Source organism: Pteropus medius, unplaced genomic scaffold (assembly GCF_902729225.1).
Source record: "Pteropus medius unplaced genomic scaffold, Ma_sr-lr_union100, whole genome shotgun sequence".
In the NCBI taxonomy this organism is placed as follows: Eukaryota; Metazoa; Chordata; class Mammalia; order Chiroptera; family Pteropodidae; genus Pteropus; species Pteropus medius.
In genome coordinates, this window is record NW_024346238.1 from 99,346 (window position 1) to 171,434 (window position 72,089).

The window sequence follows — 72,089 nt, forward strand, 5'->3', positions numbered from 1 at the left end:
CACATGGCTCCCGACACTTTGTGATTAACTTTCCTAGTCACTTGCTTTAATATCACATGACTGTAAAAGTTCCCTCTCTTGGAAATATTTTTTCTTCTTAATCATAAATCCTCAGAAATCACTATTTACTAAGTGATAGGAAGCAATATTCAATTTTTATCATGAAACATTGATCGCAATCCAAGATTCTTACGTAATTTAAGTGCTGAAAAAAATCTCTCTTTCCCAGAATTGAAGCCTATTTGCTCGGCATCTTTTCCATGATCTCAGCTGGACTTCTCCCAGTTTCCCATATTTATTATAAGTAAAGTTTAAAAGCATTCACATCTTAAAGTTGTAAAGTGAAAATTAGAAAATGTGGTCAAATGATGCATAAGACAGGAAAAATATCTCCCCATTAAGATTAATCTTGGGATAAAGGTTTAATTGTTTGGAACATGATTAATACATTCAACAGCTAAATCTCAGGATTGCTCAGGTGGTCATGAAGAATCAGATTACATATTAGTTTATTATGTAAAAATCATATTTGTCATCAGAACATCTATTATAACTGTTCCACAGGCCTGGATAATATAAAAAAAAGAACAAGTTTAAGATCTCAATCTAACAGGAACATAGGTTCCAGACGGAGCATTCATAGTAGATAAGGTAAAAATTGGATATGTGTTGATTTTGGATGGTCTCAAATAGTGTTGCCCGACACTCAACTCATGTCTAAGAAATAAGATGCCCTGTTCATTCTAGCCCATGGAGAAGAGGAAAAAAGAGAATTCTGGGTAGACTGAACACTGTCAGAGAAAAGCAAAATATAACAATTTAGAGAGTGCCAAACATATGCTTTTAATTAAAATTTTAAATATGTTAGGTGGAAGCAATGCTTAGGGTAGAGATAGCTACTTTTATTTAAAGAGCATGTTATGTTTAGAAAAAAAATTTTATTAGTTTCAAGTACAGAGTACATTGGTTAGACATTTGTATAATTTATAAAACGATTCCCTGATTGCTCTTTCCTCTGACTCTCCACCTAGCCATTACATTAATGCTGACTCCAATCATTATGATGTACTACCCATCCCTGTGGCCTTCTAGTAATTACTAATTTGTACTTCTTTAACCCTTTCCCCCATACTTCCAGCCCCCAAACCCCCTTCCCCTCTGACCATCACCAAAATGTCATCTATATTTGTGAGTCATTTGTGATTTGTTTGTTCTTTTTGTTCCTTAGATTCCGCATTTAATTGAAATCATATGGTATTTATCTTTCTCTTTCTGACTTATTTCATTCAGTGAAATAACCTCTAGGTCCATCCATGCCATTGCATATGGTGGGATTTCATTCTCTTTTAATGATTGAGTAGTATTCCATTAAATATATGAACCATAAATTCTTCATGCAATCGTATGTTGACGGGCATTTAGGTTGCTTCCATTTCTTGGCTATTGTAAATTGTGCTGCCATGAACATAGGGGTGCATAGATCTTTATGGAATATTGTTTTGGTTTTCTTTGGATAAATATCCAGAAGTACAATTGCTGGATCATAGAAAGAACAATATTTTGAAGGTGTCTTGAATATCTTTGATGAAACAGGTGGTTTCACCTACAGTAATTTAAATATTTAATCTCTCTTTTGTAAAAAAATTTCAGCCAAATCTCAAATAAGAAAGGTAAATATGCGCTATTTCATAGTGATATTAAGCTTTTGTTCATATTTCTAAATTTAAAATTAATATTTCACACATAATAGCAAATGTGTCATATTATTAAAGTAACTCCTATATATTTCTGATTCTATTAAGTAGAATTTACAGTGAAATAATGAAAATAAATACTGATATTAAATCACTTTGAAATGCTGAGAATTGTAAGAACTGAAGTACTTGTGCTAGGTATAGGTAATATTATAGGAAATTTCCCTTTGAGACAACACATAACAAATAAGTGTTTTATTTATTTATTCAGCTTCACTCACATTGTAACAGAAGATTTAAAGTAAAAAATTCCATGAAATAAAGTTGCACTTTGGAGAATGCAAAGAACATTTGGTTTAAAAATAAAATGATAAAATTAAGGGCTTTTAATACAATAAAAAAATTAAGTTCTAAATTATTTTTACTAATTTCAAACTTTAATTTGCTAATGTACATGTAACATAGCACTACAACTGAAGCCTGGGTAACTTCCTATATCTAAAAGAATTTGAATATTGTTTCACATTCCCTTGATCAGTTGAATTCATTCAGGGACTAGGAGTTTGAATTTAAAAACAGACTATTAGAGTATTGAATTTATTTTCTTTCATTAGTAAGAACTTAAATATTGACAAGAAGAGTAATATAGATAATTTTGTTAGTGCATAAGGAGTAAATCTCTGCTCTTTCTAACTTATTCTCCTCTAAAGTAAAAAAAAGAAAAAAAAGAAACACAAATCTTACATGTTTTATGTTATAGATATATGATTTCTTCACCAAAAGTTAGGTTTGTACAGTTATAAAGGACATAGAAATTTTAACACAGAAGTCATTTTGTTCAAGAAACAGGATTAAATTATTTACATTAAATGTTTCCACTCGTAAATGTGATTCGTGAATCTTAGAGTTTTATAACACTTGTATATTCATTCTAATCTCTTTTTTAAGTGTAATGATTTCACTTGAAAAGTGTTTGTTGCTTTACTTAATTTAGGAATGAAATGCTCAGCACCATATTAGGTATACAGGCATTTTCTTAGATCCGCATTGTTCCCAGGCAAAAAAACGGTCACAGTTCTTACCCCTCAGATCAGTTGAGAATAATAAAAGAAAAGGCATCCACGAGGAGTTAGCCAAATTACACTATAGGCTGAATAATGATGTGTACTCTTGGTATTGTATCCACAGTAGAAAGATAATAATATAAAGAAAATCACTGGCAGAGAATTCATGGATCACTCACATGTTAAAATTTGAGAACTTTATAACTAATGATTGCTTTAAGACCTCATTGCTTTCTCACATTAAACATGTGAAACAAAGAAAAAGTAAGTTCGAGAGTATTTTTTGTGGGTGCTGCTTGGAACAGTCAAATTTAGAAAAGTAAAAGTTAACTTTTAACAACAACAATAATAGCTAGCATTTAGAAATACTTTTATAAATGCCATGACACTTTCAAGTTGTTTTGGATATACTAAATAAGTTAATTCATATGATGATTTTCTGTTTATACATTTGTCAGCCAGTTTTATACATGAGTGAACTACAGCACCAGAAGATAAAGCCACTTGCATGATGTCACACAGTTAGCAAGTGGTGAAGCCATAACTCCAATCCTGTCCATGTTGGTGGGACTAGATTTTGTATCCATGATGCTATACTTACATCGTTTGGTGGACAGGGTTCAAAAGCACTAGGATGAAGAAAAGAAAGGCAGATCTGGGACTGATCTTGAGTCAAGAGGTGCTTGGGTACAATATCTAAGGAGGCACAAACTTTCAGAATTGTACCATAGAGAATCAGCCCTGAAAATGAGTGCCTTTTAGATTGTGTACCCAGGAGTGTCATGCACCTTACCCCAGCCCTGTCCCTGATGAATGGAAGACACAATAACCAAGTAATTTAATAACTCTATTAAGTACAATTTTGCTAGGTAATATGTTACAGCCCTAGGGACGAAGGATTTAAGAACATAATATAATATCCATAATTATCATTATAGAACCATAAGGAATAAATGTTCCTACTAAAATCGACAGGTAATTTTACCAATGATATCTCATTTAATTATCACAAATAAAGAAACAAACCTTGGAAAATTTCCAGTATTGCTTAATATCTCTCAGATAATAAATCATGGAGTTAGGATTCAAACTCAAGTTCAATAACAAAATAGGTCCTGACTCGCAATCATAAAACCTATGAGCAAATGATCAGTTTCATCACTAGTCAGTCTCAATGACCTTATCTCTGAAAATGAAATGAGTTTAGAAATAGTTATCTGAAGTTGTTTTTTTTTTGTTTGTTTGTTTTTGATGAACAGCAAAGATTGTGGAGGTACACACAGCACACAGGGTAAAACATCACCCAATATATGTTCTCCTCCTACCCATACACACACACACACACACACACACACACACACACACACACACACACACACACACAGGTAATGCATTCCAGGCCATCTCTGTTTCCTCAGGTTTACCCTCCTTATTGTTTCTATATGTATCTACGTTTCCAGCAAGTTGTCCTGAATAAGATCCTCTTCTCTTCTCCACTCAGTAGCCTATTAAAAATATTTATTTTATTTTGTCATGTATAGTAAAATATTTTCTTTTTAATACACTACCTTAAGATATGAAGTATATCATAAAACATGTATGTTCAAAGTAATCTAATGAAAGAGGAGACATGAAGGGCTGCAAAAAGCAATTGGAAATGTATGAGGAAGAGAATTTTTGATACAAAGCTGCTAAAGCGTGATAGAGGAAATTCACAAAGCAATGCGACAAGACTGTTAAGGAATGTAATTACTTTAAAGTGAGAACATATGACATAATTATGGGTCTGTCTTCAATGATTACCAATTTCCCCAGCCCTGAAAATGAATGCCTCTTATATTGTGAACTCAGGAATGTCATGCACTTTCCTCCAGTCCTGTCCCCAATGAACGGAAGATATAATAACCAAGTAATTCAATAATTCTATTAAGTACAATTTTGCTAGGAAATATGTTACAGTCGTAGGGAATAAGGGTTTAAGAACATAATATAATATCTATAATTAAAAGATTTAAAAACAAATCAGAGAGAGAAAATAATTTTCAACATATAAAGAATACTTGAAATTTAATAATAGTAAATCTCCCTGTAAGGAAAAAAAAAATGAGCAAATGGTCTCAAAGACCACTTCATCAAAAGAAAACATGCAAATACTCAATAAGTATATAAAAACATGCACATTTTTAGTTTTTAAAAAATACAAATCAAAACCATATTGGGATATTGTAACCCACTCAAGAGAATGGCAAAATTGAAAACCCTAATTAAGCCAAGTGTTGGCAAAGGCAGCAGGCTATTGTCATTCTCATACACTGCTGGTGGGAGAGTAAAATATTATACTAGAAAAACATGTGGACATTTTCTAAAAAGGCCATATACCTACCACATGATCCAATGATTTCAAATCTAAATATTAATTCAAAAGAAACAACAGTAGATGCCCTCCTCTAAAACTTGTTCAATATACATAGAAGCTCTATTTCTGATAGCCAAAAATTTAGAAACAACCTAAATCCCATTGGAGATAAATAAACGAACATAACGCTCAACTCTGCACTGACAATAAATGACCTATAAATATATAGAATATAGATAAATCTTAAAATCCTTACTGTGAGAAAAGACTTCAGGATAAAAGAACACATTCTGATGGATTATAAATGATTGATAGCTACTGAAATCTGATCTTTGGTTCCCTGAGGTTGGGGTAGAGGAAGGATGGATCACGAAGCTACATGAGGAAATGTTCAGGATATTGTGAATGTTCTGTATCTTGACTGTGACATTGGTTTCAGGAATGTTTATATTTGTTAAATCTCATCGCATTTGAAATCTTATTAAATCAAGTTTAAAGTCTGCACTATATTTTCTGTAAATTATGCTTCAGTTAAGTTACTAATTTTAAAAAGGACATTGCATTAGACTCAAATATGTCTCAAAAACAAGCTAAAATATATAGCTATGTACCATACATAATATTCTGTTATGTAAACATCTTGTTAAAACTTAAATTTAAATCTACATATATTACAGAATGCTGTAGCTCACTGTTAGTGGCCAAAACTGAGGACGATGGCAGAGTCTGGTTTGATGCTCTCCAAATATGTTTCTGTGTCTTTGACACACAGTGAACAACATTCTCTAGCCCTCTCACATCTCTGTTACACATGAGATTAGTTCCTACAATGGTATGTGGGTAGAAGCGATGTCTCTTCTGTGCTGAGGCTCTTAAGGGTGCACTTTTTTCCTTATTTTGTATCTGTCTGTAATTCTCAGTCTCTGAATGCTGAAAATCTAAAAGGGTACTACAAAGTATGAAGTAGGGAACCGTGGGATTCTGGGGTGAGAGGAACCAGTGTTTTCTTATCTCTGACTGCAAAATGGTTCTGTGAAACGGGTGTAAGATGCTTCTTATTTTATTAAGCCACGGATATAGCTGAGGAACTGTTTTAGTTTCTAGATACTTTTTCAGACGATGCTGATGTCTAATTGAATAAGGAAATATCCAAATTCTCCATCTTAATGGGGGATGGACATTCAATTTGTCCCAGTCTATAAGGAAGTGACACACTTTCTGGAGACAAATCACATGTGCAGTTCTCATTTGTAGATAATCATGATGGAAACCCCACATGAATACATTATTGGTCATAATATAGAGCACAGAGGGCCAATGTAGGAGAGGCATGCTGTAGTAAAGAAAAGGAGGCTTAAAAATACAAAAAAGAAATTTGTTTAGAAACATGTAAAATACTCAAAGAACATTGAAATGGGAAGAAAAGTATATAGTTACCAGTAAAATTATCGTGTATGATAATGTTACCTCCATACGTACTTCAAAGTAACTGAAGTTTAAAGTCTGTTTGTTTGTTTTCTGTCTTAAATACTCTTGTTTAAAATGTTTGTTTTTGCAGTAGCTTACATTTTGAATCCAATAGAAACCTTCTCTAATGCCTGAGGAGATGTCATAAAATGAGTAAAATCATCCAGTTTTCTTTTGATCAGCAGACATGACATGCTTTAATTTCCACAAAAGTTAATCTATCGACAGAGTTCCATTTTTGAAAAGGGCTCTCAACATCCAATGTGTTGAAGAGACCAAGCATGCCATGGTCATGTGATTCAACATATGACATTTTTCTAATGATGCGGATGATCTAGATTTGGGTCAATTACGGGAATAAAAATAAAAAAGGAAAATTCACACCAATTACTAAGAGTCTGAAATACAATTTGTAGAATGATTTTTAACTTTCTTCTGAAAGTACTACTTGAAAATTAGATGGTGTTTCTTCACCAAGAGACTCTCCCATTGAGGGGGGCTCATGCCAAGAAGAGAAAAGTGGTTATAGAAAATAAACTCAGATGATTGCCAAAAAAGCAGCGTTCAATTTAATTGGCACACAAGAGAAGATTCCCCCAGGTGTGTGTGTGGCTGCTTCCTATTTAAGAGAAGCCAACATTTGACGCCAGCAAGAATGTCATAGAATTACAGTGGCTCCTCAACATGACAGAAGAACTGAACTAGATTACAGGTTAATAAACACCTCCACTCACATAGACGTCTTCATGCAAATCTATAAAGGTAATTTGTAATTGTTTTGTTAGACTATTTTATTTAAAGATAGTTCTTAATTTGAGGATCAAGATACAAATAATAAAACAGAAAAGCATGAATTCTAAAATCTTTAATTGAAAATGAGTTAAGTACTTAAGATAACTCGCATATTCTTACCATTCTTAATTACAAAGTAATATAAAATTAGATATGTCAAATAACAATAATAAAGAAATTTATAATCAGCATTATTCATTTAAGGTAATTTTGAAAACCAGTACTAATGAAAAAAGAGAAATGTAAGAGAATATTTACCTAGAGCTTTATTTAACAAAGTCTTAAGACAAGAACCTCAGTTGATGAGGCTAACAGTTGAAGATGGGTATAGTAGATGATGAGATAAGAAACATGATCTTTGTTGTATATTTGTATTATAAAGTTAGAAAACAAATATTACTATAGGGTAGTGGAAATTGTCAAGCAGTACTGACTGCCTGATATTGAATGGCATTAATATGAAGTGAATCATGATAGCGTGTGTGTGTGTGTGTGTGTGAGTGTATCTGTGTATTTAAGTTTCATTCATAGGCTGCAGCCATTCACATACCAGTTTAAATAATGACTGGCTTTAATCAAAGTTACACTTTATTAGGCAAAATTACAAAGGGAAAATAGTGAAAAGAAATTGTTTTTGGTTCAAAAGAAGTATATGACATTAGAATCTTACCTAGGAGAGAAATGTAACAAATATAGAGATGAATAAGTCATATGTATTGATTAAGGGATAATTGTATTTATCATACATTGTAGGGGAGTGTTAATAAAGAAAGTTTTTGAAAACTACGATGGCTTTAATGTTTTCCATATTTAGCATGAATAAGGGGAGAGGTACATAAAGTAGCATGATAATATTGCATTTATTTACTCCCTAGTAACAACAAATGCTCTAAGAAAATTATTCTCATTAGAATATAAATGGAGGACTTAAAACTCATTTGAAGTAAAAATTAAACAAAAGCTTTAAGGGAAACACTTTAAACTGAAAGAAGATAGAATAAATCAATCAACTCGGAAAAAAAGAACTGATGAATCCAGAGAAGTGCAATAGCTAAAGCCTGTATCATACTTTCACTCTTCTTCAGGTGAAATAATTAGGTATTATTTCTGCACTAGAAGCTTTAAAAAAGAATGCACACTTCACATTTTCTCTGTTATCATTACATCCAAGTATAAAAAATATCTATTAAGTTTTATTTCTTGGATCGATTTTAATTGTATATCAGTTCCTTTCTGAGGTTTCAAAATTCATTTTCTAGAAACAGAGTAAGGTGATGGTGTACATAAGTTTAGAGATTGTAGAAATACGTTCATGCAACTAATGCAGTTAACAGAAGAGGAAAGTGTGGCTCAAGAACATTAATAAATTAACCATTCTGAATTTACATATTTGCAGATGGAGAACAAACTAAAAACAGAAAAATCAAATATGACAACAATAACAGAATTTGTTCTTTTGGGGTTTTCTGATATTCCCAATAGCCAATGGATTCTTTTCGGGATATTTTTGGTCATCTATCTGACTATCATGATGTGCAACAGCATCATAATTTTGATAACCAGAATTGACCCCGTCCTCCAGACACCCATGTATTTCTTTCTTAACAATTTCTCCTTTTCAGAAATCTGTTATGTAACAACCACTGTCCCAAGAATGCTCATGGATCTTTTGACCCAGAAAGGAAACATTTCTTTGGTTGCTTGTGCTGTGCAAATGTGTTTTTTTCTTATAATTGGAGGCTCAGAGTGTCTCCTCCTGACAATGATGGCCTATGACCGCTATGTGGCTATTTGTAACCCTCTGCACTACCCTCTGGTCATGAACCACAAGGTCTGTGTCCAGCTGGCCATTGTCGCCTGGGTTGGTGCAGCTCCAGCCGTAATTGGGGAGACATATCAGATTTTTTCTCTGCCCTTTTGTGGGTCTAACACAATTAATCATTTCTTCTGTGACATCCCCCCAGTTCTCAAGCTTGCTTGTGGGGACACGTTTCTGAATGAGGTCACAGTTTGTGTAGTTACTGTAGTATATATCATTGTTCCATTTCTATTGATCGTTATCTCCTATGGCAAAATTATTGCTAACATTCTCAAAATATCATCAGCCAGCGGGAGAGCAAAAGCCTTTTCCACCTGTTCTTCTCACCTGATCGTTGTGGTCTTATTTTATGGAACGGGTATTTTCACTTATTTCCAACCCAAAACAAATCAATCTGAAGGAACTGGAAAAGTGATCTCTCTTTTCTACACTGTTTTGATCCCAACATTGAATCCTATCATATACACTCTGAGAAACAAAGACATCATGATGGCATTGAGAAAACTATTAAGTAGCTTATTACGATGATGCAAAGACTTGAAATTATAGAAAAAGACATGCTTGTAGGTTTGCCGTGTAGAGAGATCAGAAAATATCTAGTCTTATGCTTATGTTTCTAAATAATGATGATGAATATCATCATAGCAACCTCACTTTATGTTAAGGAACCTTAGTATCATATGGTTAAGTAAAGGACTTCTTTGTAATCAAAGCACAATTTATCTCGATTATAACAATCTAATTTGAACATCTCTGTTTCCTCTCTTTGTGAACTAGTGAGTTAAGAGATTGCCTGAGCAATACAATGTTGATTAACTGAGTGTGTTTTATAACCAGGGATTAGAGTCATGATCTGTGATTTATTTTCTTTAACATTCCCATCCCTTCAGATTTCTTTACTAACCTCCTCTTTACTCTGATTTGACTTAGCCAATGTGGGGGAAAAAAAACAAAAAACAAAAAACAGCAGCAGCTGAGATGGTGGAAGCAGGGTAATCTTTGTATTTATTTTGTATTTTTTCTTGTCTCTCTGAAGTCACCATCCATGGTGATTTAAGACTACAAACCCCCTCCTCTATTATCTCAACTCTCACTTTCCTCTAATAATGTCATTCCTTCCCCCTGAGCTTTAGGTTTTATTTTGGTAATGTCTATTTAGGGTTAGAATTTCCCAGTGTTTTCACTCTAAACTATTCATATCAACATGTATTGGGTTGAATGTTGCCCTCTTTAAGTATATGTTCATCTAGACCTGTAGATGTAAGCTTATTGAAGAAAAATGAAAAGGCTTTTTCAGATATAGTAAATTAAAGAAGTGAGATCATCCTGGCTTAAAGTGGATGCTAAATCCTATGACCAGTGTCCTTCTGAGACAGCAAGGCACAGAACATTTAGAAATAGTTGTAGAGACACAGAGAAGAGCATGTGAAGATGGAGACAGAGATTGGAGTGATACAGCCACATCAAGGAAAGCCAAGAACCACTAAAACCTGGAAGAAGCAAAGGATGATTCTCTGTTGGAAGGAGTGAGACCTGGCCAGCACTGTGATTTTGGACTCTGGATACTAGAACTGTGAAAGACTAATTTTTTATTGTTTTAAGCCACCTAATTTGTAGTAATTTATTACAGTAGACCAAAGAAAGTAATACACCATATAAATAGTCTGGAATGAATTCTGTATCCTTTTGTGGCAGTAATTTGGCATTTTTTTTTCTTTTGAGTGTAAAATCAAAATACTTATCCTTTTAGATTAAAAACTGTGTCAATATAACCTCATGAATATATTTGCCCAAGAATGAGAATTACATGTGTTTATTTGTTCAAAACTGTTTATTAAAGAATATTTTCGAGGGCAAAGAAAAAAAGCAAAAAGAAGGCACTCTCAGTTGAAACTTATAAAGACACTGGAGAACATCTACACCATTCAACCCTAGAGCATCTCAAGACAGTGTTTGAGATCTGCTTCATGAAGGCATTCCAAGATTTCCTGACACGTGAGAAAGAATGTATATGTACTAAAAATCATAACTCTATTTTATAAAACAAAAGGAATAGTGCTTTATAATTTTACATAATATTTTGCATGTTCATGTTAGCAGTGGATGTTTATTCCGTTCACAGCAGCAATATCTGGGAGAATGTGGATTAGAAGAAAATACAGACTACCTCACAGTAGTAAGACTTCAAATAATTTCTGTTATTTATCATATTTTTATTTATTGTTTGGTTTTATTACAAAGAGAGTGCAAAATGTAAATCTCAAAAAATAACTTTTCTCTCTTTTTAAATTAAGGTATAATTGATAATTAATATTATATTAATCTCAGATGTATAAAATTAGTTAATGTTTCTACATACTGTTAAATGATCACTATGATAAGTTTACTTAACATCCACTACCATATGTAGTTACAAAATTTTTTTCTTATGATGAGGACTTTCAACTTTCAAATATGCAATAGTGTATTATAAACTAGAGTCATCATGGTGTATCATCATGATCCTTGAAAGAATCAACAAATTTTTATGAACAGAAAGGAATCGGAATATATAACATTTAGAAAAGAATCGGAATATATAACATTTAGTTCTTTAAAAATAACTAAAAGGGCTATAACAATAGATATAGAGATGGACAAATTTAAGATTTTTAAAAATGGACATAGTAATAATTAATGACTTCCAGTGAGCACTGAATAATGACAAATGAAAGAATACTCAAATCAGAAAAGAATAAAGAATTCGTGGTACATACACAATGGATTATTGTTCAACTATAAGAAAAGATGAAATCCTGCCATTTGTGACAACATGGACGGATGGATCTTGAGATAATCATGCTAAGTGAGATACGTTAGATAGAAAAAGTTGACAACCATATGATTTCACTCATGTGTGGGATATAAAACTGAAACAAACGAAAAAACAAACTTGACAAATGAACAGAGAATCATGACATGGACAGTGGATTAGTGGTTACCAGAGGGAAGGTGTGGAAGGAAAAGGTATATAGGGGTAAAATAGGTTAAATATTTGGTGACAGAAGGAAATCTAATGTTGGGTGTAGGACACGCAATGCAATACATATATAACAAACAGTTGAATTGTATGCTTAAAATTTATTTGATTTTATTAATCGATGTCAGCCCAATAACCCATAATTGAAAAAAAAAAGGAAAAAAAAAGTCAAAAAGTAATCAAGGAGGAAATTCACAGTATTTAACAAAATAGAATGATAACATACAATGTTACAATTATACAAACACTGACAAATACAAATTTTGACCTTTGACAAATCAAAAAGAAAAAAATGTGTATGATGTTCAGAGATTACATTAGTGGTAAATTTATAAAGTGGGCATGTGTCTTTTTTTCAGTACGAAAAAAAGTATAAAAAATGTTTTCATTACTTGTGATAAAAAATAATTTGAATTTTTAAAAATTCAAAAATAGCAATGTAAGAGAAGAAAAATTTTAAATACTTAAAAAACTAAAAGGTTTAAAAAATCAGATTATTTAAATCTACACGTTAACGACAATAAAACAGCTATATTAAATTTTTAGAATCTCACCATGTTGTCAATTAGAAAAACATTTTCTCTGAAATGTCAAATCATGAATCAAAAAAATATATTCAATCTATACAATAGAATCAAACCTGCACTAGCAAGCTCACAAGCAGAGGGCACTTCAGGAACCACATGGAACCACAGAGCCTCTCTGCACGTGCCCTTTCCTCTATTACAGGTCACCACTGGAGGCCTGACACACACTCAGCAGCAGAAACCTTCCAGTGTCCTTATTCCCTCTCCATGTTAGACTGCAGGTTTTCTTGAAGTCAGAACTGTGTAAGGAATCTGCTGCTGGAGAGTTGAGAGAGCCAGGGCAGTTGGGGTGGGGTTACTATTCCTCTTGGTCATGTAACAAGCCAGGATTGTAAAACCCATTAGGACATTGCAGACCATCAGTAAAGAAACTGACTGGGGTCTACAGAGTAGTGTTAGACTTTACAGAGCCTGTCATAATGCCCACTGGTCTTATTTTAGACAAGAGATATGAGTTTCTATGAGAAAAAAAAGTCTATTTCTTATTGAAACAAAGATTTCTTATCTATAAATGCAAAACCAACTGTACATAAACTACTGAACAGAAAAAACACAGCTATAACTAAAATTAGAATAGAATGTATGAATTATTTTGTGTCAATATGATTTTGTATTGACATTTTTCATTTTTTTTAGAACACCGTAGAATTCCAAGGATCAAGATTCAGCAGATACTCACCAAGTAAAGAAGTTTTTAAGCTCAAAATTGGCACTCAAAACAGAACTGGAATTTTGGATTTCTTATTTCCATTGTGATAAAGGAATTGAAAACAAAACTGATACCAAAATACTTGGAAGATCATTAAAACCTACATAAGTATGGCATATTTGTATTAATAATCCATCAGGTAAATATCTAAAACTCATTTGTACCAAACCTTTTTGAACAAGCAAAATACTGGTATATCTTTATACATGCTTCTATGACTCACTGCAGAAAAAAGATGTATGCTGCGTCAAGGAAGAATAAATCTTATTTTTTTCCCTAAAACGTATCATTTTTTAGAAGCGATTTTTATTGAGAATGGAAGAATTAAAATAATAACATGCAAACATGGGACCTCTGACTCCTTAGCCATTTTTTATTTTTTTCCCTCATGGAATCGTTCTGTTGACCTTAAAAATAAACGTTTATTTGAGATCAAAGAATAGCTGTTTGGGAAACACTGATTCAGCCAGAAACACAAATAGTGTTCCAGTATGAGGTAAAGACAAGGGGTATCCATGAGAAAGGGAAGGGAAACAATTACATAAATAGGTGAAATAAATTTCTATAGGTGCAAATATCCTAAGTTATTCTTTAGCCAAATGAGGTGGTGCGAATTCTAAGGAATGTTTTATTTCAGTCCTTTGGTCAGATATTTGCTTTCTTGTTAGCTCTGAAAATGGTTGTTTGGTATACAATGTTGCTTTGGCCCAATTAAAAGGTTATTTTACTCAAGTCAAACATTCCAAAGTTTTCAGGAGTAAGCATTCAAGGCAATTCCTCTGGGATAGGGGCTCTGACTCCATTTTGAAGTCATTCCATCTATGTTATTTTTCATGTTTCTTTATAGGGTGAAAAGAGAGCTAAAAACTTGAAGACAGTACTTCAGTATTTCATCTGTTAGGCAAACGTGTGATAATTATATTTTATAATGATTTGTGCTTTTCAAATTGGATTCCTATCTGTGTCATCTCAGATATCAAAACGAGTGTTTTTTGTTTGTTTGTTTGTTTGTTTTAATGAGAACAGCTATTCTCACAGATGATGAGTCACTTCAGGTTATAAGAACTAGGCAGAGTTCCCAAAATCATATCATCTATGCAATTCATTCCATAAAGTCATTATTAATTAGCCAATCAATTCGTATAAAGAAAGGTATCAAATACTACTACGAGAAGGGATATGAAAAATGAAAGCTCTTGAAATAAAATACCTGGTGATAACGTTCCTTGATCTTGATAGTTCAATTAAATAAGAATACAATTTCAAAGCAAAGTCCATGCGGAATGAGCAAGAGTTATAACAGTACTCTAATTAAGGAAAGGCACGTGCTGTACTTGGAAAAGGTTACCTGGAAGAGTTGAGTTACCAAAAAGTACACTTGAAAATTATATGCTGAGCATTCCCCTGAGACCTGTGACAGATATAAATCATTCTCTTCTAGGAATCCGTTTGGTAAAATGTGGAGTAAAATAACTCACTTTGCTCTGTATACAAACAAATAATAAAAATGCACATTCTAGAACCTTTCAATTCTACTAAAATATAGTCTCCTATTATGTGTTAATTGTTTGATATGGTTAGAATTTAGCATATCTTCACTGTTGCATTCAGGTTTGCTCTTTAATGCTGGGTTATAAAATGATGGAATTTAAATAGAAATAAGAAAATGTATATGTTCATTTCTCAATCTTCTTTTGTCAATAGAAAACAAACCAAAAGGATAAATGACTAATTTCACTATTTTTCCAGATGGAACGGCAAGAAGAAACAACCAGAAGCAAATTCTACTTCAATGATGAAATTTCGTCGTTGGAGATTTTCTTGTATTTTCAACCTCAGAATGTTTCTTTTTCTGATATTTTCTTGTGCGCGTGATCATCCTGATGGAAATGTCATCATTACTCTCATGAGTAGACTAGTCCAGGCTTTCCAAACTCTGATGTATTTTTTCCCAGTAATTTATCCTTCCAGAAATCTGTTATGTATCTGTAGCTCTGTCTAGAATACTCATAAAACTTTGGACTCTGAAAAGAAATATTGTTTTCTTTGACTGTACTGCAAAAATATGTTTTATCTTTGTGCTTGGAAACCCAGAATGCTTTCTCCTGACAGTGATGGCCTATAATTGCTATGTGACCATTTGTCGTGTTCTGCAATATCCTGTAGTTAGAAACCACAAGCTCTGCATCCAGCTGAGAGTGACTGGCTCTTGGATCAGTAGAATTCCAGTCAGGATATGACTGACATGTCAGATTTTCTCTCTGCCATTTTGTGGTTCTAACCTCATCCACCACTTCTGTGACATCTCCGTAATACTCAATCTGGCCTGTGGGGACACATTTTTAAATTAGATGTTGGTCTTTACACTTGCTGTGCTGTTTCTTAAGATCCCTTTCCTGGTGATTCTTGGCTCCTACAGTAAAACCATTCCTACCCCACTGAAATCGTCATCAGTGACAGGATGAGTCAAAGGTTTCTCTATTTTCCCATCTCACATTCTGGCTTTATTCAGCAGATTTGGAATCATTTCATATGTATGACCCAAATCCAAATATTTTTCCAAAAGAGACAAATTTCTCTCTCTTTCCTACACCATTGTCATTCTGATGTTTAACCCCATGGTATACAATCTGAGGAAGAAGGATGTCACGATGACCTTGAAAAAATAGCTACCTTGATGTTTAATGTCTCAGTCACTGATTTGAACTCATTATCTGTTTTCACTTGAAATTCTGCTGTTTTCTAATTAGAAGTTGCCTTGCAGTTTGCTTTTCTGCCTTAATATGTTTTAATTATTCTTATTCTTTCTTAAACTTCCACTTTATTCTGTATTTTGTGATGTCATGGTTATAATCCAAATCTGGTTGGATTTACAATAAAAAACTAAATTTTTTAGCAAATCATATATATTGAAATAGTCTCTGTCGGCATTGTATCATATATCTAGTTATTCACATCTCAATATTTTTTCCTAAAAATTAGTGTATATATATTCTAGTTCCTCTCCTACTTTGTTTTTATCATTTATTTAAAAAAAGACATTAGCTTGTAAAGAGAACTGTGTATTGCAAGCCTTATGAGCATATTTGTTTAATGACTATTGAACATGGATACACTTGAATATTTAAGAGCTCATACTTCAGAATAGTGTAGATGAGAGGGTTTTAAATAAATTACATTAATTTAAGTGGATTTAAATGTTTAAAATAGAAATTGACCCTTCATATAATTTAGAAAAAAAAGCCAGATAATTTGTAAACCTAATATAAATGCAATACAATGAAACTCTTCAAAGGTAACGCATATTTACTTCCTCTGCTTGGTGTTAGTCAAATATTTTTAATAAAATTATTAGCCATAGTAGAAAACACCGATCAGTTGAATGCATTGATGAAAAATTACTCTTCTTCCAAAGAAGCCATTCAGAGTAAATTTTTCAACACAAGTTATTTAATATACCACTTATGAAGAACAGATCCCAGTCCAAAGCACAGAAACCTCAAAAGCAAAGGTGACAGGATACTTAAAGTGGCGTTTTGCAGAAGGGGCAACCCAAATGGCAGGGGAAATGAAAATAGCTCATTAGTAACCAGTAAAATGCAAATTAATACCAAATGAGATCGCTGACACACTCACTTGAAAGACAAAAAAAAGTTTAAATAAATAAATGAAGTCTAACCATATCACACATGGAAAGGATGTAGAGCAATGACACTCTCCTCCGATGTTGGCATGTGCATTGGGACACCACTCTAGCAGGGCAGCCTGCCTTCATCTCAAGACTCTTACTCCTCAGCACACAATCTAAGAAAGTGCCTGTGTACTTGTGCCAGGGATGCATCCCAAAACGTTCATCTTTGCATTATTCTTAATGTCAAATCCTTATCGAATTAGAATGGAAAATGACTGTGATAACTTCGCACAGAGCAACTCCAGAGAGTGACAAAAGTGAATAAAATGCAATTAAATCCAACATGGATGAAGCATACTGTTGAGCAAAACAAGCCATAATCATAATGTCCATATTGTTGTACTTAAAACAGATAGTGTTTAGAACACCCAGTAATTATATTTTTTCTATTGTTTCTCTATTTTCTAAATTTTCTTTAATGAACATGTTTATAACAAAAATAATCTAGTACTCTTTATTATTTTTGTGCCAGACTAATATCGTTCCTGAAAATACTTCCGGAAAATGAATTTGCCTTGTATCCTGAAAAATAATAATCAACTACAAACACATATTCAAGATTGGTGATACTACTGAATTGGTTTGGAGAAATGAATTAAAACTTCTGTGTAAGAACTTACTTAAAACTAAGCCTCATATAATTTCCAACACTTAAAACAGATAAAGAAATAACTTCCATTTCTGATTAAGATTCACTGAGTCTCAGTGAGCCGGTCTTCTTGTTGCAAGCACTAGAAAAACTTGGATAAGTTATTATTATTATTAATTATTATTATTATTATTTTAGGTGAGGCAACCCTTGGTCGACCTCACAGATTGCAAGGACCTTGTCAGCTTATAATCCCTCAATTTTTTTACTTTTTTACACCGACAGCACCTGGTCTTCCTAAGTGGTCTCCCATCCAAGAACTAACCAGGCCCGACCATGCTTAGCTTCTGAGATCAGATGGGATGGGCATAGACAAAAAAATGTGATATTGAAAAACATATAATTTAGAAGCATCGTATAGTTGTGGGAGGAAAAAGAGTGTGGAACAATATCAAAATTAAGACTTAGTTGCAGAGAGAAAAGCCTCATGATTATTCAGAGTAGCTTACAACATTTTGTAAGTACAAACTTGTTGCATTATCATGTTACTGAATAACTTAACAGATGTTCATGTTTCATTGGTTGATTCAAAGAGTAAACACAATTGTGACATTGATCAATGACACCTGCTTCTTTCTCTCGAAACAAAATCCATTCCATTTCCTATGTCAGTAGATAGATGATAGACACAGATAGACAGATGACAGACAGATGATTGATAGATACATAGTTAATTGATAAACAGACAGATGATTGATAGACGGACAGAGGATTGATAGATGATAGATAGATAGATAGATAGATAGATAGATAGATAGATAGATAGACAGATAGACAGATAGACAGATAGACAGACAGATGGGCAGGCAGGCAGACAGACAGATGATAGATGAAGTTGAGTGTCTATATGTTTAGGGGATGATTTTCCTGTCTTTTCTGTGAACTTTCTTCATTTGTTTCGTCCATTTTTCTATTTATATTTTGGACCGTGCCTCAGTATTTAAGAATAAGCCAAAGGCACTTATTTGAGATATTATTTGTTATTACTTTTTCTTTTATATCAATTCTATTTCACTTCAACTTTAGGATTCGTTTCTTATTATCATGCAGAATTATTTATTTTCACAGAAGTTTTTTTGTTTTCCAATTTTTTGGTCCTGCATTCTAAATTTTGAGTTAAACTTTCCTTACACCAATATTATAAAAACCTTTCTTTAGAATAGTTTCCTAATATCATTCTCTAAAATATTTAAACCAGTTTATCATTTGGACTTTTTCCTGTTATAATAGAAGGTACTAAAAATACCTTATTATTTTTCCTGTAAGGCTGTCAATCTTTTGTATGTCTGTATTTTGCCAATTTGGTAGACTATCTTCATTAAATGATGTTGTCACTTGTATTTGACCTGTTTCTGGAATTTCTACTCTGTGGCATCAGAAGGTCTCTCTAACCATGCATAATACTACACTGTGCTAATTATGAGGCTTTAGAATTCCCTTTCGGCTGAGCTATTTCTCAAATGTGCTTCCGCAGTAGCTGGCCTCTCACTCCTTTGCTGTGTGCTGTGTCTCATCTGGTTCCCCTGTGAAGCCTCTCACCACCCACTGTTCCTCACTGGCCTTCTGTAACTGCATATGCCTCGCAGCACTTTGTGATTAACTTTCCTAGTCACTCGCTTTAATATCACATGACTGTAAAAGTTCCCTCTCTTGGAAATATTTTTTCTTCTTAATCATAAATCCTTAGAAATCACTATTTACTAAGTGATAGGAAGCAATATCCAATTTTTATCATGAGACATTGATCCCAACTCAAGATTCTTACATAATTTTAGTGCTGAAAAAAATCTGTCTTTCCCAGACTTGAAGCCTATTTGCTTGGCATCTTTTCCATGATCTCAGTTGGACTTCTCCGAGATTCCCATATTTATTATAGGTAAAGTTTAAAAGTATTCACATCTTAAAGTTGTAAAGTGAAAATTAGAAATTGTAGTGAAATGATGCATAAGACAGGAAAAATATCCCCCCATTAAGATTAATCTTGGGTTAAAGGTTTAATTGTTTGGAACATGATTAATACATTCAACAGCTAAATCTCAGGATTGCTTAGGTGGTCATGAAGAATCAGATAACATATAAGTTTATTATGTAAAAATCATATTTGTCATCAGAACATCTATTACAACTGTTCCACAGGCCTGGAGAATATAAGAAAAACAAGTTTAAGATCTCAATCTAACAGGAACACAGGTTCCTCACGGAGCATTCATAGTAGATAAGGTAAAAATTAGATGTGTGTCGATTTTGGATGGTCTCAAATAGTGTTGCCCGACACCCAACTCGTGTCTAAGAAATAAGATGCCTTGTGCATTCTAGTCCATGGAGAAGATGAAAAAAGAGAATTCTGAGTAGATGAGTGCCGTCAGGAAAAAGCAAAATATAACAATTCAGAGAGTGCCAAACATATACTTTTAATTAGAAATTTAAATATGTCAGGTGGATGCTTGAGTTGGAGATAACTACTTTTATTTAAAGAGCATGTTATGTTTAGAAAGAACAAATTTTTTTATTAGTTTCAAGTATACAGTATATTGGTTAGACATTTGTGTAGTTTATAAATGATCCCTCTAATTACTCTTTCTCTCTTCTGGCTCTCCCCCTAGCCATTACATTAATGCTAACTACAATCCTTATTGTGTGCTCCTCATCCCTGTGACCATCTAGCAACTACTATTTGTATTTCTTTAACCCTTCACCCCATTCTCTCAACCTCCCAAGCTCCTCCCCTCAGGCCATCACCGGATTGTCTTCTATATTTGTGAATCTGTTTTTTTATTGGTTTCTTCTTTTTGTTCCTTAGATACCATATATAAATGAAATCATATGGTATTTTTTTTTCTCTGTTTGGCATTTCACTCAGTGTAATAACCTCCAGGTACATCCATGTCATTGCAAATGGTAGGATTTATTTATTTTTTTAATAGCTGAGTAATATTCCATTTTACATATGAACCATAATTTTTTTTATCCAATCATCTGTTGATTGGCATTTAGGTTGCTTCTGTACCTTGGCTATTGTAAATTGTGCTGCCATGAACATAGAGGTGCACAGATCTTTACGGAATATTATTTTGGTTTTCTTTAGATAAATACCCAGAAGTGGAATTGCTGGGTCATAGAGAGAACAATACTTTTTTAACAATATGGCATATCTCTCTCTCTCTCTCTCTCTCTCTCTCTCTGTATATATATATATATATATATATATATATATATATATATATATATATATATATATATATAGATCTATATATATATATCTCTATAGATATATATAGATATATATATATATCTACATATATATCTATAGAGATATATATATAGATCTATATATATATATATATTTACACTGTGTGTTCACCTTTCATAGTTAGATTTCTTTCTGTCACCACATATTTGATCCTCTTTACATCATGTACCTCCCCACTCCCACCATCCCCTATCTTCTGTGTTATTTATTCGTTCATATTGTTAAGGTGAACAGGAAGAAGAGAGTTAAAGATTTTCTTCTGTTTCTACGTATTGCAATTTTAGGCTTTTGGATTTGAAATATATTCCCAAAATGCAAAACCAACAAATAGAAACACTGGATATCTATCCTGGGTCACTGGATTAGAAACCATTTTTTTAATGTGTCCTTCTCTACAACTGTAGATCTCACCAGTTCAATCACTTTGTTGCTTTGGGGACACCTTTATGATGGAGATGTTGATTGATGTGGTTACTGTTTTAGTTGTTGCAATTCTTTTTATGTTAATTCTTGGATCTTATGTGAAAATAATCTTGACCATCCTGAAGCTGCCATCAGCAATTGGGTGAGTCAGGCGTTCTCTACTTGTTCTTCCCATCTCATGGTTGTGGCTTCATTCTTTGGATCTGGTGACATTGCATATTTGAGACCAAAGTCCAGTCATTCCCCAGTAATGGACAAATTTCTTTCTCTTTTTTACACCACTGTGACACCAGTGTTTAACCCCATAATAAATTGTCTGAGAAACAAAGAAGTTGTGCGTGCACTGAGAAAAATCCTACTGAAATGGATTGTTTGGGACTATAAAACATAACTCAATAAAATTTATTTCTTGTTTATCATTGTCTCCCTACATTACTTTTGGTCTTTCTCACTATGTGTAGGAATCTTATTCACTTTTCATAGGTAGTCTCATATTTTTATCTCACATAAAATAATTCTGCTCCGATTTTTAATTACCTAATTCAAAACACATGTCCTTAGTCATTTGAGAAATGCACATCAAAACCATAATGAATTTCACATGAGAATGGAAAAAACTTGTGAACTCTAAGTATGCCAAGTTTTGGCAAAGGCATCAAGCTGTTGCTATGCTCAGATGCAGCAGGCAGGGGTGAAAAATGGTATATCACTTTGATAAACATGTGGACTGTTTCTAAAAGTGCTAAACATACAACTACAACATGATCCAACCATTTCCCTTCTAAATATTATCTCAAAAGAAATGACAATAGATGCTCCACTCAAAAACTTCTTCAATATACATAGCAGCTCTATTTCGGATAGCCAAAAATTGAGAAACAATCCAAATTTTATAAAAGATAAATAAATGAACGCAAAAAAGGTTGAAGTTTAAGTCCGCACTGACAATAAATGAAAGACATAGTAGAACATAGGTAAAACTTAAAATCCTCACTGTGAGCAAAGACATCAGGAAAAAAGAACACATTCTGATGGATTATAAATGAATGATAGCTACAAAATTCTGATCCCTGGTTCCCTGTGTTGGGGTCCAGGAATGGTGGATTACGAAGCTACATGAGGAAAACTTCGGGATATTGTGAATGTTCTGCGTCTTCATTGTAGCCATGGTTTCAGGAGTTTATATATTTGTTCAATCTTATTGCATTTAAATTTCATTAAATCTCGTTGAATGTTTGTACTCTATTTTCTGTAAATTATGCTTCAGTAACATTGATAATTAAAAATAAAATTTATAATGACATTTCATTAGAAACAATTATGTCTAAAAAGCCAAATAAAATACATAACCATATGCCATATATAATTATTCTGTTATGTAAATGTCCTGTTAAAACTTAAATCTAAATATACATATGTTATAGCATGCTGTGGCACACTGTTAGTGACCAAAACTGAGGATGGTGGAAGAGTCTGGCTTGATGCTCTCCAAACATGTTTCTGTGTCTTTGACACACGGTTAACAACATTCTCTAGCCCTCTCATTTCTTCATTAGACATGCAATTAGTTCCTACAATGGCATGTAGGTAGAAGCAATGTGTCTATTCTGTGTTGAGGCTCTTAAGAGCACACTTCTTTCCTTATTTTTCATCTGTCTGTAATTCTCAGCTCTCTGAATGCTGATAATCTAAAATGGGATCACAACAAAACAGCTATGGATCTGTGAGATTCTGAGGTGAAAGAAACCAGCATTTTCTTATCTCTGATAGCAAAATTGTTCTGTGAAATGGGTGGAAGATGCTTCTTTATTTGGTTAAGCCACTGATATTGCTGAGGAATTGTTTTAGATTTTACATATTTTTTCATTGGTAGTGATATGTAATTAAATAAGGAAATATCCAAATTCTCCATGTTAACAGGGAATGGATATTCAGTTTGTCCCAGGATGTAAGTAAATGACACACTTACTGGAGGCAAATCATTGTGCAGTTCTCCTTTGTAGATAATCATGATGGAAACCCCACACAAATACATTATCAGTCATAATATAGAGCACAGAGGGCCAGTGTAGGAGAGGCATGCTGTAGTAAAGAAAAGGAGGCTTAAAATACAAAAAAGAAATGCATTTAGAAACACACGTCAAATACTCAAAGTACATTGAAACAGGAAAAAAAAAAACAAATATAATTACTAGTAGAATTATCATGTATGATAATTGCTTTGAAGTAGCTAAATGGAATAAGGACTTTAGTGTCAATTTATTTTGTTTATTTTCTGTCTTAAATACTCTTGTTTAAAATGCTTTTATTGCAGTAGCTTACATTTTGAATCAGCTAGAAACCTTCTCTGATGCCTAAGTAGGTGACGTAAAATGAATATATCCATCTAGGTTTTTTTTCGTCATCAGACATGCCATGATTTAATTTCCACAAAAGTTAATCTATCAACAGAGTTCAGCTTCTGAAAAGGGCTCTCACAACCCAATGTGTGGAAGAGACCAAGCACACCATGGTCATGTGATACAACATGTGACACATTTTTCTAATGGTATGGAAGTTCTAGATTTGGATCAGTTATGGGAATAAAAGTAAAGAAGACAAATCCATACTAATTATTAAGAGTCTGAAATACAATTTGTAGAATGATTTTTAACTTTCTCCTGAAAGTACTGTTTGACAATTAGATGGTGTTTCTACATCAAGGGACTCCCCAATTGAGGGGAGCTTCATGTCGAGAAGGGGTGAAGAGAAGGGCAGCCACCTACAACGTAAGTGTTTTTAAAAAGTAAACGGTGATGATTGCCAAAAAAAGCTGCATTTGGAAATTTAATTAACACACTAGAGAAAACTTTCCCCAGGTGAGCGTGGCTGCCTTTGACTTAAGAGCAGCCAATGTTTGATGCCAGGATGACTGTCATAGAATTACAGGGGCTCCTCAACATGTCAGAAGTATTTGACAGATTTACAGGTTAAAAATCACCTCCACTCACATAGACATCTTCATGCAAATTTGTGAAGGTAAGCTGTAATTGTTTTGTTAGACTATTTTATTTAAAGATAGTTCTTAATCGTGGGATCAAGATGCAAAAAATAAAACAGAAAGGCATGAAATTCTAAAATGTTTCTTTGAAAATGAGTCAACTACTTAACGTAACTCATGTAGTTCCTTATTTTCTTAATTATAAAGTAATAAAAATTAGATATAGGACAAATGTTGATAGTGAAGACATTAATAATCGCTATTATTCATTTAAGGTAATTTTGAGAACCAGTACTAGTAAAACTAGGTTAATACAAGAGACTATTTGTCTGAGTTGATTTACCAAAGCATCAATGAAAAAATATCAGGTGTTCGGGCTAATAGGTGAAGATGTGTATAACAGAGTGATGAGACAGAAAACATAATCTTTGTCATATATTTGTTTTGGATAGTTAGAGAACTAATATTAATAAACTATAATTGAAACAGTCAAACAGAATTGAATGCCTGATATTGAATGGAATTAATATGAAGTGAAACAAGATTGTGTGTGCGTGTGTGTGTGTGTGTGTGTGTGTAAGTTTCATTCATAGGCTCCAGCCATTTGTATACCCAGAGTAAATATTAATTGTATTTAATCAAAGTAACACTTTATTAGGTGACATTACAAGGGAAAAATAGAGAAAGGGGATTTATTTTGTTCAATGGAATTATAGGAAACATGAATCTCACTGGGGAAGGGAGGGAAACATAAAAATATTGAGATAATGGGTCATATTTATTAAGTGAGTTAAAGGTTAATTGATATTTATCATACACTGTATGGAGGTGTTTATAGGGAAAGTTATTGAACAGTATGCTAGGATTAATGATTTCCATATTTAATGTAAATAAAGAGAGGAGTTCATCAAGTAACATAATAATATTGCTTATATTTATTCCCTCAGTAACAAAGGATTAGTCTAAGAAAATTGATTCTCATTAGACTATTAATGGAAAGATTTAAAACTCATTTTACATAAGAATTAAACAAAAGCTTTAAAAGAAACACTTTAAATTGAAAAAGGAGTAATCAATCAATCAATTCAGAAAAAAAAAAAAAAAACTGATGAATCCAGACAAATACAGTACCAAAAGACTGTATCATAATTCCACTTTTTATGGTGGTGAAATAATTAGAAAATACTTCTGCACAATAAGATGTAAATAAGAATGCACACTTCTCATTTGCTCTGATATCATTATCTACAAGTATAAAAAACATATGCTAGCTTTTATTTCTTGGATTCATTTCAAATGCTCGTCACCTCCTTTCTGATGTACCAAAATTCCTTTTCTAGAAACAGAGCATGGTGATAGTGCATATGAGTTTAGAAATTGCAGAAATACATTCATGCAACTAATTCAGTTCACAGAAGGAGAAAATGAGGTTCAAGAACATAAATGAATAACCAACTTGAAATGACCATATTTGCAGATGGAGAAACAATTAAAATCAGAAAAATCAAATATGACTACAATAACGGAGTTTGTTCTTTTGGGGTTTTCTGATATTCCCAATAGCCAATGGATTCTTTTTGGGATATTTTTGGTCATCTATCTGACTATTCTAATGTGCAATAGCATCATAATTTTGATAACAAGAATTGACCCTGTACTCCAGACCCCCATGTATTTCTTTCTTAACAATATTTCCTTTTTAGAAATCTGTTATGTAACAGTTACTATTCCAAGAATGCTCATGGATCTTTTGACCCAGAAAGGAAACATTTCTTTGGTTGCTTGTGCTGCACAAATGTGTTTTTTCCTTCTGTTTGGAGGCTCAGAGTGTCTCCTCCTGACAGCAATGGCCTATGACCGCTATGTGGCTATTTGTAACCCACTGCTCTATCCACTGGTCATGAACCACAAGGTGTGTGTCCAGCTGGCCATTGCCTCCTGGGTCAGTGGAGTTCCAGTCATAATTGGGGAAACATGTCAGATTTTTTTTCTGCCCTTTTGTGGATCTAACAGAATTAATCATTTCTTCTGTGACATCCCCCCAATTCTCAAGCTTGCTTGTGGGGACACATTTCTGAATGAGATTGCAATCTATCTAGCTTCACTGGTGTTTGTCATGGTTCCATTTCTATTGATCATTGTCTCCTATGGAAAAATTATTGCCAATATTCTCAAAATATCATCAGCCAAAGGGAAGGCAAAAACCTTCTCCACCTGTTCTTCTCACCTGACAGTTGTGGTCTTATTCTATGGAACGGCTACTATCACGTATTTGCAACCCAAAACAAATCAATCAGAAGGAACTGGGAAAGTGATCTCTCTCTTCTACACCATTTTGATCCCAACACTGAATCCCATTATATACACTCTGAGGAACAAAGACATCATGGTAGCACTCAGAAAACAACTAAGTCACTTACTATGATGACACAAAGACTTGAAATTACAGTAAAGGACATTCTTATCTGTTGATCATGTAGATACAACAGAAAAAAAAAACGTTTAATTTTATGTCTATGTTTCTAAATAATGATGATGAATATCATCATAGTAACCTCACTTTATGCTAAGGGACCTTAGTTTCATAGGGTTAAGTAAAGGACTTCTTTGTAATCAAAGCACAAATTATCTCCATTGTAATAGTATAATTTGAACATTTCTATTTCCTTTCACTTTGAACTAGTGAGTTAAGAGATTGCCTGAGCAATACAATGGTGGTTAACCGAGTATGTTATATAACCAGGGATTAGAGTCATGATCTGTGACTTATTTTCTTTAACCTTCCCATTCCTTCAGATTTCTTTAGTTATCTCTCTGTACTCTGATTTGAATTGGCCAATGCAAGCAAACAGCAGCAGTTGAGAAGTTGGAAGCAAAGTAATCTTCGTATTCTTTTTGCATTTTTTCTTGACTCATTAAGTCACTGTCCATGGTGCTTTAAGTCTACAAATCCCCTCCCCTATTATCCCAACATTCACTGTCCTCTAATAACCTCATTCCTTTTCATTGTAGCTTTTGCTTTGTGAATATCTATTTAGTTTTAGAAGTTTCCTGAATTAATACTTTAACTCTCCATATCGAGGTGTATTGGGTTGATTTGGCCTCTAAATATATGTAAAACTAGGACCTGTAGATGTGGTCTTATTTGAGGGGAATAAAACTTTTGCAAATGTATTAAATAAATGAGGTCCTTCATTGCATTGTTCAAGTGGATACTAAACACTATGTCCAATGTTCTTATAAAGCAGAAAAGCAAAAGAAGTTTAGAATAAAGTTACAGAGACATAGAGATCATGTGAAGATGGAGACAGAGATTGGAATGATGTGGTCAAGAATCGAGGAAGGTCAAGAATCGAGGAAGGTCAAGAGCCACCAAAAGCTGGAAGAAGCACTGAATGATTCTCTCTTGGAGGGAGTGAGACCTGGCCAGCACTGTGATTTTGGACTCTGGGTTTAAGAACAAAGAGATAATAAATTTTTAACATTTTAAGCCACTCCATTTGTAGTAATTTATTACAGTAGACCAAAGAAATACACCATATAAATCATTTATTTTTTCATTAAATCCTTTTATTTGAATCACAGAACTAAATTTTGTATCGTTTTTTGGGCAGTAATTTGACATTTTATTTTCTTTTGAATGTAAAATCAAAATATCCATTTAGTTAAAAAAATATTGTGTCAATGTAACCTCAAGTGGTATAAATACATTTATCCCAAAATGAGTATTACATATGTTTGTTCATAACTTCTTTTAAAGTTTTTTTTTTATTATTGAGCAAAGAAAACCAGAAGCAAAAAAGAAGGCAGTGTCATTGAAATTTATTAAGACACTGGAGAACATCTACATTGTACAACCCTATAGAGCTTCTCAAGAAAATGTTTTAAATCTGCTTCGCTGAAGGCATTACAAGCTTTCTGATATGTGAGAAAAAATGTATATGTATATATAAATTTAACTCCATTTTTATAAAACAAAAAAATATCAGTCCATAATTTCCCATAATACTTTGCATGTGCATGTCGGTAGTGGGTTCTCATTCATAGCACAATATCTGATAGGGTGTGGATTAGAAGAAAATATGGACTTCCTCACAGTGATAGGATTTTAAATAATTTCTGACTTATTCAATATATTTTTACATATTGTTTGGACTTATTACAAAAACAATGCAATATGTAAAACACAAAAAATACTTTATTATCTTTCTTTAATTCAGATATAATTGACATAAACGTTATATTAGTCTCACATGGGTTGATGTTTCTATATATTGCAAAATGATCAACAAGATAAGTCTACTTAATATCCATTACCATTTATAGTTACAAAAATTTATTTTCTTATGAGGATGACTATGAAGATCTACTTTTTTAACAACTTTCGGATATCAAGACATTATTATTAACTAGAGTCACCATGGTGCATGTTGCATCCCTGCAACTTAAGTAGTTTATAACTGTCTCCTTGTACATTTCGTTCAGTTACACATTTTGCCCATCCCCCACCACTTGCCTCTGTCAATCATCAGATGTTCTACATATTAGAAGAACATATTGACTTCCTCACAGTGGTAGCATTTCAAATAACTTCTGATTTATATCTTATGTCTTATATATAGTTTGGATATATTTTAAAGAGAATGTGATATATAAATCACAAGGTATAACAGTTTATTTAAAGCCACGTAGCAAAGAAAATTCTTGCATTTCATCCTCGCTTATTGTTACTAAATGTCTTATGGAATATTTAGCATCAGCAGAGAAATTTCAGAATCAGCCAAATCATCTTCGATCCTTGAAAGAAACAACAGATTTTATGAACCAAAACAAATCAAAATATATAACAACTAGAGTCATTTCTTTAAAAATAACTAAAATTAGGGCTGTAACAATAGATACGGAGATGGACACATTTAAGATTGTAAACATGCATCAGGTAATAATTAATGACATCCAGTAAGCCCTGAATTGTGATAATTATAAAATGTGATATAAAAACTATGATGAATTTTGAAAAAACTCAAATCAAGGAGTTAAAAAGAAAATGTGGTACATATGTACAATGGGATATCATTCACCCATAAAAGCTGAAATTCTGCCATTTTTGATGACATGGATGGATCTTGAGAATATCAAGCTAAGCAAAATCAGTCAGATGGACTGAACAGAAAAGCACAGGGTGTTTAGAAAAGCAGTTACAGACACTCAGAAAAAGAACATGTGAAGATGCAGGCAGAGATTGGAGTGATGCAGCCAAGAATCAAGGAAGATCAAGAGACACCAAACGCTGAAGGAAGCAAAGGATGATTCTCTTAGATCCTGGCCAGCACTGTGATTTGGCCTCTGCATTCTAGAAATGTGAGAAAATAATATTTTATTGTTTTAAGCCACTCGATTTGTAGTATTATTAGAATAAATCGAAGAAAATAATGAACCATATAAATAGTCTTTTTATTAGAGTCCTTTCATTTAAATCATGAGAAATGAATTCTGTATCCTTTTGGGCAATATTTTGGCATCTTTTTCTTTTTAAAAATAAAAACAAAATACTTATTCTTTTGTTTTAAAAAACTGTGTCAATGTAACCTCATGTGGCATATTTATTTGCTTAAGAAAGAGTTTTACATGTGTTTCTTCAACTGTTTATGAAAGGTTTTTTTCTGGAGCAGAAGAAAATTAAAAATGAAAAGAAGGCACTCTCGGTTGAAGCTTATTAAGACACTGGAGAACATCTGCACCGTACAACCCTACAGAGACCTAAACCAATATTTTAGATCTGCATCACGGAAGGCTTTCCTAGCTTTCCTGATATGTGAGAAAGAATGTATATGTGTGTGTATAAATTGTAAAGCTCTACAAAAAAAAGAATAGTGCTGCATAATTTTACATAATATTTTGCATGTGCATGTTTTTAGTGAATGTTTATTCATAGCAGCAATATCTGACAAGATGTGAATTAGAAGAAAATACTGACTTCCCCACAGTGGTAGGATTTCAAATGATTTCTAATTTATTTATCATATTTTTATTTATTGTTTAGACTTATTACAGAGAATTAAATACATAAAATTATTTCTTCTCTATTTTAAATTGAGGTATAATAGACATATAATATTATATTAGTTTCAGATGTATAAGATGAGTTGATGTTTCTACATATTGTGAAATGATCACCATGATAAGGCTACTTAACATCCATTACCATATACTTACACAAATTATTTTCTTATGTGAGGACTTTGAAAGTCTACTATCTTAACAACTTTCAGATATGCAATGCAGTATTAATAAATAGAGTCATCATGGTGTATATTGCATCCTTAAGACTTACTTATTTCGTAACTGTCAGCTTGTACCTTTTGCCCACTTTCACCCATGTTGTCCCTCCCCCCAACGTCCTGCCTCTGGCAATCATCAGATTATTCTCCATGTTAGGAAAAAAATAATAATGTAAACAAAATTACTGGCAGAAAATATTGGCAGCATTTCAAATAATTTTTGATTTATTTGTTATATTTTATCTATAGTTTAGATATATTTTAAAGAGAATGTGACATCTAAACCACAAAGCATAATCTTATATTCAGTAAATGTAAAACTACATAGCAAGGTACATTCTTGCTTTTTACCCTTGCTTATTATTACTAAATGTCTGAAGGAATATTTAGCAACCAGCAGAGAAATATGAGAATCAGCCAAATAATCTTTGACCCTGAAAGGAACAACAGGTATTTATGAACAGAAAGGAATCAGAATATATAACAGAGTCATTTATTTAAAAATACCTGAGAGGGCTTAACAACAGATACAGAGATGGACAAATTTAAGATTGTAAAAATGGACATAGTAAAAATTAATGGCTGCCAGTGGGCCCTGAATGATAATAAAGGAATCCTCAATCAAAAGAGAATAAAGAGGTTGTCATATGTGTATACAGTGGGATACCTCTCAGTCATAAGAGAAGATGAAATACTGTCATTTGTGACAATATGGACAGATGGATCTTGAGATAATCAGGCTAAGTGAGATAAGTACGACAGAAAAAGTTGAAAACCATATGATTTCCCTCAATTGTGGTATATAAAACTGAAAACAACAAACAAACATGACACAGACAGTGTTAACCAGAGGGAAGTGGGGAGTGAGGAGGAAATTGGGGTAAAAATGGTCAAATATATGGTGACAGAATCCCCCCCGCTGTTTTTCTTTTGCGAGGAGACTTTATATTTCGAAAGGATTTTGCAATAAACATAGTGAGTGTGCTCCAGGCAGCTGTTCTATTCTTCTCTTTCATCCTTGTCCAGGGCAGCCATATCCTCCCGGGCCTCAGAGAACTCACCCTCCTCCATGCTCTCACCCACATACCAGTGCACAAATGCCCTGTTGGCATATATCAAGTCGAACTTGTGGTCCAGGTGGGCCCAGGACTCGGCGATGGTGGTCGTGTTGCTCAGCATGCACATGGCATGCTGAACCTTGGTCAGTTCACCCCTGAGCACCACAGTGGGTGGCTGGTAGTTGATACCAAACTTGAAACCCATGGGGCACCAGTCCACGAACTGAATGTAGTGCTTGGTCTTGATGGGGTGGGACACACACAATATATACATGACACACTGTTGAATTTTACACTTGAGATTTATTTGATTTTATTAATCGAAGTCAGCCCAGTAATTTTTAATTAAAACAAGAAAGAGGAAAAAGTCAACAGTATTTAATCAATGAAGAAGTCTTCAATATTTGACGAACCAGAATAATAATACACGATTATAAAATTTTCCAAATATTTACAAATACAATATTTTGGTCTTTGAGAAATCAAAAAGAAAAAAAAATGTGGTTGACTTTCAGAGATTATATTAGTGGTAAATTTATAAATTGGGCATATGTCTCTTTTTCAGTACTGAAAAAAGCATAAAAATATTTGCATGTACTTGATGAAAAATAATTTTGAATTTTGTAAATTTAAAAATAAAATAACTATGTAAAGCAAGAAAAATTTTAAATGATTCACTAAAATTGTGGGAAATTAAGATTATTTAAATCTACTCAAACTTAATGACAATAAAATAGGTATCTTAAATGTATTGAGATCTTACCATGTTAAGTGAATTAGAAAAACATTTTTGTTGAATATGTCAAATCCTTAATCAAACAAATATTATCTTTCCAAAAATGTTATTATCAAACCTGCCCTAACAAGCACACAAGCAAAGGGAGCTTCAGGAAACACGCGAAGCCACTGAGCCTCTCTGCACATGCCCTTACCTCTATCACAGGTCAACATTGGAGGCCTGAGACACACTCAGCAACAGGACTTCCCAGCACCTTTATTCCTCCTCTACGTTAGACTGCAGGCTTCCTTGACCTGTCAGAACTGTGTAAGGAATCTAGGCTTCTGGAGAGTTGAGAGAACCAAGGGAGTTGGGGTGGGGTTGTCATTCCTCTTGGTCATCTAATCAAGGCAGGATTGTCAAACCTGTTAGGACAGTTGCAGACCATCAGTAAAGAAACTGACTGGGGTCTCCAGAGTAGTGTTAGACCTTACAGAGCCTGTCGTAATACCCGCTAGTCTTATTCAGTGAAGAGATATGAGTTTCTATGAGGAGGAATAATACATCCATTTCTTATTAAAACAAAGGTTTCTTACATATAAATGCAAAAACATTTGTACATAAACTACTGAACAACAAGAAAAAAGCAGCTAAAACTAAATCTAGACTAGAAAGTATGAATTTATTTTGTGTCAATATGATTTTGTATTGACAATTTTCATTTATTTTAGATCACCATAGAATTCCAAGAACTGAGATTCAACAGATACTCACCAAGTAAAGATTTTAAGCTTAAAATTGGCACTCAAGACAGAACTGGAATTTTGGATTTCTTACTTTCATTGTGATAAAGGAATTGAAAACAAAATGGATACAAAAATTCTTGGAAGCTCATTAAAGCCTACATAAGTACAGGTGTTTACATTAATAATCCATCAGGTAAATATCTAAAACTTATTAGTACCAAACCATAAAGAAAATATTGGTTTATCTTTATATATGCTTCTATGACTCCCTGCAGAAAACAGATGTATGCTGTGTCAAGGAAGAATAAATCTATCATTTTTTTTTTGTCTGAAACGAATCATTTCTTTGAAGCGATCCTTATTGAGAATGGAAGAATTAAAATAGTAATATGCAAATATGGGTCTTCTCGTTTCTTCGTCATTTTTATTTTTTCTCTCATGAAATCGTTCTGTTGACCTTAAAAATAAAGAGCCGAAGTGAGATATGATAGTGTTTATTTGAGATCAAAGAATAGCTGTTTGGGAAAAACAGATTCAGGTAGAAACACAAATAGTTTCCAGTTATGAGATAAAGGCAAAGGGTATTCGTGAGAAAGAGAAGGGAAATAGTTCCATGAATAGATGAAAGGAATTTCTATGGGTGCAAATAACTTGTTATTCTTTAGCCAGGTGCAGTGGTGCTAATTCTAAGGAATGTTTAATTTTTCAGTCCTGTAGTCAGATGTCTGCATTCCTGTTAGCTCTGAAAAGAGTTATTGGGTTACAATATTGCTTTGCCCCAATTAAAAGGCTATTTAGACCAAGTCACACATTCCAAGGTTTCAAGAGTAAGCTTTCAAGGCAATTTCTGTGGGATGGGGGCTGTGACTCCATTTCAAAATCGCTCCATCTATATTATTTTTTACAGTTCTTTATATCTTAAAAGGAGAATGGAGAACTTGAAGTCAGCACTTCATTATTTCATCTTTTAGGCACAAGTGTGATTATTGTATTTTATAATAAATTATTCTGTTCAATTTATCTTCCTGTATGTGTCATTTCATATATTAAAATGAGAATATTTTAATGAGAACAACTATTCTCACAGATAATGAGTCACTTCAGGTTATAAGAACTCATCAGAGTTCGCAAAATCATTGCATCTATGCAATTCATTCCATAAAGTCATTATTAATTAGCCAATCAATTGGTATAGAGAAAGGTATCAAATGCTGCTGCAAGAAGAATATGACAAATGAAAGTTCTTGAAATAAAATACCTAGTGATAATGTTCCTTGATCTTGATGGCTCAATTAAATAGGAATACAATTTCAAAGCAAAGCCCATGCAGAATGAGGGAGAGTTATAGCAGCACTCTAGTTAAGGAGAGGCACATGCTATATTTGGAAAGGGTTACCTGGAAGAGTTGAGTTACCAAAAAATACACTTGAATATTATATACTGAACATTCCCCTGAGAACTGTGACAGATATAAATTATTCTATTCTGGGAATCTGTTTGTTAATATGTAGAGTAAAATAACTCACTTTGCTCTGTACACAAAAAATAAATAAATAAAAAAATAAAAATGCACATTTTTTGAACACTTCAATTCCAATAAAATACAAACTACTTTTATGTGTTAATTGGTTGGTATGGTTAAAATTTAGCATATCTTCACTATTGGATTCAGGTTTGCTCTTTAATGTTGGGTTATAAAATGGAATTTAAATAGAAATAAGAAAATGTATATGTTTACTTCTCAATCTTCTCTTGTCAATAGGAAACAAACCAAAAGGATAAACGACTAATTTCACTATTTTTCCAGGTGGACCGGCAAGAAAAAACAACCGGAAACAAATTCTACTTCAATGATGAAATTGAGTCTTTGGGGATTTTCTTGTATTCTCAACCTCAGAATGTTTCTTTTTATGATATTTTTCTTGTGCGTGTGATAATAATCCTGATGGAAAATGTCATCATTAGTCTCATGAGTAGACTAGACCAGGCTTTCCAAACTGATTTTTTTTTTCCCCAGTAATTTGTCCTTCCAGGAAATTTGCTATGTATCTGTAGCTCTGTCTAGAATACTCATAAAACTTTGGACTCTGAAAAGAAATATTGTTTTCTTTGACTGTACTACACAAATATATTTTATCTTTGTGCTTGGAAACCGAAAATGCTTTCTCCTGACAGTGATGGCCTATAACTGCTATGTGACCATTTGTCGTGTTCTGCAATATCCTGTAGTTAGAAACCACAAGCTCTGCATCCAGCTGAGAGTGACTGGCTTTTGGATCAGTAGAATTCCGGTCAGGATATGACTGGCATGTCAGATCTTTTCTCTGTCATTTTGTGGTTCTAACCTCATTGACCACTTCTTCTGTGACATCTCCCCAGTTCTCAAGCTGGCCTGTAGGGACACATTTTTAAATTAGATGTTGGTCTTTACAGTTGCTGTGCTGTTTCTTAAGATCCCTTTTCTGGTGATTCTTGGCTCCTACAGTAAAACCATCCCTACCCCTTGAAGTCGCCATCAGTGACAGGATGAGTCAAAGCTTTCTTCATTTGCTCATCTCACATCATAGTTCTGGCTTTATTCTGCATATTTGGAACCATTTCATATGTATGACAAAATCTAACTATATTTTTCCAAAGCAGACAAATTCCTCTCTCTTTTCTATACCATTGTCACCCCGATGTTTAACCCCACGGTATGCACCCTAAGGAAGAAAAATATTATGATGAACTTGAAAAAAATAATTACCTTGATGTTTAATGTGTTAGTCACGGATTTGAACTTATTATCTATTTCCACACTAAATTCTGCTGTTGTCTAAGCAGAAGTTGCCTTGCAGTTTACTTTCTTGCCTTAATATAATTTAATTATTCTTACTCATTCTTAAACTTCCATTTTATTTTTTTATTCTGGATTTTGTGATATCAGGGTTACATCCCACCTGACTGGCTTTACAATAAAAAACTAATTTTTTTTTTTAGCAAATAATCTATATTGAAATAGTCTCTGTCAGCATTCTATCATGTATTTAGTAATTCACATCCTAATATTTTTTCTAAAAAAATAGCATATATATATATATATATATATATATATATATGTCCACGCTATAGCATGTGTGTGTGTATATAGATATACATGTATATATCTATATACACACACACATGCTATAGCATGTGTGTATACATATACATGTATATATATATATACACACACATGCTATAGCGAATATATATATATATATTCTAGTTCTTCTCTCCCTCTATTTTTATGATTTATTTAAAAAAGATATTAGCTCATAAGGAGTACCATGGTTTGCAAGCCTTATTAGCATATTTGTTTGCAAGCCTTATTAGCATATTTGTTTAATGACTAGAGAATGTGGACACACTTGAATATTTAAGAGCTCATACTGCAGAATAGTGTAGATGAGAGGGTCTTTTAATAAATGTCATTAATTTAAATAGATTTAAATGTCTAAAAAGGAAAACTTGTCCCCTTCTTTATATAACAGAAAAAATCCAGATTATTTGTACACCGAAATATGAAATGCGATATAATGAATATTTTCAAAAGTAATGTATATTCCCTGACCTTGGTGTTAGTTAAATGTTTTTAATAAAATTATTAGCCATAGTGGAAAACAATGATCTGTTGAACTGAATTGATGAAAAAGTACTCTTTATCTAAAGAAGCCATCCAAAGTTATTTTTTTTCGACACAAGATATTTAATACACCATTTATAAAGAAGAGATCCTAGTCTCAGGCACAGAAACATCAAAGGCAAAGATGACAGGATAATTGAAGAGCATTTCACAGAAGGGGACAACCCAAATGGCAGAGGAAATGAAAACAGCACATTAGTAACCACTAAAATGCAAATTAAAACCAAATGAGATCGCTGACACACTCACTTGAAAGACCAAAAAAAAAAAAAATGTTTAAATAAATAAATGAAGTCTAACCATATCACACGTGGAAAGGATGTGGAGCAATGGCACTTTCCTCTGATGTTGGCATGTGTATTGGGACACCACTCTAGCAGGCAGCCTGCCTTCATCTCAAGACTCTTACTCCTCAGCACACACCCTCAGACATGCCTGTGTGCGTGTGCCAGGGATGCTTCCAAAAACGTTCATCTTTGCATTATTCTTAATGTCAAATCCTTATCGAATTAGAATGGAAAATGATTGTGATAACTCCACACAGAGCAACACCAGAGAGCGACAAAAGTGAATAAAATGCAATTAAATCCAACATGGATGAAGCATACTGTTGAGCAAAACAAACCATGATCATATTGTGGGTATCATTGTACTTAAAATGGAAAGGTAGTGTTTAGAACACATAGTAATTATATTTTTCCTATTTTTTCTCTATTTTCTATAATGAATATATGTTTATAATTTAAAAATATAATACTCTTTATTATTTTTGTGCCAAACTAATATTGTTCCTGAAAGTATTTCAGAAAAATGAATTTGCCTTGTATCTTGAAAAATAATGATCAACTACAAAAATATATTCAAGATTGGTGATACTACTGAATTGGTTTGGAGAAATGACTCAAAACTGCTATGTAAGGTCTTACTTAAAACCAAGCCTCCTATAATTTCCAACACTTAAAACAGATAAAGAAATAATGTCCATTTCTGGTTTAGATTCACAGGTCTCAGAGAGCCAGTCTTCTTGTTGCAAACACTAGAAAAACTTGGATACATTTAAAAAGTTATATTTTAGAAGCATTATATAGTTGTGGAATTAAAAAGAATATATAACAGTATCAAAAATAAGGCTTAGTTGGTGAGAGAAAACCCTCATGATTATTTAGAGTAGCTTATAACCTTTTGCAAGTACAAACTCGTTGCGATACCATGTTACTGCATAACAACATACGTTGATGTATCATTGGTTGATTCAAAGAGTAAACACGATTGTATCATTGGTCAATGATGCCTGTTTCTCTCTCTCAAAACAAAACCTGAGCAATTTCCTATGTCATATAGATAGATAATAGATAGATGATTGATAGATGTTAGATAGATGATGATAGATGATAGATAAGTGATAGATTGTTGATAGATGAAAGATAGATAGGTAGATAGGTAGATAGATAGATAGATAGATAGATAGATGATAGATAGATAGATAGATAGATAGATAGATAGATAGATACATAGATAGATACATAGATACATAGATACATAGATAGATACATAGATACATAGATACATAGATGATAGATAGATACATAGATCATAGATGATAGAGACAGAGAGAAAGAGAAGGACAGAGAGATGAAGTTGAGTATCTGTCTATATGTCTAGGGGATGATTTTCCTGTCTTTTCTGTGAACTGTTACTTCATCTGTTTAGTCCATTTTTCTATTTATGGTTTCTACTTCTATTTATATTTTCTATTATATTCAATATTTAAGAATAAGCCAAGGGCACTTATTTGAGATATTTGTGCTTTATTTTTTCTTTTATGTCAATTTTGTTTGACTTCACTTTAGAGGTTTGTTTCTTATTATCATGCAGAATTATATATTTTCACAAAGGTTTTTTCTGTTTTTCAATTTTTGGGTCTTGCATTCTAAATTTTGAGTTAAGTTTTTTACTACAAAGTTATAAAAACTTGTTCTTTAGAATGCTTATGTCATTTCACTCTCTAACATATTTAAACCAGTTTATTATTGGGACTTTTTCTGCTATAGTAGAAGGTACTAAGAAGAGTTTATTATTTTTTCTGTAAGGCTGCCAAGTTTTTCCAATAGCATTTCTTTTGTATGTCCGTACTTTGCCAATTTGGTAGGCTATCCTTATTATATGATAAGTGGTCACTTGTATTTGATCTTTTTCTGGAATTTCTACTCTGTGGCATCAGAAGGTGTCTCTAACCATGCATAATACTATGCTGTGCTAATTATGAGGCTTTAAAATACCCTTTCGTCTGAACTACTTCTCAAATGTGCTTCCGCAGTAGCTCAGCTCTGGCTGGCCTCTCACTCCTTTGCTGTGTGCTGTGTCTCACCTGGTTCCCCCGTGAAGCCTCTCACCACCCACTGTTCCTCAGTGGCCTTCTGTGACAGCATATGGCTCCCGGCACTTTGTGATTAACTTTCCTAGTCACTCGCTTTAATATCACATGACTGTAAAAGTTCCCTCTCTTGGAAATATTTTTTCTTCTTAATCATAAATCCTTAGAAATCACTATTTACTAAGTGATAGAAAGCAATATTCAATTTTTATCATGAGACATTGATCCCAACTCAAGATTCTTACATAATTTAAGTGCTGAAAAAAATCTGTCTTTCCCAGACTTGAAGCCTATTTGCTTGGCATCTTTTCCATGATCTCAGCTGGACTTCTCCGAGATTCCCATATTTATTATAGGTAAAGTTTAAAAGCATTCACATCTTAAAGTTGTAAAGTGAAAATTAGAAATTGTGGTAAAATGATGCATAAGACAGGAAAAATATCTCCCCATTAAGATTAATCTTGGGATAAAGGTTTAATTGTTTGGAACATGATTAATACATTCAACAGCTAAATCTCAGGATTGCTCAGGTGGTCATGAAGAATCAGATTACATATTAGTTTATTATGTAAAAATCATATTTGTCATCAGAACATCTATTATAACTGTTCCACAGGCCTGGATAATATAAAAAAAAGAACAAGTTTAAGATCTCAATCTAACAGGAACATAGGTTCCAGACGGAGCATTCATAGTAGATAAGGTAAAAATTGGATATGTGTTGATTTTGGATGGTCTCAAATAGTGTTGCCCGACACTCAACTCATGTCTAAGAAATAAGATGCCCTGTTCATTCTAGCCCATGGAGAAGAGGAAAAAAGAGAATTCTGGGTAGACTGAACACTGTCAGAGAAAAGCAAAATATAACAATTTAGAGAGTGCCAAACATATGCTTTTAATTAAAATTTTAAATATGTTAGGTGGAAGCAATGCTTAGGGTAGAGATAGCTACTTTTATTTAAAGAGCATGTTATGTTTAGAAAAAAAATTTTATTAGTTTCAAGTACAGAGTACATTGGTTAGACATTTGTATAATTTATAAAACGATTCCCTGATTGCTCTTTCCTCTGACTCTCCACCTAGCCATTACATTAATGCTGACTCCAATCATTATGATGTACTACCCATCCCTGTGGCCTTCTAGTAATTACTAATTTGTACTTCTTTAACCCTTTCCCCCATACTTCCAGCCCCCAAACCCCCTTCCCCTCTGACCATCACCAAAATGTCATCTATATTTGTGAGTCATTTGTGATTTGTTTGTTCTTTTTGTTCCTTAGATTCCGCATTTAATTGAAATCATATGGTATTTATCTTTCTCTTTCTGACTTATTTCATTCAGTGAAATAACCTCTAGGTCCATCCATGCCATTGCATATGGTGGGATTTCATTCTCTTTTAATGATTGAGTAGTATTCCATTAAATATATGAACCATAAATTCTTCATGCAATCGTATGTTGACGGGCATTTAGGTTGCTTCCATTTCTTGGCTATTGTAAATTGTGCTGCCATGAACATAGGGGTGCATAGATCTTTATGGAATATTGTTTTGGTTTTCTTTGGATAAATATCCAGAAGTACAATTGCTGGATCATAGAAAGAACAATATTTTGAAGGTGTCTTGAATATCTTTGATGAAACAGGTGGTTTCACCTACAGTAATTTAAATATTTAATCTCTCTTTTGTAAAAAAATTTCAGCCAAATCTCAAATAAGAAAGGTAAATATGCGCTATTTCATAGTGATATTAAGCTTTTGTTCATATTTCTAAATTTAAAATTAATATTTCACACATAATAGCAAATGTGTCATATTATTAAAGTAACTCCTATATATTTCTGATTCTATTAAGTAGAATTTACAGTGAAATAATGAAAATAAATACTGATATTAAATCACTTTGAAATGCTGAGAATTGTAAGAACTGAAGTACTTGTGCTAGGTATAGGTAATATTATAGGAAATTTCCCTTTGAGACAACACATAACAAATAAGTGTTTTATTTATTTATTCAGCTTCACTCACATTGTAACAGAAGATTTAAAGTAAAAAATTCCATGAAATAAAGTTGCACTTTGGAGAATGCAAAGAACATTTGGTTTAAAAATAAAATGATAAAATTAAGGGCTTTTAATACAATAAAAAAATTAAGTTCTAAATTATTTTTACTAATTTCAAACTTTAATTTGCTAATGTACATGTAACATAGCACTACAACTGAAGCCTGGGTAACTTCCTATATCTAAAAGAATTTGAATATTGTTTCACATTCCCTTGATCAGTTGAATTCATTCAGGGACTAGGAGTTTGAATTTAAAAACAGACTATTAGAGTATTGAATTTATTTTCTTTCATTAGTAAGAACTTAAATATTGACAAGAAGAGTAATATAGATAATTTTGTTAGTGCATAAGGAGTAAATCTCTGCTCTTTCTAACTTATTCTCCTCTAAAGTAAAAAAAAGAAAAAAAAGAAACACAAATCTTACATGTTTTATGTTATAGATATATGATTTCTTCACCAAAAGTTAGGTTTGTACAGTTATAAAGGACATAGAAATTTTAACACAGAAGTCATTTTGTTCAAGAAACAGGATTAAATTATTTACATTAAATGTTTCCACTCGTAAATGTGATTCGTGAATCTTAGAGTTTTATAACACTTGTATATTCATTCTAATCTCTTTTTTAAGTGTAATGATTTCACTTGAAAAGTGTTTGTTGCTTTACTTAATTTAGGAATGAAATGCTCAGCACCATATTAGGTATACAGGCATTTTCTTAGATCCGCATTGTTCCCAGGCAAAAAAACGGTCACAGTTCTTACCCCTCAGATCAGTTGAGAATAATAAAAGAAAAGGCATCCACGAGGAGTTAGCCAAATTACACTATAGGCTGAATAATGATGTGTACTCTTGGTATTGTATCCACAGTAGAAAGATAATAATATAAAGAAAATCACTGGCAGAGAATTCATGGATCACTCACATGTTAAAATTTGAGAACTTTATAACTAATGATTGCTTTAAGACCTCATTGCTTTCTCACATTAAACATGTGAAACAAAGAAAAAGTAAGTTCGAGAGTATTTTTTGTGGGTGCTGCTTGGAACAGTCAAACTTAGAAAAATAAAATTTAATTTTTAACAACAACGATAATAGCTAGCATTTAGAAATACTTTTATAAATGCCATGACACTTTCAAGTTGTTTTGGATATACTAAATAAGTTAATTCATATGATGATTTTCTGTTTATACATTTGTCAGCCAATTTTATACATGAGTGAACTACAGCACCAGAAAATTAAGCCATTTGCATGATGTCACACAGTTAGCAGGTGGCGAAGCCATAACTCCAATCCTGCCCATGTTGGTAGGACTCGATTTTGCATCCATGACGCTTTACTTACATTGTTTGGTGGATGAGGTTCAAAAGCACTAGGATGGAGAAAAGAAAGGCAGATCTGGGACTGATCTTGAGTCAAGAGGTGCTTGGGTACAATATCTAAGGAGGCACACACTTTCAGAATTGTACCATAGAGAATCAGCCCTGAAAATGAGTGACTTTTAAATCGTGTACCCAGGAGGGTCATGCACCTTACCCTAGTCCTGTCCCTGATGAATGAAAGACACTATAACCAAGTAATTTAATAACTCTCTTAAGTACAATTTTGCTAGGTAATATGTTATGGCCCTAGAGACTAAGGATTTAAGAACATAATATAATATCCATAATTATCATTATAGAACCATAAGAAATAAATAGTCCTACTAAAATCGACAGGTAATTTTACCAATGATATCTCATTTAATTACCACAAATAAGGAAAAAAACCTTGGAAAATTTCCAGTATTGCTTAATATCTCTCAGATAATAAATCATGGAGTTAGGATTCAAAATCATGTTCAATAACAAAATAGGTCCTGACTCTCAATCATAAAATCTATGAGCAACTGATCGGTTTCATTTCTATAAATGATCAGTTTCATCTCTGAAAATGAAAAGCGTTTAGAAATAGTTATCTGAAGTTGTTTTTTTGTTCGTTTTGTTTTTGATGAACAGCAAAGATTGTGAGGTACATACAGCACACAGGGTAAAACATCACACAATATATGTTCTCCTCCTACCCATACATGTACACACAGGTAATGCACACATTCCAGGCCATCTCTGTTTTCTCAGATTTACCCTCCTTATTGTTTCTATATATATCTACGTTTCCAGGCAAGTTGTACTGAATAAGATCCCCTTCTCTTCTCCACTCAGTAGCCTATTAAAAACATTTATTTTATTTTGTTACGTATAATAAAATATTTTCTTTTTTAATACACTATCTAAAGATATGAAGTATATAATAAGACATATATGTTCAAAGTAATCTAATGAAAGAGGAGACATGAAGGACTACAAAAAAGCAGTTTGAAATGTATGAGGGAGAGAATTTTTGATACACAGCTGCTAAAGAGTGATAGAGAAAATTCATAAAGCAATGCGACAAGACTGTTAAGGAATGTAATTACTTTAAAGTGAGAACATATGACAAAATTGTGGGTCTGTCTTCAATGACTGCCAATTTTTCCAGTGTCTCTGTTTAGCAAGTCAGATTTAGGGTTTATCCTGGGCTGTGTTCACAAAATACATAAAAATTTCAGGGGAGATTTTACAGTGATATCTCATAGGTTCTAAAATGAAAAAGCGGGGAATACATAAATAGTAAAATTCTTAAATTACAGATATTAGATGATCATGTCAATCAATCTCACCGTCTTCGTTTAACTTAGAAAACACCCACGGTCAATGAAAGTAAATTGAAATGTGCTTGGTCAATTTCCTCTTTCCACAGATGAAATACCAAGAAAAAACCACCAGATGAAAATTTAACTAAGTTGATGGAATTTGTTATCTTAGACTTTGCTAATGTTCCCCATCTTCAGAGCTTTCTATATGCCAGAGGTTAGGGAGATTGGGAGGATGCTTTGTTCTTAATCATCTATAACATTATCTTGGACAACATCACCATATTAATAACAAAACTAGACCCTGCTCTCCAGACTTCCATCAATTTTTTTCTTTGGCAATTTTTCCTTTTTGTAAACCTGCTATGTTTCAGTTGCACTCCCTAGAATTCTCACAAATTGTTGGACCCAGAGAAGGACAATTTCTTTAATTGGCTGTACTGCACAAAAGTGCTGGATTCTTACGCTGGAAGCCACCAAGTGTTTTCTTTTGGCCATGACGGCCTGTAACTGCTATATGGACATTTGCATCCCTCTGCACTATCCTTCAGTCATGAACTATAAGTTCTGTGTCCAGCTGGCGAATCAGTAGCATTCCAGTCCAAATAGGATTGACATTCCAGATTTTATCTCTGCCCTTTTGTGATTCTAACCTTATCAATCACTTCTTCTGTGACATCCCCCAATCCTTAAGCTGGCCTATGGAGATACTCTTGTGAATGAAATGATGGTCTACATAGTTGCTGTGTTGTGGATTATGGATCCATTTTTGTGGATATTTGTCTCCTATGGCAAAATCATCTCTATGATCCTTAGATTCCAATCAACCACAGGTCAGGCCAAAGATTTCTCCACCTGCTCATCTCCTCTTATAGTCATGGCACTGTTCTTTGGGTCAGCCGTTATGAAATATCTAAGACGCAGGACCCAGGACTCAAAAGGAACTGACCAAGTGCTCTCTCTTTTCTACACTATTGTGACTCTCTTATTTAACCCTACGATATATAGTCTAAAGAATAAAGATGTCATAATGGCACTGAGAAAATTGTCACATAAATTATTTATACTACTTAAAATTTGAATTTATTTACAAGAATTAATTTCTTATAGATTTGAAACCAAATTTCAACAGCTATTTTTCTTAAAATTAATTTATCTTTTTATGTATTGGTAATTATTTCCAAATTTAAAATTACTTAGAATGTTGAGAGACATTTCTGTCTCCAGATACACAGTAACCTATGTGTGCACAAATAGTAAATGATTCTTTTGGGAATTCTATATTTTTATTGGGGTATGTCTCTTCTCAGTAAGAACTATTGACAAGATTGATGTAATAGATTCAATTATTACATAGTCTCTGTTATATCATATTTTGGAAACCATATTGCTCATTTCCATAGAGTTGACATAGCCATTTTTAAAACCAGTTTATATGAAGGACATTAATTATAATTATGTATATGTTTAGGCCAAGCAATGATTCTACAAAAAAATAATTTCTTAGAAAAAAAATTCAGCTGTCATCAGAAACGAGGTTTTATAAAGGATGATAGTACAATGATGCTAGTAAATGCTACTACAATGATGCTAGTAAAAAATGATTTTTTTGTATATCAAACTAAATATTTCTGTGTAATAAAATCTATTTATTTGATATAACTATTAATATTAAAATATTTGCATATAACAAGAAGAACTTGGAACAGTCATGGGGATATTCACAAGTTATTGTTTTTAAATATATTTACCTAGATGTGAGAGGAATATTCATAGAGGAATAAGAAATTAGGAAAAGGAAAGACCTTTTTATAACAATAAGTATCTGTTAAAAAAAATAAACACAAATGTCGCACACATACCTTCCACACCATTTATACACACACATTAGAAATGATCTATATAAATTTGATCATCAGTGTTAATTACGGAAATTTCAAAGTAAATCATTCTATTATTTTTCTTTTTGTTTTACTGAAACTTTGCAGTTTATTACAATAAATCTGTGTACAAAGCAAACAATAAGTTTGCATTCATCGTGGATAAGAAAAATCATAACAGTTAGTGGTATATGTGATTTCTCTATTTATATTATTTTCAAAATTTTATGCTTACTGAATAAAACTTTCATATAGACAGACAACAGATCTCTGCGGCACCATGATCTGTCATCCATAGTCAAAGTTAAAAAGACTGTGGTGACCCTAGATCCCGCTTTTAAAGATCTTCCCATTAAAAATGTCAATTTTGGTCACATTTTTATGGACCTGCCTCACTCCATGTGGGTAGGGAAGTATAGTACCACTTTCTCCCTGGAAGAAATCAGCCAGGTGATGTAGGAACAGCCTTGATAACAAGCCTCAGGAGAAAAATCAACCTTGGCTGAGAGCAAAGCAAACTGTGAATGAATCATCAAGATTTTCAGATAATAAAGCTATCAGAAACTATAACTATCCAATAAAATGAATGCATACAGGGGAAGATAAAAAAAAGAAAAATGTAATAACAACAAAAAAAATTCTAGGAAATTTTTCTGGCAGAAATATGATAACTCTTTAAGCTCTTACAGATGGAAAGAGCTGAGACAGAAATGGAGTCCTTTCATTCTCACTGTCCTTCCTGCCTCATACAGAAAAAAAGGAAAAACATTTAAAAGTATTATATCTAATATGCAAATGAATCTTTTTTTTTTAGGGAAGGAAAAATGGAGCTATGTACTTGGAGACTATGATTTATTTTTTCATAAATAATAAATATCCATATATTAAAATATCAGTGGACAACGTTAAAAATTATTTTCTTGCTAACCTAGGCAACTAACAAACATCTAAGGTAGCCACAACATTAAAGGGTAATAATGTGGCGGAAATGTATGTGCATCACTAATATTTTAAACATAATGCATACGTGCATCTGTGATTAATGCTTTGTACATTATAAATATCTTTATTAGCAAAAATGATCCTTTTTTCTAATTGTTTTGAATTGTACTTTTCCAGAACAATTCTCTTATAGTACTTAGAAACTGACTTTTCTTCTTCAGAAACACAAGCACATTTATTTACATAGGGAGTCATGCTCTTCACTGTGTGTGTGTGTGTGTGTGTGTGTGTGTGTGCTTGTGGGTGCACATACATGCACACACACTACAGGAGGAATGTTGCTTTTCTGAACTGCTGTAAAGTGTATGTTTTCATTTTGTGTCTAAGACATATTGATAGATGATTAGTGTGTGCATCTGTATGACAACACATATGTGGACTTTTATTTCTGGATGTTTTTATTCAAATAATAACTGTTTATAATAACTGTTTAGATCAGCATACACATATACTGAGTACGCACACCCACAAAGCAAACTATGAATGAATCACCAAGATTCACAGATAATACTGCTATCAGAAAATATAAAAATCTAATGGAAATGACTACATACAGGGGAAGAATTTTAAAAAAGGAAAATGTAATAGCAACAATTGTTATTACATTTGTGTGTATGCATATGTATGACGACACATATATGGACTTTTATTTCTAGATGGTTTCATTCAAATAATTATATTTATGATAACTGTATTATATTTATAATATATATATGATAACTGTATTATATTTATGTTAACACATATGTATGTGTGTATATATACACACACTCACACACACACACACATACATGTGATGTTTCTTTGAGGGTCATTATTCTGTGACCAACAAAGTATTTGAAAAAATGGTGAGTCTAATAATTAACTAAGAGCCGTCCCACATATTGGAAGTACATGTAAGAATTAGAAAACTAGTTCGTCTCCTAAAACAAGTAAAAGGAAAAGAGCCTGGAGGAAATGTTTGTCTTTTATCTTTTCAGTTGGGTCACACTCATGTATCTGTTAACATGTAAGTAAAATAAGATGAATAATTTAACAAACTATCTGCTTTCTTTTAGTGTATTAGGAATGATAATAGATGACAATGAAAGCCATAGTAGAAAAAAATGAAATTAGTTAATTAATTAGAAACCATTTCCAGAGGTTTGAAAATCAAAGATGAGTACCAAGAAGAGAAAAGAAATCTGAGAAAATATGTAATCTACGGAGATTCAGTATGACGCTAAACTATGTCCCATGTCTACAAACGCAGTCGCATCTAGAAACCAGGAGAGTAGCAGATAAATATTCCTGCATATCATGAGAAGCCAAGGCAGATTCACTCTGCCCAAAGGCTGAAGAAGGAAGAGACATTGGAAAGTTGTTATAAAACAGATTTCCATTAACGGTTAAATGAAGCTACTGTCATTGTGTAAATGGATAGCTTTCATTCTACAGAATCTGAATTTTGTCAAAGGCGTGCTGCTCCAACATTCTTGCATTTTCCAACAAGACTCTTTGGATTCAAGATCGTGACTATATTTTCATAATATTGCTGGGACATAATTTATGATAGGAATTTTATAGACAGAGAAACTGACAGAAAGAACAGTTGAGATGCTCAACATTGCATAGTTTATTAAAAATCTATTTCCACATGTTCTCAGTATGACATCTTTCCAACTCTTGTTATTGTCTGTCTTTTTTATTATGGTCATTCCAGTGGGTTTGAAGTTGTGTTACATGAGGTTTTGATTTGATTTTCCACAATGAGTGGTTATCTTTATAATTTTTGTGTATGCTTAGGATCTTTTGGGTATAATATCTCGTCAAATCTTTTGTGTATTTTAAATGAGGTTATTTGTCTTTTACTATTGAGTTGAAAGGATTTTTTATATACTCTACATACAAGTCCTTTACCAAATATAAAATACACAAGTATTTACTGTTTGTGGCATGTCTTTCACTTTCTTAATGGTTTCCTTTAGAATACAAAGGGTTTAAGTTTTAAGGTGGTGAAATTGTCATTTATTTTACTTTACTGACTATGGAACTCTCCTCCAACCACCTCTGTAGTCTGGGAGATGATGAGACAGACCTCTCTGGCTAACGTGAATGTGCAGATGAGAGACTTACATTGAAGGTGACATTAACTGCCCCAACAACCCTAGATTTCTTTCATTTGAATTTTGAATGACAGAAATATACATCTCTCTAATTTGAAACTCTATCAGTTGGTATTTTTAGAACTTCTTTGTGTCTACCATAACTAATATGTAACTATAAATTTCTGACTTTTAAGGCTATATTTCTTAAGAATCACAAACAAAGTAAGGGAGGCATAGAATTTAGAGGAGACGTATGGCAAGATATGTGTTTGGTTGTTGCATCAAACTTTTTGAGTGGCAGGTAGAATGTTTTAGTTCAATTAGAAAGTGACCTGGGAAAAGAGCTGATCCCAAGGGTAGAGAATATTTCCTACTTAAGGAGCACCGTTTGTTATGACAATAGGGCATATTTTAGAAGGTGACTAATCTCTATTTCAAAAAAAGTGAATTATCTAATCCTCAAAAGACAGAACTCAAAACACTTTTTCTCTCTCTTTTTTTAACTCAGTCAATGAAGGTAAGCATTATATTTAACCTCAGTCCAAAAAGATAAGCATGAATTATTTTTGTCTATTACCAAATTTATTTCTACATTTAGCAGGATCTATTTTAGCCTCAGCAAACAATACTTATTTGCTGAAAATTTCAAAAATAATCCTTTGTTGTCCTTGTTGTTGTTAAACTTTAAAAACAGTGATTCATATGGACTTTGTATTTTTTTGACTCATCATTATAACATCAAATGAGAAAGTACAAAGTACGTTTATTATAACCAGCCAATATATCAAGTATTACTGTCATTGTCCTTACTATCATCACAATCATCATTGTAATCATCATCTTAGGTGCTAGCATTTATCGATTACTCTGTTTTAAGCTCTGTTTAATTATTTTGCATGAATTAACTCTGGAGATATATCTTATGACAATTTAATTGTCTATAACTAAGGAGGAACAAGATAGTGAAAATATTTCATTGAAATGGGTTTGCATTTTACTAGTATCAAAAAGATTTTTTGTTTGTTAAGAGTTAAGTTACAGGGTACATGAATTTGAAAATATTAAAAGGATATTGCCACTTTTTTATATTTACCTTTAGAGGCTAGAGGAAAAAGTCTTCTGAATTGCATTTAGCAATTTCTGATTTTTATTTTTTATCTTCATTTTGATTTCATAAACTTGTTCTGAATAAAAAAATTATATACATTGGGATGATAGTTTGTGTAATTGATATCACAATCTCTACCTCAAACAAAATCACTATTACAGTGGGAAGATCAGTGAAATAACCAGAAAATATTTGAATAAAAACAAGAGTGACTATGTTTAGTTGAATTTTCCACTGGTTTTCTTTCCGAGCTGTATAAATAAAGCACCTAAAGGTTTCCAGGAGTCAAAAAAAAAAAAAACCTCTATATTGCAAGATTCAAGGAAACTTTTTGAGTGAGAATATGTTTAGAAGATAACTATGATTTGGAGAGGATTTAAACGATTATAATATTTCTCTTTTTACAAATCAGTTTACACTGATAATTCCATTGAGTATTCATAAAATTGTCACTCTTTTACAAGTTGAAAGTTAAGGCAAAAAAAAAAAAAAAGGTTTCGTAGATGTAGAACACTCTATTTTTAATTGCAATTTGTGTTGTGGTTTCTTTTTGCTAATGGGTTTTTGGCACCATAGTTTCCGTTTGCTTTAAAATATATTACCCCACTCAAAAAGTAGGGAATAATGTAGAAAGGCAATCAAATGAGATAAAGGATTACTTAAAGAAAATTAAAATGATGAGAATTTCTGAGAGCAATGTTTCTCATCAAACGAGGGTGCATAATGCATGCTAGACTAGAAAGATGTATTGATTCATTGAACAGTTTTATCATTGACCAAGTATTATACCCTGCGTTGAATTAAACCAGTTAATAAAACATGATTAATTTTGTGTAAGATGCTGTAATTAAAATCATGGTGGTGTAGTCTTATACACACAAAATCATCTTAGTAAAGTTATTGATCAGCTACTAGCTTCTGACCATCTTAGAGACTCAGTTACAGCACTTTTCCATTCCCTATGATCAAATTTTTATCAGGAGAATTTTACAATTATGAGAGGAGGGTTTCAGTATCTTAAGTACTTTAATAGGTAATCTGGAATATTGCAAATGGTAAAATAAATTATTTAACTCTCCTTTTCCCAGGAATAGAAAATCCTCAGAATGCCTAAGTTTTGACTGAACTGTTACACCTGACCCACTTGTGTTTATATTTCTCTAGGTGAAATCTTAAATACTGTCTGCACTTAACACCTTACAATATGGGTCTAAGTGTGTCTCCACCTTGCAGAGAGTTGGTCTCTATTGACTTTCAAATTTTAAAATAAAATGGAAGTTCTTCAGCACATAGTAAAAACAATGAAGTAAGGTGCTACTGAGCAAAAGGGAATGAAAAAAGAATAATTCTAAGATTGAGAGAGAAAGGAAGGGAGGGAGAGAGGGAAGAGAAAACAGAGGAGAGGAGAAGAGAAGAGAGGGAGAGAAGGCTTATGTTCAATCTATATCAGGAGAGAGGGCAAAGAAGTTCAGTATCTGATTAGAAATCCATGCTTACACTTTTAAACTGTTCAAGAGAGCAACTTTTCACATATTTGTAATTCATTCAAGAAGTTAGTAAATTTTTCACCTAAGTCCACATATTTCTCTAACAGCGTGACTTATAATAAACGGTTAACAAGTAAAAAAAAAAAAAATGAAAGTGTTTTGTGGAACAAAAATACGATATATAGCACAGCAAAATATATAGAATAACAGAAAATTTATAACCAAATTATAGCAATAAAAAAATGTATATACTATGATGGACAATCATACCCAACACATTCACAAGCATGAATGCGACGCAAGAAAAAGACTGACTGGATTAACGAGATCAGCAGAATGGGAGCAATGAGTGAGAATGTAGGTGATTTAGGAAAATCTCAAAGATGAGTTATGGGTGATGTCTCTTTCCTACAGTAAGTAAATGAGAGGCACACATTTTAGTCAGAATTGATTGTCAGAAGATTAATGCTAGATGTGCCTCCTTCCTACCTCTTGAACTTTCTTTGAGAGAAAGACTTAGAGTTCCTTTTCTTCCTGCTGCAAAGCATGCATGAAAATTATGGCTGCTGATTTCACAGATCTTACATCAAAATACAGTATTAAAGATTAAATAACAGAATTAAATACAGTATTAAAGATTAAATAACATCCCATAATATTTAATGGTCAGCTTATCAATTTTTGTGTAATGAAATAGCTTAAATATACAGACTGTCAAAGCTACACATGACTTTAGAAATACCACAGGAAAGCCATCAATTTAAAAAATTAACTTAATTTATTCCTACCAACTCTTTTAGGTGGCTTCCAATATATTGTTTCTGTAATGAAGTTAGGATTGATTTTATAATATTCTATAAAACACACATCAAAGGTGAGGAGAAAAACCAGTCAGTTGAAGATATGTTACAATTGTTACAATTAAACATGAATTCAGATTTTGCATTTTCGGGTGTTCTGATAAATGACTAAAATTATAATCATTTTATCTCATCAACAGAACAAAGACATAATAACATGTAGTAGAAAAAAAAAGATTTTTTTCCTCACAGATATATTAAATAATCATGAAAAATACACCATGGCACTCTTTTTAGCATTCTTGGCAGTGATAGGTTTGTTTTCATAGACAATTGGGAAAATCAGAAGACATGACATACTCATTTTATAAATAAGAAAACAAAAGCCAAAGAAAGAGAAGTAACCTGTCCTTCCCATTAAATCATTCCCACAGATGAGAGATGAAGACATGAAAGCAGAAGACAATGTTTCCACAGTGACACAGTTTGTACTCCTAGGATTTTATGAGCTTCCACAGCTCCAAGGATTACTATTTTGGGGATTCGTCATCATTTACATAATAATCTTAATTGGAAATAGCCTCATAATAGTACTAACCAGGCTCGACCCTGCACTGCAGAAACCCATGTATTTTTTCCTGGCAAACTTTTCCTCATTGGAAATCTGTTATGTATCTGTCACTCTCCCTAGGATGCTGGTGGACCTTTGGACTCAGGATAGAAGCATTTCTATGCTAGACTGTGCCACCCAAATGTGCTTTTTCCTTATACTGGGAGCCACTGAATGTTTGCTCCTGGCGGTGATGGCGTATGACCGCTACGTGGCCATTTGTAACCCCCTGCACTATCCTCTAGTCATGAACCAAAATATGTGTATTCGATTGGCCATTGGCGCCTGGATCAGTGGAATCCCGATCCAGGTAACACAAACATGCGAAATTTTCTCTCTGCATTTCTGCAAATCAAATCAAATTAACCACTTCTTCTGCGACATACCCGCCATCCTCAAGCTAGGCTGTGGGAACACTTCTATATCTGAGATATTGGTCTGTTTTGTAGCCGTGTTGTTTATTGCTATTCCTTTTACATTGATACTTGCCTCTTACTGCAAAATCGTCTCCACTATTCTGCAGTTGCCAACAGCCACGGGACAGGTCAAAGCCTTCTCCACATGTTCTTCCCACCTGCTAGTGGTGGTTTTATTCTATGGAACTGCTACCATTTCCTACTTAAGGCCAAAATCCAATCAAACTGCAGGAATGGACAAACTACTCTCACTTTTCTATACCATAGTGACACCCATGTTTAACCCCATGATATACAGCCTCAGGAACAAAGATGTCATTGCAGCACTGAGAAAATTATTACTTAGAAAAACACTGTGATGAGTCTAGTTGTAAATGTTCTCACTGCTTGTCACACAGTTATCAGAGGAACATTTCAAATCTCTATAAACCTATGGAGTTAAATGCTTTCAGCTTACTGTGGACATTTAGATTCTTTAAATATTAACCTGCAATGTACTGTGCTTGGATGTAGTCTAGGCAGATTAATCTACCTTCAGTACTCTAGGACTAAAGAATAATCCAGCCTCCTGAATAAAATAGTAATGTGCATCACATATTTTATATAAAAACTAAAAACAGAATTCAATTTGTCAAAATTTTTAGCTTTAAATATACTAAATGTATACCAAATAATTTCCTAAATCTTCACAATTGTATTTGCTGGTGTTCTTTCATTCTATAGCACAAAGGCTGGCCTTAGCAGTTGAATAATAAATATATGAATGATTGATAAAATGAGTGAATGGATAAATGAATAACGCTATGTCCTACCTCAGACTCCTGGCAAAATCTAAAGATTTTAAAGCACCAATAAATATTTAGAGCATATTTATTTAACCTACTTTTCAACCGTGTAGAATTACTCCAATTGTGATACCAAAGAAAAGCTTACATGAACTTAGTTCAATTCCTAATAACTTTCCACACACACAAAACTAACAGAACATTCTTTCAAACAGTTTTTTTGCACATACTTCTATTTCTACTTAGCGATATCCCCAAAAGTTATTTTCTTTAAGCTATTTTATCTCTTTCATAACTGTACTCCACACTGCTTCTCTTATACCAAGTCATATAATTTTTAAAAATCTATAAGTTTAAAACTGAAGAAAAAAGTGTTAAAAGTTATTTTCATATTACTCAAAATCCACACAGTTGCATTTCTATTGTTGTGCCTAACCTTTCATGTCTTTCACTATTTCTAAAGTTTTGAAATTATTAAACCTCTGAACTGCTCTTATCAAGGAAAAAGAGCACCTGTGAACAGAGCTAGTAATGTCCATTCTCCCAACCACAGATTCTCAAATCGAAACTCACATCAGGAGACTAGTTAGTGCATCAGTCTCTACCAACTCCTGTTAGCAGTTCCTTTGACAATTATGCTGTTCTGTAGTTTAAGGTACAATTATACACCTGTGTATAAGACAATGTTAGCCTGTACTCTCTATAGATAGTTACATTTTCCTTCATCAACCCCTTCCATTCTCTATTATCTAATATGATATTCTACTGTTAATAACATATTTTATTCTTAAAAGTATACATGTATGTATTGCTTTTTATTTAGTGTTTTAACTAGTAAAACTTTGAGACATGGTCCAAGATGAAAACCATCATGGTGATAAAACTGATGATAAAGATTTTGATTACCATAGAGATAGTAGCGCTGGTAGTTTTTGTTTTTGAAATTTAGTAAAGCGGGAGTCACAATGTTATAAAAACAGTCTGTCCAACGAGTACAGATAACTGATTTTTAATCTGTTTACCAAAATCTTGAGCAAGTGATTTAGCTCCTTTCCTCATAGGGGAAGGGAGGGGTCTATCCGGCAGATTACCTAATTGACGCTGATCAGGTGATCCTTGATTGACTCGTTTAAGATTCCGTTTCTGGGGGACCCAAAACTTAACTAAGTTAAGTTTCAGTTTGATTACCTGGGGACTGGCATAAATGACTCCTTTTGGGTCCTGTTGTCGTTAACAATTGACGATTATTAAAATGGTTAAAGCACACTTATCCTATGAAATTCGGGATTATTTCAAGGCTCAGTATCCACCTAATATAAAGAAGTATTTTGAAAAGTTTAAAGCACTCAAAATTGAAGTGTTGCCTCTCTTTCAGTATAACTCTTGGGGAAATCACTGGTTCTGCTGTATTTTATATTCAAATTCATAGAGATAATCATTATAGTCTTATATCTGAATTTTTGACATTTTACAATATGAATTACCTAAGGGAAATAACCTACAGTAGAATAACTTTCCTTTCACTATAATATTGTTTGGTTTTTTAAAATGTGCTACTTACATCTCTGCTCAACTAAACATGAACTGTGGAACAGAGAAAATCTTTGTTAATATTAAAATAATATTAATTACATTTATATCAACATGAAATCCATTCCAACTAATAAGCGTTAAGATTATGACTTTCTGTAGTTTTACAAATTTTTACAGTACGATGGGATTAAAGCTTTCCATATTTAGCATCAATGAGGGAAAAGGTATATAAAGTAGCGTGATAATATTAAACATATTCATACCCTAGTAATAAAGGATTGGTTTAAGAAAATTGATTGTCATCAGAATATAAAGAAGGACTTAAAAATCATTTAGAATGAAAAATAAACAAAAGCCGGAAGGGAAAATCTTAAATTTAAAAGAAAATGAAATTAATCCATTGATTCAGAAAAAAAATTGATGAACCCAGTCAAATGAAATAACAAAAGCTTATATCATAAAGCCTGTATCAGAATTCCTCTTTTTATAAGGGTGAAATTTTTAGATATTATTTCAGCACAATAAGCTCTAATAACAATGCACCCTCTCATTTTCTCTGGTATCATTATCTCCAAGTATAAAAAAATGTATATAAGGTTTTATTTCTTGGACTGATGTCACGTACACATCAGTTCCTTTCTGAGGTTTTAAATCTCATTTAATAGAAATAGAGCAAGGTGATGGTGGACATAGTTTTAGAGATTATAGAAATATATTTGTGCATATATCTCAGTTAACAGAGGAGGAAAATGTGGTTAAAGAACATTAATTAATTAACCATCTTGAATTTGCCATATTTGCCGATGGAGAACAAATTAAATTAGAGAAATCAAGTATCATACAATGATGAAATTTGTTCATTAAAGGTTTTCTGATATTCACAGCATCAAATGGATTTGGGGGGATATTTCTAGTCATCTCTCTGACTATCCTGATGTTCAATAGCATCATAATACTGATAACAAGAATTGACCCTGTTCTCCAGACCCCATGTAATTTTTACTTAACAGTTTTCCTTTTTAGAAATCTGTTATGTAACAGTCTCTATCCCAAGAATGCTCATTGGTATTTTAACCCAGAAAGAAAATATTTCTTTGCTTGTTTATGCTAAGAAAAAAATTGAACGTATGTGATTATCAGAGCTGACATTCATGGTAAATTTATAGGTTGGGAATATGCCTTTTTTCAGTACCAAAAAAACGTATAAAAGATGTTTTCATGTACTTGCTGACAAAAATAATTTCAACAAATTAAAAAAATGTAAAAAAGGAAAATTTTAAATACTTAAAACACTAAAAATGTTGAAAATTACTTACTAAATAAAGCTTATATGAAATAAATTAAGATCATTTCATTCTAGTCAAACATAATAACAATAAAATAGACATGTTAAATTTTTCTGAGATCTCACCATGTCAAACCAATTACAAAAATATCTTTTACTATTGAGTCGAAAGGATTTTTAATATACTCTACATACAAGTCCTTTACCAAATATAAAATTCACAAGTATTTACTGTTTGTGGCATGTCTTTCACTTTCTTAATCGTTTCCTTTAGAATACAAAGGGTTTAAGTTTTAAGGTGGTGAAATTGTCATTTATTTTACTTTATTGACTATGGAACCCTCCTCCAACCACCTCTGTAGTCTGGGAGATGATGAGACAGACCTCTCTGGCTAACGTGAATGTGCAGATGAGAGACTTACATTGAAGGTGACATTAACTGCCTCAACAACCCTAGACTTCTTTCATCTGAATTTTGAATGACAGAAATATACATCTCTCTAATTTGAAACTCCATCAGTTGGTATTTTTAGAACTTCTTTGTGTCTACCATAACTAAGATGTAACTATAAATTTCTGACTTTTAAGGCTATATTTCTGAAGAATCACAAACAAAGTAAGGGAGGTAGAGAATTTAGAGGAGACGTATGACAAGATATGTGTTTGGTTGTTGCACCAAACTTTTTGAGTGGCAGGTAGAATGTTTTAGTTCAATTAGAAAGTGACCTGGGAAAAGAGCTATCCCAAGGGTAGAGAATATTTCCTACTTAAGGAGCACCGTTTGTTATGACAATAGGACATATTTTAGAAGGTGACTAATCTCTATTTCGAAAAAAGTGAATTATCTAATTTTTAAAAAAATAGAACCCAAAATACTTTTATTCTCATGTTCTATTTTTTAAAAATTAATCAGTGAAGGTAAGCATTATATTTAACCTCACTCCCAAAAGGTAAGCATGAATTATCTTTGTCCAATACCAAATTTAAATCTACTTTAGCTGCATCTATTTTAGCCTCAGCAAACAGCACTTATTTACTGAAAATTTTAAAATGAATCCTTCATTGTTTTGTTGTTCCTTAACTTTAGAAACACTGTTTGTTTCAGATAAACTTTGTACTTGTCTGACTCATAACATCAAACAGAAAATACAAAGTATGTTTACCATAACGGACCAGTATATCAAGTATTACTGTTATTGTCCTTACTATCATCAGAATCATCGTCTTAAGTGCTAGCATTTATCGATTACTATGTGTTAAGCACAATTTAAGTATTTTGCATGAATTAAAACTGGAGATCATATCTCATGAAAATTTAATTACATATAACTAAAAAGAGCAAGATAGTGAATGTTCTTCATTGAAATGGATTTGTATCCTGCTAGTATCAAAAGGATTTCTTTCTTTCTTAAAATTTAAGTTCCAGAATACATGAATCTGAAAATATTAAAGAGATATTGCCTTTTTTTTTCATATTTATCTTTAGAGACTTCTCCTGGAGGAAAACTTTTGAATGGCATTCATCAAATTCTGATTTTTCTTTTCTATCTTCATTTTGATTTTATAATCTTGTTCTGAATGTAAGAATTATATATATTGAAATGATAGTATGTGTAATTGATATCTCAATCTCCATCTGAAGAAAAGTCACTATTACAGTGGGAAGACCAGAGAAATAACCAGAAAGTATTTGAATAAAAACAGGAGTGACTATGTGTAGTTGCATTTTACACTGCTTTCTTTCTGAGTTGTATAAATAGAAGCATCTAAAGGTTTCCAGGAGTCTGAAAAAATACTCTATATTGCAAAATTTGAGGAAATTTTTTTGGTGAGAATTTGTTTAGAAGATAAGTATGATTTGGAGAGGATTTAAATTATTATCTTTCTTTTTTTACAAATGGTTTTACATTGATAAATCCATTGAATATTCGTAAAATTATCACTTTTACAAATTGAAAGTTAAGGCGAAAAATCTTTAGTAGCTTTATTTTTGATTGTGAGTGCTGTTGCCGTTTCTTCTTGCTAATTGTTTTTAGCACCTTAGTTTCAGTTTGCTCTTAAAATGTACTCCCTTACTTAAAAAGTATACAATAATGTACAGAGGTGATTGAATGAGAAAAAGGGTCACATTCAGAAGGTAAAATGGGTGAGAGATCCTAGGAGCAATGGTTAACTCATCAAATGGAGTGTGTGATGCATGCTAACCTAGAAGAAGCATTGATTCATTGAACAGGTTTATCATTGACCAAGTTTTAGACTCTACATTAAATTAATCCGATGTGTAAAAGAAGGTTAAAGAATGTAGAATGATGTAATGAAAAAAAAATTCATCGTAGTGTAGTCTTATACACACGAAACTACCTTAGTAAAGTCACCGATCGGCTATTATTTTCTGACAATCTTAGAGACTCAGTTACAGTGCATTCTACATTTCCTACAATCCGATTTTCATTGGAAAATTATACAATTATAGAGAAAGATTTAAATACCGTAAGTACTCTAATAGATAAACTGGAATAGAGCAGATAGCAAAACAAATTATTTAACTTTCCTTTTCCCAGGCATAGAAAGGCCTCAGAATGCCCAAGTTTTTCATGAATGCTGCATCTCATCAACTTGTGTTTACACTTCTCTAGCTGAAATCTTAACTACTGTTTGCACTTAACACCTTAGAATATAGTTCTAAATGTGTCTCCACGTTGCAGAGAATTGATCTGTATTGGTTTTCAAATTAATTAATGCATAAAATGAAAATTCTCTAGCACATACTAAAAACAATGAAGTAATATGTTACTGAGCAAAAGTTAATGAAGAGAGTATAATTTTGAAATTCAAAGAGAGAGAGAGAGAGAGAAACAGAAAGAGACAGAGACAGAGAATGAGACAGAGAAAAAGGTGTATGCTTGATCTACACCAGGGGAGAGGGCCGTGGAGTTTCGTCATCTGATTAGGAGCCCATGCTTACAAAGAAGTGACCAATTTGACTCACTTGCAAGTCATTTGTTATATTGGTAAATTTTTCACCTAAGTTCACCTATATTTCTATAACGTTATGACTTGTAATAAACGGTTAACGAGAAAAAAAAAATCAAAGTGTTTTGTGGAACAAAAATGCGATGCATTGCACAGCAAGATGTGCAGAATATCAGAAAGTTGATAATCTAGTTATGGCAATAAGAAAAGTACATAACATGATAGACAATCACATCCAACACACTCATGTGCATGAGTGCAAATGCAAAAAAAAATGCTGAATGGATTCAATGAGCTCAACAGAACGGTAGCAATGAGTCAAAATGTGGGTGATTTAGGAAAACCCGAAAGATGAGTTGGGGCTGATGTCTCTTTCCTACAATAAGTATGTAAGGGGCCCACATTTTAGTCAGAATTGATTGTCTGAAGATTAATTCTAGATATGCCTGCCTCTTTCCTACCTCTTGAACTTTCCTGGAGAGAAAGACTTAGAGTTTCTTTTCTTCATGCTGCAAAGCATGCATAAAAATCATGACCACTGATTGATAGATCTTACATTGATATACATAGTAATAAAGATTAAATAACATCCCATAATATTTAATGGTTGGCTTATCAATTTCTGTGTTATGAAATAGCTTAAATATGCAGACTGTCAAAGCACACAAGACTTTAGAAATACCACAGGAAGGCCATCAGTTTTAAAAATTAACTACATTCATTCCTAAAAACTCTTTTAGATGGCTTCCAAAATATTGTTCCTTTAATGAAATTAATATTAAATTTATAATATTCTAGAAAACAGATGTCAAAGGTGAGAAGAAAAACTGGTCAGCTGAAGAAATGTTACATTGTTACAAGGGAACATGAATTCAAATTTTGCATTTTGGGGTGTTCAGATCAATGGCAAAACTACAATCATACTATCTCATCAACAGAATCAAAAACATAATAACACATGGCAGAAATAAAAAGGAAAAAAGAGATTTTTTTCTCACAGATATATTAAGTAATCATGAAAAATACTCTATGGCATACTTTTTTATATATAGATTTTTTGACTTTTATAAACTCCAAGGCTTTATTCAAACAGCATGTGATGTCCGTACTATATATAAACAAGATTATTAACTATAAGACAACATTGATGGCTTCAATCCCCATTTATTCTTTTTATTTCAGTTGGTGCCTTTAATAGCAAGCATCTTGTCACTATCTTATCTTAGTTTTATTCATTATTAGAATAGTATATTAACAACTGATATCAACAGACTTGTGATCTCTGTACATAAATGTTTGCAAATTTGCAAATATATAGTACACATTTTAGAGCTCATGACAGGTACTGGTTTCATTTTTATAGGCAATTGGAAAAATCAGAAGACATGACATTCTCATTTTATAAATAAGAAAACAAAAGCCAAAGAAAGAGAAGTAACCTGTCCTTCTGATTAAATCATTCCCACAGATAAAAGATGAAGACATGAAAGCAGAGGATAACGTTTCCACGGTGATGCAATTTGTACTCCTGGGATTTTATGAGCTTCCACAGCTTCAAAAGTTACTCTTTGGGGTGTTCTTCATCGTTTACATGATTATCTTAATTGGAAATAGCCTCATAATAGTACTTACCAAGCTTGACCCTGCACTGCAAAAGCCCATGTATTTTTTCCTGGCAAACTTTTCCTCACTGGAAATCTGTTACGTGTCTGTCACTCTCCCTAGGATTCTGATGGACCTTTGGACTCAGGATAGAAGAATTTCTGTGCTAGACTGTGCCACCCAAATGTGCTTTTTCCTTATACTGGGAACCACTGAATGTTTGCTCCTGGCGGTGATGGCGTATGACCGCTACGTGGCCATTTGTAACCCCCTGCACTATCTTCTAGTCATGAACCAAAAGATGTGTATTCAATTGGCCGTTGGTGCCTGGATTAGTGGAATCCCGATACAGATAGCTCAAACATGCCAAATTTTCTCTCTGCATTTCTGCAAATCCAACCAAATTAACCACTTCTTTTGTGACATACCCCCCATTTTCAAGCTAGCCTGTGGGAACACTTTCATACATGAGTTATCAGTCTATGCAGTAGCTGTGCTATTTGCTGCAATCCCTTTTATAATGATACTTGCCTCTTACAGCAAAATTGTCTCCACCATTTTGAGGTTGTCAACAGCCCAAGGACGGGCCAAAGCCTTCTCCACATGTTCTTCGCACCTGCTAGTGGTGATTTTATTCTTTGGAACTGCTACCATTACCTACTTAAGGCTAAAATCCAATCATTCTTCAGGAATGGACAAACTACTCTCACTTTTCTATACCATAGTGACACCCATGTTTAACCCCATGATATACTGCCTCAGGAACAAGGATGTCATCGCAGCACTGAGAAAATTATTACTTAAAAAAACAATGTGATGAGTCTATTTGTAAATGTTCTCACTGCTTGCCACACAGTTATCAGAGGAACATTTCAAATCTCTATAAACTTATGAAGGAGTTAAATGCATTCAGCTTATGATGTACATTTAGATACTTTTAAATACTAACCTGAAACTTACTGTGATTGGTATATACTAAGCAAATTAATCTACCTTAAGTGCTTCATTCCTACAGAAAAATTTTGCCTCTTGATAAAATAGTAATGCGCTTCACGTATCCCATATAAAAATTAAAAACAGAATTCGTTCTGTTAAAATTTTTATGTTTAACTACATGAAAAGTATACCAGATAATTTTCTAAATCTTTACATTTTCATTTATTAGTGTTCTTTCATTCTATAGCATATCCTGGCCAATAGCAATTGAATATTGAATATATGAATGTATAATTAAACGAGTGAATAGATAAATGAATTATGGTATGATCTACTTCAGACTCCTGGAAAAATCTGCAAATTTTAAGCATCAATAAAATTGGGAGCATATTTATTTAACTTACTTTGCATCCATGTGGAATTACTCCAATCATGATACTAAAGAAAAGCTTACATGAATTTATTTCTTTCCCTAATAACTTTACACACACACAAAAATACAGCAGAACCCTCCCTCCCACCTGTTTCAGTTTAATAGCACATGTTTCTATGTTTCACTTAGCACTATTTCCTCAAAGTAATTTGTTCTAAGCAATATATTTAGCTCTTTCATAACTGTATATCATACTGCTACTCCTATGCCATTAATATTTTTTAAATTTGTATGTTATAATATTGAAGAAAACAGTGTAAAATTTATTTTCAATAGTTCAAAAAATCCACACATTTGCATTTCTATTGTTGTGCCTAACCTTCAATGACTTTCACCCTTTCTAAAGTTTTGAAATTATTAAACTTTTAAACTGTTATTATCAAGAAAATAGAGCATCTGTGAACAGAGCCAATAACGTCCATCCTCCCAACTCCAGATTCTCAAGTCAAAACTCACATCAGCAAATTAGTTAGTGCATCAGTCTCTGCCAACTCCTGTTAGCAGTTCCTTTGACAATTACACTCTTTGTAGTTTTAGGTACAATTGTACATCTGTGTATAACGCAATGTTAGCTTCTGCTCTATAGGTAGTAATATTTTACTTCATCAACACCTTCCATTCTCTATTATCTAACATGATATTCTACTGTTAATAACATATATTTTATTCATGAAAGCATATATGTGTATATATTTTTTCCTTTAATGTTTTAACTTATAAGACTTTTAGACATGGCCTATGATGAAAACCATCATGATAATGATAAAAGTGATGATAAAGATTATGATTACTATAGAGATAGTAGCCATGGTAGTTTTTGTTTTTGAAATTTAGTAACGCAGGAGTCACTATGTTATAAAAATAGTTCACAAGTTCAGATTTCTGATGTTTAATCTGTTTACAAAAATCTTGAGCAAGTCTTTTAGTTCCTTTCCTCATAGGGGATGGAAGAGTTCTATCATGCAGATAACCTAATTGATGCTGCTCAGGTGATTCTTGATTGATTGGTCTAAGATTCCATTTATGGAGGATCTAAAATTGTAACTAAGTTAAATTTCAGTTTGATTACCTGGGGATTAGCATAAGCAACTCCATTTGGATCCCATTGTCTTTAACAATTCATAATTAATAAAATGGTTAAAACGCACTTATCCTATGAAATCTGGGATTATTTCAGCATTCAATATCCACCTAGTACGGAGAAGTATTTTGAAAAGTTTAAATCACTCAAAATTGAAGTGTTGCCTCTCTTTCAGTATAATTCTTGTGAAATCACTGGCTCTGTTGTATTTTATATTCAACTTCATAGAAAAAATCATTACAGTGCTAGTTTTGAATTTTTCGCGTTTCATAATATAAATAACACTGATGGAAAAAATTATAGTAGAATAACTTTCCTTTCACTATGTTTAATATTATGTTTAGTTTTTTAAAATGTGCTACTTAAATTTTTGCTCATCTAAGCATGAACTACAGAATGGAGAAAAATCTTAAATATATATATATATTAATTACATTTATATCAATGTGAAATCCATGCCAATTAATGTGTTAGCATTATGACTTCCTATATTTTTACAAATTTTTACAGTACAATGAGATTAATGCATTCCATATTTAGCATCAATGAGGGAGTATGTACATAAAGTAGCATGATAATCTTGCATATATTTATGCCTTCAATAACGAAGGATTGGTTTAAGAAAATTGATTCTCATCAGAACATAAAGAAAGACTTAAAATTCATTTTGAATGAAAATTAAACAAAAGCCAAAAGGGAAAATCTTTAAATTAAAAGGCTAAATTAATCAATAGATTCAGAAAAAAAAATTGGTGAACCCAGTCAAATGCAATAGCAAAAGCCTGTATCATAAATCCTGTATTAAATCTCACTTTATGCAAGTAAATAATTAAATATTAATTCTGTACAATAAACTCTAAATAACAATACACAATTTTCATTTTTTCTAGTATCACTCCTCTAAAAATAAAAGGCACGATAGGCCTAAACGTCACACTAGAACAGATAGATTTATAAGATATTTTCAGTGCATTTCACCCCAAAGTAGCAAAATATACATTCTTCTCATGTGCACATGGAACATTTTCCAGGATAGACCACATGTTATGAAACAAAGCAAGTCTCAATACATTTAAAAAGATTGAAGTCATATCAACTGTCTGCTCTAATTATAATGGTATGAAACTAGAAATCAACTACAAAGTGAAAAATGGAAAATACACAAACACATCGAGGCTAAATAACATACTAGTAAACAATGAATAGGCTAACAATGAGATCAAGGAAGAAATCAAAAGATACCTAGAGACAAATGAAAATGAAAACACAATGACTCAAAATCTATGGGACACAGAAAGCAGTCCTAAGAGGGAAAGTGCTAGAATATAGGAACAAGAAAAGCTCAAATAAACAATCTAAACTTATACTGTAAAGAACTAGAAAAAAAAATAGCAAACAAAGCTCAAAGTGAGTAGAAGGAAGGGAATAATAAAGATCAGAGAGGAAACAAATGAATTAGAGTCTAGAAAAACAATACAAAAGATTAATAAAACCAAGAGCTGTTTTTTCTTTTTTAAAGGATAAACAAAATTGATAAACACTTAACCAGACTCATCAAGGAAAAGAGAGAGAGGACTCAAATAAATAAAATCAGAATTGAAAAAGGAGAAATAACTACGGACTCCACAGAAATACAAAGGATCATAAGAAAATACTACTAGCAATTATTGGATAATCTGGAAGAAATGAACACATTCCTAGAAACATACACTCTCCAAAGACTAAGTCAAGAAGAAACAGAAAATTTGAAGTAACTGATGACCACTTGTGAAATCGAATCAATAATCAAAAACCTCCTAAAAAACAAAAGTCCTGATGGCTTCATAGACAAATTTTTCCAAACATTCAAAGAAGAATTAACACCTATTTTTCTCAAACAATTCCAAAACGTTCAGGAAAGAAAGCTCCCTACCTCCTTTTATGAGGCCACCATTACCTTGATTCCAAAACTAGACAAAGACATAAAAAAAGAAAACGATAGACTGGTATCTCTTATGAGCATTGATGCAAAAATCCTCAACAAAATATTAGCAAACTGAATTCAACAATATATTAAAAATATCATAAACCATAATCAAATTGGATTTAATCTTGGCATGCAAGGTTGGTACATTGTCCACAAATCACTTCATGTGATATACCACACTAACAAATTGAAAGATAAAAATCATATGAACATATCAATAGATGCAAAAAAGTGTTCGACAAAATCCAGCATCCATTTATGATAAAATCTCTCAGTAAAGTGGGAATAGAGGGAACATACCTCAATGTAATGAAGGCCATATATGACAAAGCTACAGCTAACATCATATTCAATGGGGAAAGGCTAAAATCATTTTCCTTAAATCAGGAAGAGGATAGGATGCCCACTTTCATTATTCCTGTTCAATATTGTATTGAAAGTCCTAGGCACAGCAGTCAGACAAGAAAGAGCGATAAAGGTGTTTGAATTGGAAAGGAAGAAGTAAACTGTCATTATTTGCAGATGACATGATACTGCATATAGGGAACCCTAAAGATTCCCCAAAAAATCTGTTAGAACTGACCAATGAATTCAGTAAAGTGACAGGATATAAAATTAATATTCAGAAGTCAATGGCATTTTTATACACCAATGATGAACTTTCAGGAAACAATCCCATTTACGATTTCATTGAAAACAATAAAATACCTGGGAATCAATTAACCGAGGAGGTAAAAGACCTATTCTCAGCAAATTATGTCATTGAAAAAAGAAATTGAAGAAGATACAAATAAATGGAAGCATATATCGGGTTCACGGGTAGGAAGAAACAACATTGTTAAAATGGCCATTTACGCAAAGCAATCTATAGATTCAATGCAATCCCTATCAAATTACCAATGGCATTTTTCAGAGAGCCAGAACAAATAATTCTAAAATTTATATGGAATCATAAAAGACCCCAAACAGCCACGGCAATCTTGAAAAAGAATAACAAATTTGGAAGTGTCACACTATCTGATATCAAACTATACTACAAGGCTACATTAATCAAAACAGCATGGTACTGACATAAAAATGGATACATTGATCAATGGAACAGAATAGAGAGCCCAGAAAAAAATCCACGCCTATACACTTATTTAGTATATGACAAAGTAGGCAACAATATACAATGGGGTAAAGACCGATAAATTGTGTTGGGAAAATTGGACAGATACTTGCAGGAAAAAGAAAGTGGACCACCTTTTTACACCACATACAAGAATAGACTCAAAATGGATTAAAGATTTCAATTTAAGTCTCGAAACCATAAAACTTCTAGAAGTAAACAAAGGCAATAATCTCTCTGATACTGCTACTAGTAATTTATTTTCAGATATATATCCTAGGGAAAGGGAAACAAAATAAAAATAAACAGATGGGACTACATCAAACTAAAAAGTGTTTGCACAGCAAGGGAAACAATCGACAAAATGCAAAGAAAACTGACTGAATAGGAGCAGATATTCGCTTATGATACATCTGATAAGGAGTTAATATTGAAAATATATAAAAAACTCATACAATTCAACAACAACAACAACAACAAAACAATCCAAATTAAAAAAAAAAAAAAGCAGAAGACCTGAGGAGATATTTCTCCAACAAAGAAAGACAGATGGTCAATGGACATATGAAAAGATGCTCAAGGTCACTAATCATCAGAAACATGCACATTAAAACCACAATGAGATACCACCTCACACCTGTCAGAATAGCTATCACCAATAAATCGAAGAACAAGTGTTGGCGAGGGTGTGGAGAAAAGGGAACTCTCCTATACTGCTGGTGAGATTGCAAATTGGTATAGCCACTATGGAACACAATCTAGAGATTCCTCAAAAAATTAACAATGGATCTACCTTATGACCCAGTAACTGCAATTTCTGGGAATTTATCCAAAAAAATCCTACAAAATGATAATTCATAAATATCTATGCCTCTCTATGTTCATTTCAGCACAATTTACAATAGCCAAGATATGAAAGCAACCTAAATGGCCATTGACAGATGATTGGGTTAAGAAGTTTTGGTTCATATACACAATGGAATATTACTCAGCCATTAAAAAAAAAAAAAAAGAAATCCTATCATTCACGATGACATACATGGATCTAGAGGTTATTATGCTGAATGAAACAAGTCACAGAGAGAAAGATAAAAACCATATGATTTCACTTATATGCGGAATCTAAGAAACAAACTAATCAAAAACAGACTCATAAATATAGAGGATAATCTGGTGATGGACACAAGGGAAGGGGTTTTGGGATCAGGGAGAAACGGGTGAAGAGTTAAAGAAATACCAATTCATGGCTGATATATGGTCATGGGAACATGGAGCATGGCATAGGGAGTATACACAGAGTAATGTATTAGGTAGGTGTAGAACCACAGGAGAGAAAGAGCAATCAGGAGGTTTGCTTCATAAACTGTATAAATGTCTAACCAATGTACTGTATAATTGAAACTAATAATAAAATTCAATTTAAAAAAATGCATTTGTGCATCTAATCCAGTAGACAAAGAGGAAAATGTGATTCAGGAACATTAATGAATTAACCATCTTGAATTTACCATATTTGCAGACGGAGAACAAAGTAAAAAAATCTAATACAATTATAATGATGGAATTTGCTCATTAAGGTGTTTCTGATATTCACAATATATAATGGATTTGGAGGCATTAGTCATCTATCTGACTATCCTGATGTGAAATAGCATCAGTATTGATAACAACAATTGACCTTGTTCTCCAGACCCCATGTAATTTCTACTTAACAATGTTCTTTTTCAGAAATCTGTTATGTAATAGTCTCTATAACAAGAATGCTCATGGGCCTTTAACCCAGAAGGGAAACATTTCTTTGTTTACTTGTGTTAAGAAAAAATTGAATATGCATAATTATCAGAGATGATATTCATAGTAGATTTATACATATGCATTGGGCATATCTCTCTTTTTCAGTACCAAAAAATGTATAAAAATTTTTACATGTACTTGCTGACAAAAATAATTTTAACAAATTCAAAAATAACAATGTAAAAGAATAAAAATATTAAATTCTTAAAATCTTAAAAATGGAGAAAATTAGACCACTTACTAAATAAAGCTTATATGAAATAAATTAAGATCATTTCAATCTCATCAACTTGATAATAAAATTGATGTTAAATTTTTCTGCAATCTCATCGTCAACCCAACAATATTTTCACTGAGAACTCATTAAACAAATATTTCCTATCCATAAATGTTATTATCAGATCTAGCAAGCACACAAGAAGAGGGAACTTCAGGAATCACGTGAAGCCATGGAGCCTCTCTACACATGTCCTTACCTCTAACACAGGCAGCATTGGAGGCCTGAGACACACTCAGTAGCAGGAACCTCCCAGCGCCTTTATTCCCCCTCCATGCAAGACTGCACACGTCCTTGAAGTCAGAACTATGTATGGAATCTATGCTACTGGAGAGTTGAGAGAGGCAGGGAGTTAGGGTGGGGTCACGATTCCTCCTGGTCATCTAATCAAGCCAGGATTGTCAAACCCGTTAGGACAATTGAAGACCATCAGTAAAGAAACTGACTGGGGTCTCCAGAGTACTGTTAGACCTTACAGAGCCTGCTGTAACACCCACTGGTCTTAGTTTAGCCAAGAGATATGAGTTTCTATTATGAGAAAAATATATCCATTTCTCATTAAAACAAAAGTTCCTTACATATAAATTCAAGAACACATGCACATAAACTGTTCTACTGAGCAGGTATAAAAGCAACTATAACTCAATGTAGAAAAGAAAATATGAATTATTTGTGTCAATATGATTTTTTATTGACTTTTTTTATTTATTTGAGAATATTATAGAACCCTGAGAATCAAGATTCAAAAGATACTCAACAAGGAAAGAAGAAGTTTTTAAGCTCAAAATCTGCACGGAAAACAAACCTGAAATTTCGGATTTCTTTCATTGTAATAGAAGAAATTGAAAACGAAATCATACTAAAACACTTTGAAGATCATAGGACCCTACATAAGTACAGCATGTTTGTATTAATAATTCATAGGAAAATAACTGAAAATTATTTGGACCAAATCTTTTTGAATAAGCAAAATGCTGGTTTATCTGTATATATGCTTCTATGACTCACTGAGGATAACATGTGTATGCTACGTCGAGGAAGATTAAATCTATGATTTATTTCCTAAAACACATCATTTTCTAGGAGCGGTTTTTTTTTTTTATTAAAAAGGGTAGAATTAAAATAATAATATGCAAATGTGGGACTTCCCATTCCTTATTCATTTTTTTATTTTTTCCCTCATGGGATGGTTCTGTTAACCTTAAAAATAAAAAGCCAAAGTGAGACATAATAGCATTTATTTGACATCAAATCAGTGTTTGGGAAACACTGATTCAGGCAGAAACCTAAATAGTATCCCGATTATAAGGTAAAGGCATAGGTATCCATGAGAAAATGAACGGAAATAATTGCATGAACAGATGAAAGGAATTTCTATAGGTGCAAATAACCTAAGTTATTCTTTAGCCATGTATGGTGGTGCTCATTCTAAGGAATGTTTAATTTTCAGTCCTGAGTCAGATGTCTACTTTCCCGTTAGCTCTGAAAACCATTATTTGTTATACAGTATTGCTTTGCCACAATTAAAAGGTTATTTTACCCCATTCACACATTCCAAAGGTTTCAGGAGTAAGCGTTCAAGGCAATTCCTCGGGGATGGTGGCTCTGACTTCATTTTGAAATTGTTCCATCTATATTATTTTTCATGGTTCTTTATATTGTGAAAAGAGAACTAAAATCTTGAAGCCAACACTTCAGTATTTCATCTTTAAGGCAAATGTGTGATAATTACATTATATAATAATTTATGCTTTTCAAATTGGTTTCCTATCTGTGTCATCTTGGATATTAAAATGAGCATTTTTTTAATGAGAACAACTAATTACATGTAATGAGATATTTAAGGCTATAAGGACTAAGCAGAGTTGCTGAAATCATATCATCTATGCAATTTCCTCCAAAATGATGTTAATAATTAGCCAACTAATTGATATAAAATAAATGGTATCAAATATCTGCTGCAAGATAGGAAGTGGCAAATGAAAGATCTTGAAATAAAATGCTTCATGATAATGTTCCTTCATCTTTTTAGCTCAATTAAACAAGAATGAAATTTCAAAGCACAGTTCATGCAGAATGAGGAACAGTTACAGCAGCACTGTAGCTAAGAAAAGGTACATGCTGTACTTTCAAAAGGTTACATGGAAGAGCTGAGTTACCAACAAAAGTACACTTGAAAATTGTATGCTGAGCATTCCCTTGAGAACTGTGACATATATAAATGTTTCTATTGTAGAAATATGTTTGTTAATATGTGGAGAAAAATGACTCACTTCTCTGTTCATTAACAAACAATAAAAACACATATTCCTAGAACCCTTCAATTCCATTAAAATAAAAACTACTATTATGTATTGATTTTTGTGGTTCAATCTCTTCAACCATTTCTTCTGTGACATCCTCCCAATCCTCAAACTAGCCTGTGAGGGCACCTTTGTGAATGAAATGATATGGTCTACGTAGTTGATGTGTTTGTCACAGATCCATTTCTGTTGATACTTGTCTCTTATGGTAAAATCATCTCTACGATCCTTAGAATCCAGTCACCCACAAGACAGGCCGAAGCCTTTTTCACCTGTTCATCTCCTCTTATAGTCGTAGCACCGTTCTTTGGGTCAGCCATTATCACATATCTAAGACTCAAGACCCAAGGCTCAGCAGGAACTGACCAAGTGCTGTCTCTTTTCTACACTATTGTGACTCCCTTGTTTAATCCCATGATGTACAGTCTAAAAAACAAGGATGTCATATGGCACTGAGAAAATTGCCATGTAAATAATTTATAGTACTTAAAACGAATTTATTTTTTTAAGTTTATTGGGGTAACATTGGTTAATACAATTA

The 72,089-nt window shown here is 32.7% G+C and overlaps 3 protein-coding genes and 3 pseudogenes across 3 annotated transcripts; all 6 read left to right on the forward strand.

Moving 5' to 3' along the window:
- The first annotated feature begins 7,327 nt into the window (after positions 1 to 7,327).
- LOC120613072 (olfactory receptor 10AG1-like) lies at positions 7,328 to 9,720 on the forward strand (annotated as a pseudogene).
- On the forward strand, positions 9,717 to 21,911 carry LOC120613073 (olfactory receptor 10AG1-like; annotated as a pseudogene).
- Positions 21,912 to 25,971: 4,060 nt separating this feature from the next.
- Positions 25,972 to 26,925, forward strand: LOC120613084 (olfactory receptor 10AG1-like). The gene has a single exon (XM_039875713.1). It carries the CDS (start codon positions 25,978 to 25,980, stop codon positions 26,923 to 26,925), a length of 948 nt encoding a protein of 315 aa, XP_039731647.1. The 5' UTR covers positions 25,972 to 25,977.
- Positions 26,926 to 44,156: 17,231 nt separating this feature from the next.
- LOC120613074 (olfactory receptor 10AG1-like) lies at positions 44,157 to 45,160 on the forward strand (annotated as a pseudogene).
- A 7,708-nt stretch (positions 45,161 to 52,868) lies between these two features.
- LOC120613085 (olfactory receptor 10AG1-like) lies at positions 52,869 to 53,828 on the forward strand. Its single transcript, XM_039875715.1, has one exon. It carries the CDS (start codon positions 52,878 to 52,880, stop codon positions 53,826 to 53,828), a length of 951 nt encoding a protein of 316 aa, XP_039731649.1. The 5' UTR covers positions 52,869 to 52,877.
- Positions 53,829 to 61,495: 7,667 nt separating this feature from the next.
- LOC120613086 (olfactory receptor 10AG1-like) lies at positions 61,496 to 62,464 on the forward strand. The gene has a single exon (XM_039875716.1). The coding sequence runs from the start codon at positions 61,529 to 61,531 to the stop codon at positions 62,462 to 62,464; it is 936 nt and encodes a 311-aa protein (XP_039731650.1). The 5' UTR covers positions 61,496 to 61,528.
- The last annotated feature ends 9,625 nt before the right edge of the window (positions 62,465 to 72,089 follow it).

Excerpts from the sequence above, each read along its gene's own strand:
- LOC120613084 (XM_039875713.1), top strand. The coding sequence starts at position 25,978 with ATGGAGAAACAATTAAAATCAGAAAAATCAAATATGACTACAATAACG.
- LOC120613085 (XM_039875715.1), top strand. The coding sequence starts at position 52,878 with ATGAGAGATGAAGACATGAAAGCAGAAGACAATGTTTCCACAGTGACA.
- LOC120613086 (XM_039875716.1), top strand. The coding sequence starts at position 61,529 with ATGAAAGCAGAGGATAACGTTTCCACGGTGATGCAATTTGTACTCCTG.